Raw genomic sequence first — 72089 nt, 5'->3', positions numbered from 1 at the left:
CTCTTAATGTAGAAGCTGCCAGATCTTGGGTTATTCTGATTGGGTTTCCACAATACTCAAATTGTTTCTTTCTGGCTGCTTGCAGTATTTTCTCCTTAATCTGGGAGCTCTGGAATTTGGCGACAATATTCCTAGGAGATTTCTTTTGGGGATCCATTTGAGGAGGTGATCGATGGATTCTTTTAATTTCTATTTTGCCCTGTGGCTCTAGAATATCAGGGCAGTTCTCCTTGATAATTTCTTGAAAATGATATCTAGGCTCTTTTTTTGATCATGGCTTTCATGTAGTCCAATAATTTTTAAATTAACTCTCCTGGATCTATTTTCTAGGTCAGTGGTTTTTCCAATGAGATATTTCACATTGTCTTCCATTTTTTCATAACTTTGGTTCTGTTTTATAATGTCTTGATTTCTCATAAAGTCACTAGCTTCCACTTGCTCCAATCTAATTTTTAAAGTAGTATTTTCTTCAGTGGTCTTTTGGACCTCCTTTTCCATTTGGCTAATTCTGCCTTTCAAGGCATTCTTCTCCTCATTGGCTTTTTGGAGCTCTTTTGCCATTTGAGTTAATCTATTTTTAAGGTGTTGTTTTCTTCAGTGTATTTTCAGTATTTTTTTGGGTCTCCTTTAGCAAGTCATTGACTTGTTTTTCATGGTTTTCTCGCATCCTTCTCATTTCTCTTCCCAATTTTTCCTCTACTTCTCTAACTTGCTTTTCCAAATCCTTTTTGAGCTCTTCCATGGCCTGGGACCAGTTCATTTTTTTCTTGGAGGCTTTGGTTGTAGGCTCTATGACTTTGTTGTCTTCTTTAGGCTGTATGTTTTGGTCTTCTTTGTCACCAAAGAAAGAATCCAAAGTCTGAGATTGAATCTGGGTGTGTTTTCGCTGCCTGGCCATATTCCCAACCAACTAACTTAACCCTTGAGTTTTTCAGTGGGGTATGACTGCTTGTAGACTAACGAGTTCTATGTTCCATGTTTTGGGGGGAGGTGCCAGCTCTGTCACACCAGCACTCCTCCTTTCCCAAGAACCCCCAGCCCGGACTGGGCTTAGATCTTCAGCAGGCTGTGCACTCCTGCTCTGATCCGCCACTTAATTCCTCCCACCAGGTGGGCCTGGGGCCAGAAGCAGCAGCAACTGTAACTGCCCCACCTCCGCTGCCCCCGGGGCTGGAAGCCGAACGGCGAACTCCTTCCACTCCGGTAGCTTTTCCCACTAACCTTCTCCGCAGTCTTTGGTGTTTGTGGGTTGAGAAGTCTGGTAACTGCCACAGCTCACTGATTCAGGGTGCTAGGGCATGCTCTGCCCATTTGCTGGTCTTGTTGGTCCACGCCGCTCAGGCTGGGCTCTGCTCCACTCCGTTCCCAGCTCCCAGCTCCCAGCTCCCAGCTCCGTGTGGGATAGACCTCACCCAGAGACAATCCAGGCTGTCCTGCGCTGGAGCCCTGCTTCCCTCTGCTGTTCTGTGGGTTCTGCTGTTCTAGAATTGGTTCAGAGCCATTTTTTATAGGTTTTTGGAAGGACTCGGCAGGGAGCTCAAGCTGGTCCCGTCTTTCCAGCTGCCATCTTGGCTCTGCCCCCGTCTCAGAGAATTTTAACTTCACAAATGTAATCAATAGTGTGGTGAGGTTATTATTACTTATATTGCTGACTAGACTATCAACTGAAAGGAATGGGATTTGGGGGATTTTACATTTATATGATTACCTTGTACTTAGAGTCCATGATGAAATCTTCCATTGGAACTGCTTAACTGAACCAAACGTGACACTGATAAAGAAAAGGGAAAAGACAGTGAGACTATGAAACTCTATATTATCTAAGTTCAAGTATCAGCTCCTAAGCTAACGGCTGCCCTTAATCCCCAGTATAAATATACTGGCTATTATATAAATGTCCATATTATATAAATTTATAAATGTACCCAGTATAAATTGGATGTGGGGCATGAATCCCGATTCCAAGCGAATCTTGATTCCAAAGGATTCTCTATTTATTATACCACACAGTACATTCCCAGGCCTGGAGATATACAGACAAAAACGAAACCCCCTCTGTCCTCTCACACATACACCTTGCTTTCTAATGGAGTCAATGTGATGGAGTCGAATGAATACTGGACCTCCAGTCTAGTGAGATCTGATTCTGCCTCTGAATCCTTCTGCCTATATGACTTAAGGCAAGACATTTAATGTAGTGCCTGACTCATAATAAGCAATGAAATAATGCTCGTTGATTGATTTAACTCTTTTGAGCCTTATTTTTACTATTTATAAAGTGAGGATAATATTACTTATAGAAATTACCTCAGAGGATTAAGGTGAGGATCAAATGAGATAATACATGTATTTCTTTGTCTGGACCTTTGATGTCATTGGTGTCAGGAATTTCCACTGAGGAAATTCTTTTAACCAATGTAGCTCAGCAACTATTCTGCTAATTATAGTTTTAAAGAATTGTCTGGGGGCACTGATAGTTTAAGTGACTTGCCTGTAATCATACAAATGATTTGTACGTAGGACTTGAAGCCAAGACTTCTTGATGCCAAGCAAGGCTTTCATCCAGTGCTCTATTTTCCCTCTAAAATCTGTTCTATTTTAAAATCTATAATCTTATTATCCTAGAGTAGAAGATAAACCTGCAAAAAATACTTCAAGGCTTCCTACCAATTTTTCTCGATATTTATTCCATCCAGATATATTAATCCTTTCAGACTGTTGTTCAATTACTCTACTACTTGAGTTAGTCTCCCTCTTTTTTTTTAAGGAGTTCAGGACCTGGTTCAGTCTAACTCAGCCCTTTATTCTCATGCATGGAGACTTTTAGGTCTATTTTGATGTTCCTTCAAGGACCAGGGCCTCCCAGTTCATCACTCTCTGTGGTCTTTCCTTAACTAGTATTGATTTGACTATTGTTTTAAGAGAAAGAGCTAGACAGGAGTCTGGGATTTAGCAAGGTAGATGGCAAGATGCCAAGGTGGATGATTGGATAGAATGACAGGATTACCTCTATGATCTTGATCCCTCAAATTACTCTCTCTGACCATAACCTCCTATCTTTCTATCTCTCAGCCTTCTCCAGTCACCACTCTACACTGATTGTTCATCCTCACACTGCAGTTTCCATCCCCTCCATCCTTCGCTGATTTTCAAGTCATCAATGTTGCTATGGCTTCACTTTCTTCCATCTAATCTTGATTCTTTGGTTAACCAGTTCAATGCTATCCTGTCTTTTGATCTTGAAGCCCTTTGTCCCCTTTTCTAAGGGTAGTCAAGATTCGCCAAACACTAACCCTAATTTTTTCTTTCATCCGCCTTCTCTGATCTTGCTCTTTTGTTGCTAAAAGTGACAAATATTATGTTAACTGGATGCCATATGCATTTCTTAGCCTGGCTTCTAAATAACAAGCCTTTTATTTTGCCTAATTGAGTCTATAACAGCTCTTATAATGCCAATTCCAAACCTTTTTTTTAATCTTACCTTCTCTCTCTCTCTCTCTCTCTCTCTCTCTCTCTCTCTCTCTCTCTCCATCTGTCTCTCTCTGTCTCTCTTTGTCTATCTTTCCCTCTTTCCCTCCCTCCCTCCCTATCTCTCTCCCCCCCCAGTGGAATTTTATGAACTTAATTTTATGAAACTATTTTTTCCAGTAGTTTTCCAATTTTTCCAATTTTTGGTTTCTGTAGGTTCAATTATTAACTCTACTTAGATGACTCTCAAATGTATATATCCACTCTTAATCTTTCTCTGAATGCCTGCATCACAAATTGCCTGCTCAATATCTCTTTCTGAATATCTCATTGGTATTTCAAACTGAAAATGTTCACAATATAACAAAATATCTTATTCCCTAAAATTTCCTCTCCTCCAATCTTCCCAATTTCTTTGAAGAGCATTTTTAATCAACCAGATGTTCATCTTCAAAATTATATTTGAATTTTCATTCTTCTTCACCTCTCATTGGTTACCTAAGAACATTGATTCTACATCAATTATACCATTCTCTTTCTCTGCATTGATAGGACAGTATTACCAGGCCCTCATTAACTCTTTCCCAGAAAACTTTCCTAATTTTTCTCCCTACCTTCTATTTCCTTACTCTTCAAACCCTCTTTACATTCCATCCAAATTAATATCTCCAAAGAATGCATGATAATTAAAATGCAAGGTCCCTTCTCCTTTAAGGATCTTATCTCTATTAAGGAGATACCTGTATAAATGCATATTCACATGGAGGATAAGATAGAACGACTTACACCAAAAAAATGTGAAATATAAGTGGAATATATGTCCTGAGAATATCTATTGTCTTCATATGTTCTATCTTCATATGTTTGCCTGTCTGTCTATCTATCTATCTATGTATATATACATCTCTATATATGTGTGTGTACGTATACACATACATACCTCTACATGTTGTCTCTGCTAACGGGGGATAAATTTTGGGGGGCAAGGATTTTTTTTTGGTTTCTTTTTGCTTTCATTTCTAATGTCTTGCATAGAGAGTGGCATATAGTAGGTGCTTAATAAGTGATTTTGTTTGCTTGATTATATATAAAAATAACTGAGCTTCCACCTAAGCATGAGGTAGTGTTTTGGAGCCACAGACCTGAGCTTTATACTGTCTATAGACAATAGTGATTCCTTACTGACAATTCTGAGTATGATTCTATATTTCTAAGAGAAGCACTTCAGTGAATTCCAGATACTCCTTACTTACACAGAAGATCTCCTAGGAATAGTCAAGAGAGAAAATCTTTGAGTGACAGAATGGAGTCAATTAAGCCACAGACAAATATAGCAACCTTACATTGTGTTCTTGACATTTGAGGATTATGCTTCTAGAGACTGCTGATATATGACCTCACTCCAGTGAGATTATTTTCTCTTTCTTGCTTTAATCTGAGATCTTATCTCATTCCAATCTGAAGAGCTCATTCCCTACTCTAGTTTTTGGCATATTTGAATCTGTATGACTTCTCTAATTTTTTGTTTACTGTTTTGTTTGGATAAAGAGTTTCACTTGCTAGTTTTTATTTCTGGTGGTTTTTGTAAAACTAGCATTTGATGCTGGCAGAGGCTACATTGGCAAATGTAACTTAAAGACTACCTTCTTTTTTCAAAAACAGAATAACATTTTGATCTGAGACTTACATATTCGAAGAATAGAGATATTTGAAGATGCATGTAAACAGAAAATTTTCAGCCACTACCCCTTATGGAACCTGGAGAAGGGACTGTCCAGCTGTGATGATCATAGACATTGACTGAGCAATCCCTCCACCCCCCACATTCACATTTCTACATAGTATGTGGAAAATTCTAATATAACTTTTCTCTCTTTCTCTACAAAGTTGGGTCAGACTTCAAATCACATCCATCCATGCCACACAGGAGCCACATTTATATACTTAGTTCCCTACATGGAGATCTTACAAAATTTAAGTTAATATTGCTATTGTCATGAATATTATTTTGTTATTATTATTTGGCATATAATACAGAGTCTAAATGAAGCTCCTTTGATGTATTTTAAGTTTGTTCATGGAGGTGATTGATGTGGATTGGCAGGGAGGAGCACAGAGGAATACTTTAGATGGTTGTAATGAAATCTGCATAGATGTGGAAACAGCAATTATTAAACCACTTCAGAGCTGATTAGCTTGATTGGAGTGGAGATGACATGGTGGAAAGTAATGGGAGATAAAGTTGGAGAGGTACAAGGGTAGGGGGGTTAGCTGTTAGATGATGGAAGGGGAGCCTTGAATCTTGCCTGAGAAATTAAAATTGATATAATGAAATACCCGGAGTCAATTCAGGTTTTTAACCAGACATAAGGTGATGAAGACAAGTTTAAAGATGAATATTAGTCTAAGAGCTGTGGTTGGGGTGCCATGAATAAAGTAAGGAAGATATTGAAAGTAGGAAGATTAGCTAGGATACTGTTCCAGTAATCCCATGCAGTAGTAATGACAACATAGACTATAGTGGTATCTATTGGAATGGAGAGGAAGGGAATATTAGTATTCTTTCTAATAACTTCAAATTCAGCTTTCTGGTAACTATGATTAATAGGTACAACTATTATATTTCATGGACAATTTTTTTTTCAACTTTCAGAGATACGAACTGAAGGTTTATATAAAAAGGATATTAATGATAATACTATAGGAAAGTACAATCTTTGCCATTGGAAATAGAACTTGATTTTGAAATAATGAATGTCAGGAATTTGGGGATAGATATACACATGTGTGATCTCTGCTATTTTATCTCCATGCAGGGTAGATCTTGAATTCAGGAATACTTGGGTTCAGATCCTATCTCAGATACATACTAGCTGTTTGACGTTATGCAAGTCATTTAATCTCTATGGGCCTCATTTCTTCATATGTAAATGAGAGAGTTATATTGTTATATGCCCTTTAGTTCTAAATAAATTATCCTATGAGCCTATGTACAGTTATAATATTAAATATTCTTGCTAGATGTTCAGTGGACTTAGGAAGACATTCAAAATCCTACGCCTGATACACATTTGCTGTGTCATCATAGACAATTCACTTCTCAGTGTCCCAGGCAGTTCACTAAAATTATAAATTGGAGACCTATTGCTAATTTTCATTGAAATAGTTTTGATGCTGGGAGTTTGCCGTACCAATGAAATTACATTCCAGATTTAAAAATCAATAGTAAAAAAAAAATACGTATGTAGGGGAATCCTCCTATGCAGGCTGTAAAACTCTTTATATGTCTGTCATGGAAACGATCAGGGGAACTTTCTGATCAAACAGTTTGAGGAAACTATAGGCCATGGACTTTTGAAGATGAGTATCTCCCTTTGATGGAATTGTGCAGTCCTTCAGTCCATTTCAATTCTTCCTGATTCCCTATGGGGTTTTCTTTACAAAGATACTGGAGTGGTTTTCCATTTCCTTCACCAGTAGATTAAAGAAAACTGAGGTTGAGTGACTTGCCTGGGATCACACAGCTAGTAAGTGAAGGCAGATTTGAACTCAGGTCTTCCTGACTCCAGGCCCAATGCTCTATCCACTGAGTTACCTACCTTCCTACAAGGCAAACAGGTTACATTACTTACCCAGGGTCACATAGCAAGTGTCTGAGGCTGGATTTAAACTGAGATGTTCCTGGCTTCAGGTGCAGCACTCTATCCACTGAGCCACCTAGCTGCCTCTAATTCATTGATGTAGACATGAGTCTAATACCTTACTGTTTAGATTTCAGAGACTGAGCCAGCCTGTTGATGAAAGGTTGAGGCTCAGGAAGGTGGACTCATGCTAGATCACCCTCCATCTCTATGGTCTGTAAGAAGTCTCCCCACTTTTACCATTAGGGGCCAGGATGTGTGGACCTTTCCGACCCTTCATGATGTTGCTATTCTGGGAGAGTAGAAATCAAAGAGGAATAGGAAATATTTGTACAATGCTTAAACAAATTATCTTTATATTCCAACTGTAGCTTCATCTGGCATTTTAGGGTTTTATGTTTTTTCCAGATGATGCAGTAGACAAAGCACCAGGCCTGGAGTCAGACAGGCCTGAGTTCAAATCTAGCCTCAGATACTTGCTAGCTATGTGACCTTGGGCAAGTGACTTAACCCAGTTTGCCTCAGTTTTCTAATCTGTGAAATGAACTGGAGAACGAAATGACAAAACACTCTGACATCTTTGCCAAAACCCCAAATGAGGTGATGAAGAGTCAGACACAACTGCAACAACTGAACAACAATAGTGGAATATTTTTATGGCATCCTACAAGACTTTTTTTTCCTTATGTATTTTCCAAGGGGGAGGGAGTTAAAAAATATCCCATATAAACTGCCCATATTGTACACTAAATACGTATTGGGAATTGAAGACTGAGTTACTTATATTTGGGATCGCATAGGCAAGAAACTGATTTAAGCTTTATTTGCACGTTTTAAGAGTTTGACTCCAGAAAGAGGGATAATAAGTCCAAGAAAAGAATGAACCCTTTTGAACTAGCCTCAAGGATCAAACTTAGCCTATGTTAGCCTGCAGAATGATGCATCTTAGCCATGGAACAATCTGTATCTCCAGAAGTTAGTGAAGTAGTAACATCAATAAATGTATATTAGTGATGACCACTTAAATGGAGGTTTATTAGGCACTTGCTTTCAATGCACTGTGCTAGGCACTGGCCATGCCAACAAGCATAGAGAAGGAGAAATATGATGAGTGTCAAATGTCACAAGGAAGTTAAGTGGTATTAGAAAAGAAAAAAATAAATGTTTTATTGCTTGATGGGATTTGCATAGGGGGAAGGAAAGGGTAGAATCGAGTTCAGGAGGACATTTTAGGTTTAGAAAAGAGGAAGGTTATTGCTTCCTCTGGGAGTGTAATTGTAAAAAGAGGGGAAAGAGATGAAGTCATCCGTAAGATTAGGGCAGTTGACAGGGTTTTGATAACTTCAATTATTTTAATAAAATTAAGTAACGTTATATGCTGAGATTGAGGGAAAAGGGGAGAAAATTTGTGATTTTAAAAGAGAGGAGGGCATTGGGAAGAGTTACTTAGAAGAGTGTAAAAGAGAGTAAAGGGCTTGCCATAAACCCAGTAAGGGTCCAACTAAATTAGATTACAAATTTTTGTAATCATCATTTGCCCAAATTAATGTTTAGCAAAGTAGAATCAGCAGAAAATAAAAGGGATCAAGGATTCAGAAAAAGATACTAGCTGAGATGGCTGACCCATAGGATCAAAAAGAGACTGACAGTTTGAGAGAATTCCAAGTCATTTAAGTATCAAAGGTCATGATGAAACTGGAGGAGCAAAGGAGTGTGCAATGTGGAAATACATGACCTTGTAGTCAAGAGGGGAATTTCAGAGTTCAGCTTCTTGGAGGCAGAGCAGTGTCAAGGGTGATAAGGTTTAAGGTATGTATCTACCCTGGTGGGAGGCTGAAGTTGAGTGCAGATGGAGGTCATCAACATGAAAATTAAAATCTCTCAGAATTAAGGCAGAGAAGGTGGCAAGAAAGACTTACACAGGTGCCAACCCCCCAACAGCAATGACAACCCAACAACAACAACAAACAGAAAGTCAGGAGAATGATTAGATGACTTACTGATGGCAGCAGTAAAGATTAGAAAAGGGTAGACTGAGCCCCAAAGGAGAGAATATTGAGTGATTGTGGCATTGATGGCATCTGGAAATGTCAGTAGGGAGCAAAAATTGTACTGATTCTGTCTCTAAGACCTACAAAAACTACGAGAAATGGGGGAAATAAAAAAAATCCAAAGTTAGAGAGAACTAAAGATATATTAACTTCAGGGAAAAACATATTCCAGCTATTTTAAGATGTAGAATAAGTGGAAAAAGAAGACTTCTAAGAGGATGGAGTATTTTAAAGTTGGAACTGCACTTCAGAAGGCCCAGAAGAAGGGAAGATTTGGAAGGGTAGAGACTTAGGCTTGAACATTGAGAATAAGTTCATAGGAAGATCTGATTTGTGAGAGCCTGTACCTGAATCAGTAGAAGCTAGGGGATGGTTTTCTGGTGTGAGCACTCACGGGGATGGTGAGTGGAGTTATAGGACAATCGATTGTCCAGTAAGATATAGGAAGTGAAGTGTTTTGAGGCATTAAAGAATTGTATTAATGGTAGTCATTATTATCATTTATTGTTATTGCTATTAACTAGCCTTTTCCAGAAGCAATGCTAGAGATAATTTGATTACTGTTCTCTACCAAGAGGTGAAAAGAGAGGTGGAGAGGGGATACATGATAAATAACGATTGGTGGTGAATTGTTAATTAATTGATGGAACTGTTAAGTGCAACAGGCATGCCCAGGTTTTGGGGTCATTGCTGGGAAAGACCATTATGACAGCAAGGAAAAATGCTTCAATCACACTTTAATAAGGCACAGGGGTTACAGGGGAAAACAGCATAGAAAGTACAGAGGTAAATGGTATAAAGTGAAAAGGGTACAGAGGCAGAGACATGGGGACTTGGACAGGGTTGTAAAGAAAGGTACATAGCATGAAGAAGGGAATGAGGAAGGAGAGACATATATAATCATGGATTAGAGTTGGGAACACTCAGCAGGATTCACCCAAATAGAGATGGAAAGAGTTCAGGAGGTAGGAATTTGGAGTCTCATTTTTATAGGGTTTTGGCAGGGGACAAGCTAACTCATATCTGTGCCACCTTGGATATGTTCATTAACATATCCACATCATTTCAAAGTTATCAGCAATATTTTAATGTTAGTTCATTAGCATAACTCTAATATCTCGAAGATATCAGTACTATTTGGTGTTCGGCTAGATTTACTATGAATGTCTGGAGCTTATCTGAGGTTCACATATCATAGGCCGATAAGTCCCTGGCAGCATATTCTAGATGGCTTTGCCTGATTTAGCACAGAGTCTCAAGATTTTAATTTTAGTTAACATAGAATTTAATTTGCAAATTGTGCTCCTTTAATCTTTGCTACAGTCTGTGCATGACTTCTAGGTTCCCCTTTGTAATTTTACTTCCCGTTATTGTTACTTTTACTGACTACTTCTAAACTTATTATGGTAACTAAAAGTGGGGAGTTGTAGTCAGGGGGACCAGAGCAAGATACAATTTTAACACAGGTTGGAAACATGGTTAAATGTCTGGGTCCAACTAGACACAGGGGCATGTCACCAAAGCAAATGACCCCATAATAGAAGTTCCAGCAGGAAAAATAGATCATAATGAACGGAGAATTACCAAAAAAGCAGAATGGTTTTGAAGAGTCAGAGGAACTAGGGACCAAATTGTCAACATTCTCTGGATTATGGAGAAAGCAAGGGAGTGCCAGAAAAGAAAAAAAAAAAACAACCAAAAAACAAAAACAAAAACATTTCCTTCTACTTCATTGACTACACTAAGGCCTTTGACTAAGTGACTCACAAGAAGGTGTGGCAGCTCCTCCAAGAGATAAGAATACCAAATCATCTTACTTTTCTTCTGAGGAGCCTGTGTGTGGGCCAAGAAGCAACAGTTAGAACTCATCATGGAACAACTTATTGGTTTAAGATGGGAAAATGAGTATGACAAGGTTGTTTTATTGCTAACAACAGCAATATTTCTTTAACTCATATGCAGATCACATCATTTATTTTTCAACTCATATGCAGATTATGTCATTCAAAATGCCAGGCTGGATGGATCAAAAGCTGGAATTAAGGTTTCTGGGACAAATATAAAAAATCTCAGATATGCAGATGATACCACTCTGATGGTAGAAAGCGAAGAAGAATTAAGGTGCCTCTTGATAAGGGTGAAAGAAGAGAGTGAAAAAGCTGGCTTGAAGCTTAACATTAAAAAAAAAAAATCTAAGACCTTGGCAACTGGTCCCATCACTTCTGGGCAAATAGAGGGAGAAAAAAATGGAAACAATGTTGTATTTTATATTTTTGGGCTCAAAGATCATCACAGACCCTGACTGCAGCCATAAAATTAACAGACATTTATACCTTGGAAGGAAAAGTATGGCAAATCTAGACAGCTTACTAAAAAGCAAAGATATTACCTTGCAAATAAAGTCCAATAGTAATGTATGCCTGTGAGAGTTGGATTATAAAGAAAACTGAGCACTACAGCATAGATGCTTCCAAATTGTGGTGCTAGGGGAAAAAATCTTTTGAGAGTCCATTGGACAGCAAGGAAATCAAATCAGTCAATACTTAAAAAAAGAATTCAGATGATTCAGTGAAAGTTAAATACTGATGCTGAAGCTTAAATACTTTGGCCGTATAATGAGAAGATAGGATTCATTGGAAAAGAACCTGATATTGGGAAGGATTGGAGGCCAAAGGAAAAGGAGATGACAGGAGATGAGGTGGATAGATCCTGTCATGGAAGCAATGGACGTGAGGTTGAACAGACTTTGGGAGATACTAGAGAATAGAAGAGCTGGTATGCTATAGTTCATGGGGTCATGAAAAGTCAGACATGACTGAACAACAACAGCATCTAATTTCAAATTCCTTCAACCATACCATGCTTCCTTCCTATCAATATGAATGGTGTGTAATTAACCCATCAAAGCATCAGTATAAGCTAACCATTCTCCAACTCTTCATTTTGATTTTAGTACTTGTTCAAAGTCTTCTTTGTCACATCTTCTCTGGGTAGCATTCTCAAGGACTTAGATAACTACAATAATGGCCTGTCTAATAATCAATTCACATATACATTTTGCATGTGAGTAAACAATTAAAGTGGTTGACCAATATTTTTTCTTTTGTAAGTTAACAGTTCCTTTAAATGGGTTCCCCCCACCGTTAATTTGCTTTTATTTTCACAAAGTATGCAGAGGTAAACTTTAGAATATCCTTTGCCAGTATCATCATAAGTTGAATTCAATAGCCATTAATAATAGTCACTAAAACAATGAATTTTATTTTTAAACCAAACCTGTGATTTCATTGAAGGGAACTCCTACGGAAGAACTGCTTCAACCAATACAGATTAGTACCTGCTTTCCAATCTATAATCTTAGAGAGTTCCTGGGCAACACTGAGAGAGTAAATAACTTTCTTAGGATCCCACATCACTTTTACACTGAGGCGGCCCACTATATGAGGGAAATTGTGTCTTTCTCACATAGAAACTTGATGTGGCATGATACTATTGACAAATTGGCAATTACCTCATCATCCTCCACCGCAAACATTATCTAATAGCATCATTGTTAGAGCTGGTTTTTCATGCTGGAAGTATTACAGACATTCTATAATTCATGGAAATGAGCAAGTAGGAGTTTCTCTGGATAGATATTTTAGTGATATAGGTAAAAGCTATCTTACCTGTCCAAAGTCTTTTGAAACAAAGTTCATCAGATCCCATATGCATTCTTTCTGTTGTTTGAAGCCTATGAGTCAGATGTTTGTTGGGCCCTATCATCTATTAGATCTGTCCTCAAATGTTCTGAATCATGCTTACTGTGTTTATTGCTCATGATTCATCTGCATTTGTAAGAAGACATTAGAAACTACCTGATATTTTGAAGCTTATCAATTTATGGTTCCCTGGAATTACCTTAAACATAGTTTGACTTGAACAAATATTTGGAAAGTGAGGCCCAGAGGATGTGAAATGCCCCATCCAAGTGGAAATTAGCAATGTCAGGAGTTGAACCTATGTTCTCTGATTTCAAAGCCAGCATTTTTTTCTTTCCCTCCCCTCATCTTCCATTGTACCAAATTCTTCTCATGGAGTTTGCATTTTTAAGAGGAAAAACTTATATGATGAAAATTTTTATGAAATAGGTACAAAAGAAATACAAAGTAATTTGGGAAAACAGTTGAGGGAATTATGAGATGTTCCTGGTTAGAGTTTAAGTTTGAACTGAGCTTTAAAGGAAGCTAAGGATTCTCAGCAGTGGAGGTGAGAATGGAATGTATTTCAGGCATAGGGGTGGGTGATTGCATTGCAAAGGTTCAGCTCTCTGACTTGGAATGTTGCATAAATTATAACATAAGGCAGAATGTAGTCATGTTAAAGGGGGAGGGGTAATGTGAGAACAATCTGGGTAGATAGGTTTGAATCAACTTGTGAAAGAATTTAAATGCTTTTAAAGCACTCGAAATAGAGGGGTTTGTATTTTTATCCATTTTTCCTAGCATATATAATTATAAGGGGCTTCCCCATGATATATAGGGTAATTCAATTATTTCAGCAAACCATTCTACTCATGTATTGACAGTTAAGCAGCTATCAAAAGGGCCACCCATTAGAAAAGAATCCAGAAATACCAGTGAAATTAAAGTAATTTTTGTTTATGATTAAATATAGATGCATTCAGCCCATAACTGAAGAGAAGAATGGTAAAGAAAAATTCATGCTGTAGGAAGCAATTAGCATAGTTAGAATATCTTTTAAAAGGCATGAGTAACAGGGTAAAAATATTTTTGCATTTTTTAATTCCAGCCAGTAACTATGAAATACACTTTAATTTAGAAGGTGGGAGTCCTGCCTAGTGTCAGAATGTCAATCTTTGAGCGTTTTATTTTTAGATCACTTACTCAGCAACCTCAGGAAACCTATCTAATTTCCATGAGCTTTAATGTATTTATTTGGTAAATGTAAAGGATTCCTAAGGATATAGGTTCTGGCCTTCAATAATAAGCTTAATGATGTTGTGCACCATCTCAGCTCACAGTATTATGCAACCGGTTTGATCAAAATCTATTATTCCCATTCCTTTTCTTCTCTACTTATTAAAATTCTACCCATCATTTAAGGTCTAGATCAAGGGCCACCTCCTGCATGAGGCCTTCTGGATTCATCTTCCTCTGACATCCTATCATTTGGTGTCTGTGCCACATAACTTAGCATTTAATTGAAAAATGTCTTATTTATTTTCTGTTGCCATCAAACTCTAAACACTCTCCTTCAGAGCAAGGGCTGTTTTTTGCCTTTTTTTGTATCACCAGTACTTAGCACACTGCCTGACCAAACTAGGCACTTAATAAATGCTTTGTTGACTGACTGTGACTATTCTATATGTGTGATTCTCATATCGCCAAAAGGCAGTGTTGCTCAAAAGATGGAGGGTGGGATTTATAGGAATTGTGGTATAGTAGATATAGCACTGGACTTGTAGTCAGATCCTCCCTCAGGAATTTAATAGCTTTATGACCTGGGCAACACTTAACCATTCAGAGCCTCAGTTTCTGCATCTGTAAAATAAAGTCTAGACTACACCCTTCCACTTCCCAATCTATGATCTTATGATCCGTTGTGTTGATCCAAATCTCGGATGTACTTCTTCCTGTTCTTATGACTTTTGGCTAAGTCACTTAACCCCATCTGAGTCTTATTCTTTTCATTTATAAAAAGAGGAGGTTAGACTACATTAACTTTATAACTCTTAAGTTTCAAGAGTATGATCCTATGAGGTTACCTTTTTATTGTATCCCTAAAATGCTAGCCACATGCCTGCCTCTTCCTGTATCTAAGATCAAAGGAACTAAATCCATCAATCTATTTTAAATAATAGCTAACAATACAAACATCATAACTGACAGTACTTTTGTAACAATAAATGACATATTTTTAAAAAATTCTTAAATATCCTATTAATACAATATTAAATAATTATTTTTATTGATTTGATTAATTATTTTAAATAATTAATTAATTAGTACAAATGAGAAAAATGTCTATGGTGTCCTGCATTGAATTTCTACTCTTTTGTTTCATGCTTAATAGTGCTAGCTTATCAAAGTAGGATTATCTCATTTTAAAGATGAGGAAACTGAGACCAAGGGAGGAAGGATATGACAAAGATAAAAGGTAAAGCACCATCTTCTGGTTCCAAGTTGATTCCTCTTGTCTCATTTTCCACATTAACTGCAATAAAATTTTCTCATAAAAAAGATACCCTTGAACAGAGCTGAATCTAAGGCAAAGCCAAAAAGGCATGTTACCAGGGAGGGGAAAAGAGGCACCAAAATTTAACATGAGCAACTATAGTAACTGATTTTCCTGATTTACCAAAGTAAATTATTTCTGGTGTTGTTTTCATGTGTTGATTTGCAAAGTTGATTTAGGGGGACTTTTTTGCACTGATTGCCCTGGGTGCCAAAATTGAACATTATAGTTCTGCCCATGGGAACTCAAGGAAATGGGATTAGAAAAACAAAACACATTCAATTTTTTTTATCCCGAGTGTTTCACTCAAAATTACTTTTTCCCTACATCATCTTACTATAGTTCCTTGTTGCATTTGATTCAGTTTTGATTCTAAATGGCTGTTCCCCCCAAAAACAGAGACCATAAGAGTTCCTACAAGCCTGGCCATGGCCTCTATAACTGTCATCTGAGGTTAAATCTAGGTAAGCATTGAGAGACTCATCATGAAAAGCTTGGGCCCAGAGATGATTCTTATTTTTATATTTTTTTGTCCATGGCAACTCATGAAGATGATCTACTAAGGGGTGGAAAAGTTATAATCTACATCAGATCTTTTGAAGCATTATTCACAGTAATTGACTTGCCTTAGGAATGTTTTTAGTGGGATAACTCAGGTTTCCTAAAGGAATTTGGCAAATGGGCCATAGTTTATATTCCTGCCTGTATTATCTGTGATTACACAGCTACAGTATCCTAAGAGTCCAAGGACCTATGATTTCACCAGAGTCATTTTCCTAAATATCAGATCTCGCTCTGTCACTTTCTTATTCAGTAAACTCTGGTGGCTCCCTATTACCTCTAGTAATAAATAGAATCTCCTGTCTGTCCTTAAAAGACCTTCACAATCTGGCCCCAATCTGCCTTTCCAGCCTAATTATTCCCCTTCATAGACTTTATGATTTAGTCAAATTGACCTACTAGCTATTTGTTACACATGATATTCTGTTACCTTTCTCCTTATCTTTGTACTGGTTCCCCCTGTGCCTAGAGTACCTTCCCTACTGACTTCTGCTTCTTAAAAATATGCACTTTCCTTCAAAACTCAGTTTAAGCACCCCAGCAAGCCTTTTCCAGTTTTCCCCAAACTACTGTGTTCCTCTTTCCTACTGCAAAAAGGAAAAAAAGCAGCATATATTCATTACTAATTATTGTGTATATACATATATAGATATATGTATATATATCTATATATGTATATATATATATATATATACATATATACATATGTTGTCTCTTGGACAGAAGAAAAGAACTGTTTCATTTTTGTCTTTATTTCTCCAGGTTTTAGGGTGGGGTTAGGCACTCAAAATGTGTTTAATGAATGGTTATTAGTTAATTGATCAATCCCTCTATCAAAGTAGATGTCATTTCTTTACAACTTTGTTTTAAAAGTCTTCAAAAATTGATTTGTGTTAAAAGTAATCATCCCTGTATTATAGGTTTAAAACTTAAAGTCACCTTAGTGTTAGTCTCATCCCTTTATTTTTACAGATAAAGGCAACGAGGCACCAACAACTGATGTACCTTGCCTGAGTTCAGACAAGTGGGATATGAAGCCAAGTCCCACTGCTTGAATTCTAGACTCCTTCTAGTGAACCTAACATCAACCATCAGTCAGTTTCACAATTGGTCTATCTGAGCCTCAGTAGGCTGTCCCTTGTATGGCAGACATATAGACGATTTAGGATGAGGCCAAAATTTTCCATTTTAATGGAACCTGCCAGAACTGTCTTCCCAAGATGGCCTTGAAGAAACTAAGTTTATGTGCATGCCACAATGAGGCATCAGAGTAGAATGTCAGTTGTGGATAGCCAAAGTGGAATAGAGAAAATTCAGATGACTTATATGCAATATAGTTTAAAAATCTAAATAAGTATAATCTTTAAAAATGGCTTTCTTTGAAAGGGACCAAAAATGATGCTTATTAATTTAGGGAATTTTGTAACCTTAAGTGGTAAACATCATTATAATGATAGTTCATGTTGATTGATTAAAACACAGGGCAAAAGCAAATTGAGAAGTCCCTACTACAAGTGAAGTTATTTGGAAATAAATACCATAAGCTTATTTTCATGAGAAGGAAGACTACCCTGTAAATTATAAAGAACATCAAAGGAAAGTATAATTTTTGTACAAGGTTAATACCTGTAGGTACTAATGAGTCAAATCTAGAATGTAGAAAATACTCCAGAAATTGGAATAAGGGACTTATTAAGCCATTTGATTAAATACAATTACCAGGTTTCTAACACTTCTCCTAGTTATAATGCTTGGATCTTCATTTTTAAGATTTTTTTTTAATTTTTAGTTTACAACACTCAGTTCCACAAGTTTTTTGAGTTCCAAAATTTCCCCCCCTCCCTCTCTTCCTCCCTCCCCCAACCAAGATGGCATGTAATCCAATATTGGTTATACATGTACCTTCACATTAAACTTATTTACAAAATACATTGTAAAGAAGAATTATAATCAGTGGAATGAATCATAAGGAAGAAACAAAACCAAAAAAGAAGAAAAAAAAGAGAGAGAGAGCAAATAGTTTGCCTCAGTCTGCATTCAGACTCCTTAATTCTTTCTCTGGATGTGGATAGCTTTTTCCATCATGAGTCTTTTGGAGCTGTCTTTGAACCTTGTATTGCTGATAAGAGCCAAGTCTATCAAAGTTAGTCATCTCAGATACCATGTGTCTATAATCGTGTATAATATTCTCCTGGTTTTGCTCCCCTCACTCACAATCAGATCACGTAAATCTCTCCAGGTTATTATGAAGTCCATCTGCTCCTCACTTCTTGTAGCACAACAGTATTCCATTACATTCATATCCCACAACTTATTTAGCCATTTCCTAATTTATCGGCCTTCCCTTGAGTTCCAATTCTTTGCCACCACAAAAAAAGCTGCTATAAATATTTTTTTTGTAAATATGGGTCCCTTTCACACCTGTATAATCTCTTTACAATACAGTCCTTGAAGTGGTATTACTGGGTCAAAGGGTATGCACATTTTTATATGACTTTGGGCATAGTTCCAAATTGCTCTCCAGAATGTGGATCTTCATTTTGAAGGGGCAGAGGTGTATGTCTTCCTTTAGTTACATTTCAGAATACCTTTATTAAAATGAATGAATGAAATCAATTCTGTATCCCAAATTCCAGTTGATATCTATACTTATCATAAAATTGTCCTGCCATCCAAAATAATAAATATCCTTTGCTATCAGAAACATTTCAAACCATTTGGAATGGATCCTATATACAGGGTAACTGTTCCCTCTAAGTAACGTGCCAGTGGTCTCTACAGAAGTAAATGAAGTGGGAGGAAAATAGAATGAATAGATTGGACTTTGCCATGGTTTATTCCCACTTCATTTATGTGGATTCTCTTTTTCTTCCTGTCTCCTCTCTTTTCCCATCTCCCATTCTCCTCTCCTTTTTCTTTTCTTTTCTTTTTTGATGGCAAGTGGTAGGAGTAGCACGGGAGACTGGCTTGTAACATCAAAGTTCTTCTTTGAATATTGTGTAATGGTGAATTATGGAATACAAAAAGATGATTCAAAATTACAGAATGAATCAAGAGCAAATCGAGAGAGAGGTTGTGGGCCAAAACTACCTGCAATATGTTACCAATATTAACTTGTATGAAAGAAATGATATAAAAGGAAATGATATAAAGGAAATGTGTAATCATTAAAAAAGGGCCTGCCATATAGGGAGAGCAAGGTAGAGGTGGATATGATGCGTGATGAATCAGTATCCTACTGCTATCAGTTTTAACTTAGCCCTATCATTCCATCTCACCTTTTTAGTAGATTTCTCTTGTACATTGATTTCTAGACTTCTCTCTATTACCCATTAAACCCAGGTCTCATAAAACTTTCCATTTCTTGTATTATACAATGATATTCACAAATGTAAGCTGACTTGTCACTTCCCATTCATGGAGGCATAAGGAATGGGGGAGTCAGCTTATTGCCTGTGAGTCAAATGTTTTTTTTTTCCTTGTACTTAACCTTTAGGAATTATTGTTGGACCCACAAAGGCTGCCTCATTAAACCTACTCCCTGTACTTTATCTAGGCATGTAATTTGGACTAGCTTCAGTTCTAAAGAACCTGGCTGCTAATGAAAGGGAAATGCTGTTTCCTCTTTTTACCTTCTTCAGTTCATTACATCCCTAGCACAAATACTTGGAGATAATTTTTTTAATAGCTTAGGTTGTGGTCAAAACTTAGGGCTTCCCCCAAAAAGGGAGAAATAAAAATATACTCAATATACTGTATGATGGAATGGAACAAGTAATATATTCCTACACTCAAAAGAAAAGCTAAATACAAAAGACACAGAGTACATTATGAGAACAAGTTAAAATGGGATTCAGTGACATAACTAATAACTGCTGTTACACTCTGCTTTAAGTTTGTTTCTTAAGCCTCATCAGAATATAAAGCAATTTGCAGGTCTGAAAATTAGACATTCTCTATTTTGCCTCAGTTCTTCACTGTCCCAACAACTGTCAATTCAGGTTTGGACTAATCACCTCCCCCACCTTTTTTGTCTGTCCTCACCAGAAGAAGCATTGGAGTAATTACCAGAGACTCCTACTTTGTCATCATTCAGTTCCAACTTAATAGGCCTTGGGACTGCCAGACCTCTCTTACTCACAAGGTGATCACCAATGCTGAATATGTTGGTCTTGGATAGATATTCATTTGCCCAACATCTAGAAAAAAACAAATGTAAAATATTCAGGAGTTAAGGGAACAACCCATTGATTTCTCTAGAACTAGCTGCCATATAGGTGAGATTGCATGATAATAGGGTGAAGAAGTTTGACACTTCCCTATCCCTCACTGGAACTCTTGTCATTCCATAATTCTCTCAGAAATATTGAAAAAAGAGATCAGGAGCCCAAAGTCATTTCTTTTATCAATGGATGTCAAACCATGCCATTCCTTCAACAGTAATGCAGCAAGAAAGGACCAAGGGAATCACTTAAGCCTTTCCACATCATTCATAAACTCCTTTCAGTTCTGGGTTACTTCATGGCCAGAAGCAAGACTTAAAGGTGCCATGTGATTAATTGAACCTAAAAAGGGTAACTCTGAAATTGCTTCATTAGATGGACCCTGTTATAACAGGATTCTATAACATTTAGTATCTTCTCCTCAGTATAGCTAGCTTCTTCTTTCCTCTAGTTGCTTCACGTTTAAAACCTGTCATATTCTGTGGCATCGGTGACAGGTCGAATCCTAGGCAAACACAGTTTGAGGAGTACTAGGAAAAACCACTTCTCTTCCTCATCCTTGGATCTCCACAAAGGAAAAGGTAAACATTTGCATTTTCAGTATTATAAGACAGATTGCTCTTATATATTGAAATAAATGGCATGATATTCCCCACATTATTCAGGATTGAAACCTGACTCAATATGTATTCATCTCTCTCTCCCACTCTTATATGTACAAATACATGGACACACACACATTCCAATCGCTCATAAAATCCCATCAAGTACTCATGGGAAAGTTTTACCTTTCTTTTATTTCTTTCCCTAGTTCATGCCCTTGTTCATTTTCTCCCACACCATTGCAATAGTCTATGTACTCTCCCTACCTTCATATTCTCACCCCTACTCTCTAATTCATTATTATACATTATAACTAGGATGTTATTTTTCCTAATCTGGAGATTTAATCGTATTATTCTTACTCAAAAACATTCATTTATCCCCTCAGAATGAACCTAGAATGAAAGCTAATGTCAGCCCCAAAGTAATGACTCTCTATGATCTGTGCTCAAGCTTCTATCATGTTACTCCCTTCCATTTGTGCTTGGCTCTAGTCAAACTGAAGTAATTACAATTCTCTGAACACACCCTATGATGTCTAGCCTCTATGCCTGAAGGGAGGCAGTGTGGAAAGCTGGCAAGAGCACTGAACTTGGACCTATGGACATGGAATCCTGTGACTAGAGGTACAATCTGACTTCGCCTCTAACCACGTGAGTGGTTGGGCAAGTAACTTGAACTCTCTGGACTTCAGTTAGTAACTGAAATAATTGAAGTAGATGACACCCAAGATTCCCTCTGTTATATATGAAAAAAGCTTTGACAACAAAAAAGGATGGAGCTTTATTTCTTTTTTTCCTCGTATAGAGAAGTCTCAGCTTAGAATATTCTATCTGGCAGTGCAAGTCAGTAGCTTCTTTGCAACTTGTCCATTGAGAGAATTATCTAGGGCACTGAAGTTTAAAATGATTTGCCTACTTTCATATGCCAAATATATGTTAGAGGCAGTGCTTAAATGTAGGTCTTCCTGGATCTGAGGCCAGTTATCTATCCACTATATTAAGCTGTCTTTCAGCCTCTTAAAGTTTACAGTTGTTAGTTAAATTCAGCCATTATTATCATCTGCTTTTATTACCTAATTCATGAAATTTGTAACATTCAATGTTATTATTAAAGATCTTCATCCTTAAGCTCTTGGTCTAACCTTCCTCTATCATTAATGTCACATACACACACCACACTCTATAGGGGGAAGAGAAGGGAGGAAAGGAAGGAAGGAAGGGAGGAAGGAAGAATGTCAAAAAGGAAGGAAGGAAAGAAGAAATGAAAAGAAGGAGAAAGGGAGAGAGGGAGGAAGGGAAGGAAGGAAAGAGGGAAGGAATGAAGAAAATGACAAGAAAGGAAGGAAGGAGAAAAGGAAAAGAAGGAGGGAAGGAAGGAAAGAAGGGAGGGAGAAAGGCAAGAGAGGAGGGAAGGAGGAAAGGAAAGAAGAAATAAAGAAAAAAAGAAAAGAAGTGAGGTAAAGAGGAAGGAGGGAAGGAAGAAAGGAAGGGAAGAGGAAGGAAAGATGAAAGGAAGGAGGGAAGAGCAAGGAACAAAGGAAGGAGGAAAGATGGAAGGAGGGAAGAAAAGGGGCAAGGAAAGAAGGATATAATGAAGAAAGAAAGAAGGAAAGAAAGAAAGATAGACAGATAGATTTCATTCTACATTCTTCAACTCAACTTGTCTTAGAGTAGATTTCATGATGCAGGCCTTTTGAGGAGTGGCCTTTAGGGCTGTTAATTTTAGGTTAGTCTCCAGTAAGTGCATTTGAGGGGTGTTAAGATTTTGTGTCTCAATTGCCTGATGCCCTCTAGCAATTGTATTTTCTCACTCAAGTCACAGGCTCAGCCTGAATCATGGGAAGCCACAGGAACAGAAACTTGGACCCACAAATATCTTTGGCTCAGATATTTAGCCCATAAATGTGATATTTGGAAACTTTCACAAAGCAGAACAGACTGTTTTGAAGCAAACATGTCTTATGAAGCATTTCATAAGATTATCTGGTTGCACTGTTATGAAACTGCTGCCCACACCCAGATATGCCAGCTGATTTTTTTTCTCTTGTATAGAGGTTTAGGCCATTCTGTAATGACTCTTCAGGATGTTGATCAGCAAGTCATCCCCATCTCCTTCCAGAGGACCTGGGGTTCCATTTCCCCACAAACATTGTTTAGCAGAAAAGCAAAAATAAACACATCTAGAGACATGGTAAATGAGAAAACAGGCCTAGATGTGTTGGCCCTTTTCATTGGCTCTCTTCCAAGTGTTTTGCTTTTGTCCTGTTTTTGGACATAATAAAACGTAGATTTTCTTCTATTGGCTCAGCTTTAAAAAATCCAAATTACACAAATAAGAGTCTTCCAGGAAAGAAATAGAATACCTCTAGTTTCCTTTATGAAAGAGGAAGCCATGTATGAAAAGTTGCCATCCACCTGAAACTCTCCTGATTAATAATTTTAAATATGACAGCATTCTCTTGGGAGTGAATTTTCTCACTGGTGATTAAGGGCCATAAATTAAAACATGAAAACCAACACACTGTCCAAATCATTGCTCATGCTTGAATCCAGCCCTGTTAAATCTTGTTTGAGATTTCTTTGGTGTGTTGGCCCATCATACCTTTTATTGCTTTACCCATGTTGGAACTCTCCTTTTCCTATTGGCATGTCACTGAAACCAGTTCCTTTATTACCCTGAAGGGTCAGGAGGCCTGGATAATGAATACTTCTAAATCACCCTATTTGAAACCCAGATACTCAATAGGTACTCAAGAAGAGGGGCCTGATTTTATGACCACATAAACAAATCATCTGAAAGAATTATATTTATATGTTTCTATGCTAGCAGCTCTATGACAATATCCATCATAACTTTTATAGGAAAAGCTTTTCAATACAGAACTACCCATTTATGGGATCTGCTGAAGTTACGGAAGTCTCTTTTATGTTTCAGGCACTGGACTGCTTTACAACTCCCCATTACCTGACAGTTGAAGCTACTCAAAGGGTTTTTCCCCATCTTTTTTTTCCTTCCAAATTACAGGTTAACCAAAATGGTTGCACCTATGATGTTTTAAAATGCTGATGAACTTTTAAGTCCATTTTGACCAATGGGATTGCCAAGAACTAGATTGTTTGCTTTCATGTTTCTTGATAACCTGAAATTTCAGAATTTTAAAGGAACTCAAAGCCATGTAGTCTAAGCTATTTCCAAAGGAGATCTTTGTTGTTCAGTCATTTTAGTTATGTCTAATTCTTCATGACTCCATTTGGGATTTTCTTGGCAAGGATCCTAGAATTTTCAGGGGGGACTGGTACCTCTAGCCTTGTCAGGGATGCTCATCTACCTTTAATTTCTATCTTTCACCCAACTCTCACCTCTGGCTCTAAGAAACTATAGTAAATTCAGCATCCATACTCTACAAAAAACCACCTCAAAAGATGGGTTAAACCTGGTTGAGGGTAACAGATAGGCCTCAAACCCTTCAGTGAATTAGGGGGATGTTTACCCTAAGTGTGTTAAAACTTCCCCCTGGCAAGACTGTCTGATGAGAACAATTTATTCCAACACTCATGAAGGAGCCTGACACAGATTCTGGGGAGTGCTAGAGCTTGTCCAGACCTTGACGATACCAAGGTCATCCACTGCATCCTGAGCCATTGCCAGTTGACTTAACTTTTGTCTTTCCACTTGTAATGACTCAGGAAGAGAGAGTGAGGCTGATGAATTTGTGCAACTCTGCCTCGCTTAAATCCAAATCATGCACGAGTCAAGACGTCACTCCATGATGTCATTGGTCCTCTTTGAAAACAAATTATGACAAGCAACAAATGGAATGATTTGCCATTTCCTTCTGCAGCTCATTTTACAGATGAAGAACTAAGGAAAAGGGGTTAAATGGCTTGTCCAGTGTCACACAGCTAGTAAGTGCCAGATTTGAACTTAGGAAAATGAATTTTGCTGATGTTAGGCCTGGTACTCTATCCATTGCACCATCTAGCTACACTACAATATTCTGGACAAGTGATCATACATTCTTTGGATAACTTCTCTGCTTCAGATCTCTCCTGCTTTAAGTGATCCTCTACTCAGTTATCTAATTGATCTTCCTAAAGTTCAGATCTGATGATGTCACTTCATCTCCCTCCTCTCCTCCTGTCAATAAATCCAATGACTTCTTATCATCTCCAGAATTGAATACAAAATCCTCTGGTTGTCAATCAAAGCTTTTTTATAATCTGCCCCTCTCCCACCTTTTCCATCTTCTTATAGCTTTCTCCCTTGTAAATAACCCTTTGATCCAGGCTTCCTTGTTATTCCTCACATAAGACAGTCTATCTCCCAACTCTGTTTTTATTTGCTGTTTGCCCTGCCTGGAATGATCTCCCTTCTCATCTTCATCTCTCTTCCTCCCTCAAGTATCAGCTAAAATCCAATATTCTACAAAAAGTCTTTTCTAATTTACTTTAATGATAATGTCTTCCCTCTGTTAATTATCTCCAATTTATCCTGTTTATTTTGTTTGTAGGCAGTTATTTACATGTTATCTCCCAGGGCAGGGTCCTGTTTACCCTTTTCTGTATCCCCTGTGCATAGCATAGTACCTTGCATATAGTAGGTGTCTAATAAATGCTTGTTGTCTGTCTTTGTTTAAAGAGCTCCATTGAGGGTGAACAAAGGCAGCATGTTTCACTTTCAGATAATCCTGATTGTTGGAAAGATTTTGTTGCTTTTTCTCTGACAGCAAGTCTATATTTTATCACTTTTCAGTTTCCTTCCCTACTGCTTCCCCACCCTACTTCCTACAGGAACATGACCTTCACTCTCCTGATTGATTTAAAGTAGAGCTTCTATGCAGAGCACTCCAGCATGACAGATAAAGCTCTAGTGCTGGAAGGGATCTCAGAAACCATCCAGTGCATAACCCTCATTTTACCAATTGGGAAACTGAGCCCCAGGTAGACTAACCAACATTACTCATAGAGTTATATGTCTACAGCTGAAAGGGTCTTCAGAGGCCACCTAATTCACTCTCTCCCTCATTTTGGGGATGAAGGACATCCATGTATCACAAGCTCCTTATAGGAATGCCTTAGTCATATGGGAAGGGCTTTCACAGCACCATCAACCCTGTCTCCTCCCATGCCTGACTTGCATCTTTGGACTACTCCTCTCCATATGGAAGCTTCAGAAATCCCAGTTTTTATTTCAACTGCCTCAAATCTAACCCAGTTTAGGGCTTACCCTGGTTGTGGGCCTTCTATAGAATCTAGTTGGAGATCCACAGAAGCAGATGAGATACTTTCTTTTTCTTTCTCTTCCACCCCCCCCACACCCATTTTCAGCAGTAGGTGTGGAGAACTGCCCCTGTCCCTCTAGGCTCACTGCAGGGAATAAAGCAGTTTACAGAGGCTGTGCAAAATGCATGAAGTTGAGCTTACTCATGAATCAGCCTTTCCCATTTTATTCCAAAATACCAAACATGGACAAGGCAGCACTAGCATCCAAATAATAGTTTGAGTTGCTAACGAGATGATATTATTAGCTGTCACAAACAAAACAGGCTAGAGCCTGTACATGTAAGGAATGACAGACCTCCAAAGAGACCCATGCCATTCTATGAACAGCCACTTGAAATGCTCTGCTGATCATTCTGGAGAAATGGTTATGGAGGATTGCAAAAATTGAAGGATTTAATTATTCACAGATATTAAATATTCTATTTGTTCCTTGGCTAGGATAAACATGACCAAACTAGACAAACAGAAACTTAAAAAATAGAAACGATCATAGATTTAGGCCTGACAAGTTCTCCTTAGATGTCTTCAACTTCTACCCCTTCATTTTACTATTACCTTGTACATTGACTTAAAATAAAGTTGCATCTAATGGCAATTCTGTTTTATTATAATAATAATTTTCAAAACCATCTAAATTAGCTTAATATATATACATATATGTATATGTATGTATACACACATATACATATACATATATATAAACTTACCTTAAGGTCAATTTAACAAAATTCGTGAAATTAATAGAAAGAATATTGGCTCTTTACTCAGAGGTTCAAATTCCAAACTTGGGTAAGTCACAACCTCGCTGCACCTCAGTTTCTTAGTCTGCAAAATTAGCAGATTGGTGTAAATGGCCCCTGTGGTGCCTTCAAGTTTTAGATCTAGGATCTTCTGATGCTATGAATTAAGAAAACTTTTTTTGAGTATTTATTAAAGTTCATATTGAACATTTATAATGTGAAGAGGAATGTAGGAAGGAGGGGAGGAAGAAGAAAGGGAAAGAGGAAAGGAAGGAGGGACGGAAGGAAGAAAGGAAGGAAGGAAGGAAGGAAGGAAGGAAGGAAGGAAGGGAGGGAGGGAGAAAAAGAAGGAAGGAAGGAAGGAGGGAGGGAGGGAGGGAAGGAAGGTAGAAAGAAAGGAGGTGGGGAGGGAAAGAAGGAAGGAAAGAAGGAAAAGGAGGAAGTAGGGAAGAAGCAAAGGAAGGAAGGAGGGAGGGAAGGAAAGAAGGCATTGATGGTGGAAGTTCCCAAAATAGGAATTTCCCACTGTGAGGAATTTGTATCCTTCAAAACTATCACTCTGCTGGAAATGAAAATAGAACTGTTTGACGAACATGTATTGTAAGGCAAGTATAAGGATATTCATATATTAAGCATATTCATACTCATAAATATATTCATATTCATTTTTCATGGATAACATATACCTCCTGAGGTACTAAATCTAGATGTTATACAAAGAGCTTACCTCTATCAACTAATATACAAACAGACTTATTAAGCTTTGGGGGTATTATTTATTGATTTCTGTGTATTTATTAACGCCTGTTTTTTTGTTCCAAGAACTATTCTAGGCACATGTCATACAAAAACAACAAGGAACCAATCCTTGCTCTTACTATTGGCTCTGGAGTTAGCAACTCCCCTTAGGACCCACAAGTGACCTAAAATCATCACAAAAATGTGACTTAAACCCATGTGGTCTAAAAGCCTCTGATGTCACACACATGTCACTCAAACCCATGTAAACTAGGCTTTCCCTTGAGGCAGGGAGGTCATCAAGGACTCCTAATTTAATCAAGGAAACACAGGCCAAACTCTTCAAGGGCACTTGGTTGAATAAGTGCTAAGAGCCCATCTTGATTCCCAATACACATGGCTGTTGAATTATCAATTTTAGGTGGCTACTCACCATCCTTGGACTGAAGAAATAATGAGAAATTTTAAGCATCTTAGTATTCTTGAGGGAATAAAGATTTCCTCATATATTGCTTCTAGGAAGCTTTCTAAGACATGTGCCTGCCATGAGATCTGTCCTCAGCTTTGACCAAATTCCTATTGTCATCAAGAATTCTCAGTAACTATTTTTGAATAACTGAGTGAATGTATAGGGCAGAAGGGATAAGTATGATATAGATCCATGTGTTCTTCATACCAAGTTCTATCTCCCTACCTCCCAACTAGTTAGCAAAGTTCCACAAGAAAACGATTAGATTTTTTTCCCATTTTGTTTTAGTTTCTAATTGAGTGGTCCTTTCTCAGGTGTTTCTTAACTCTAATTGGGTAGTCTTTTCTCGTATGTTTCTTTAAAACTCAGGCTGATTTTTCTGAGATACATTTGCTAAAATTAATATTTTATTTAAGATATCTAGATATAATATCTTATATTGCTTTACTCATTTGTTCAATATATTCCAACTGCATCAATTCACCTAAAGAACACTATAATAATTCTTGTTGAATTGGGAGCCCAAGTAGAGCAAAGATGGCAGATTAGAGCCAGGAACTCACCTGTATTCTCCCAAATTCCCCTCCAATGAACTTTAAAATATCACCTCAAATTGAATTCTGTAGTGGCAGAACTAACAAAAGGTTGGGGTGAAATACTTCTCCAGACCAAGACAACCTAGGAGGTTAGCAGGAAAGTCTATCACATAGGGAAGGTGGTTGGAGCAGGCTGTGTCATGGCAATGCCTGCTTCTGCCTCAGTAGCAGCAGTGGCTTCAAGAGCTCTCAGCCCACAGACAGTAACAGAATAGGATACTTGCTCAGAAAGAGATTACAGTCAACATTTTGCTGACACTGGGGCTTAGAACCCTGTAGCATTGTCAATAGCAGTTCTAGATTGCAGTCCCAGGGCAAAGAGGAGCACTAGTGCTTGTGACCATAGAGGAGTAGGGGCTCTGGCTATAGTTCTTGGGTGGAGAAGAGTGCTTGTGGTTGCTTACAAGGGAAAGACCAAGGTCCCTGGTCTCAGTTCCAAGACAGAAAGATGTATTGGTACTTGCAAGCATAGGAAAGCAGGGACCTAAGTCACAATTTCAGAGCTAAAAGGAGTGAAAGCATTTGTGGGCACAGGGAAGCAGCAGCCCTGTCAAAGTTCCAAGGTGGAGAAGATTCCTTGTGGTAACTAATAAGGGAGTACAGACCATGATCTCACTTCCAAGGCTAAAAGGAACACTTAGAACTTGCAGCCTACAGGAGAGCAGGGTACTTGGTCACAGTTGCAGGGCCAACAGGAGCACCGACACTTGTGGCTACAGGGGAACAAAGTCCCTTCCTGGATAAAGCCCAGATCAAAGACCAGGAGAGCAGTTAGCACACCTGTACCTAGATCGTACCATTTTTGGAAGCACTGAAAACTTACAAAACTGGCTCTGAAAATAGCTTGAAAAAACTTGAAGTTTGGTACAATGCCCCCTCCACTCTGGAAGCAGAACCCAACTTTAACGAAAAGTTAGAAGTCAAGAAATAGGCTGCAAAATAAGCAAATTACAACGACAAAAAGAAACTAACCATAACGTAGTTACTATGGTGGCAGAGAAAAATCAAAATAGAAATCCAGAAGAAGACAACACTGTCAAAACAGCTACAAGCATAGTCTCAAAGAAAAATGCGAATTGGACACAAACCCAACAAGGAGATTTTTAAAATCAAATTAGAGAGCTAGAAGAAAAAAATTAGGAAAAGAAATGAGAGTGATGCAAGAAAATTTTTAAAAAAGAGTTAAGTGCTTGTTGAAATAGGCACAAAATACTAAAGAACAAATACCTTAAAAAACAGAATTGACCAATTGGTAAAAGAGGCACAAAAACCCACTGAAGGGAAGAACCCCTTAAAAGAGAATTAACCCAATGGAAAAAGAGATACAAAAATTCAGCAAAGAAGAGAAATCTTCAAAAAGAAAAGAAAAGAAATCCTTGAAAAATAGAATTGGCTAAACAGAAAAGAAGGTATAAAAGCTCACTGAAGAAAATCATTCATTAAAAAAATTAGAATTGGATAAGTAAAAGCTAACGACTTTATGAGACATCAAGAATCAATCTAACACAATCAAAAGAATGAAAAAAAGAAGAAAATGTGAAATATCTCATTGGAAAAACTACTGACCTGGAAAATAGATCCAGAAGAGATAATTTTAAAAATTGCTGGGCAAACTATAATAAAAAAAATCTGTACATTATGTTTCAAGAAATTATCACAGAAAACTGCCCTGATTTCCTAGAACAAGAAGGTAAAATAGATAATAGATATACCAGATATATGGTGTATACACACACCATATATGTGTGTGTGTGTAATATGAGGTATGTGTATATATTGTATAAACCATATATATAATGTACACACACAGACATACATACATATGTGTATGTATATACTTATGGGGCTAAGAGGGACCTCACAACATGTCTAATCTAAGTAGTTTTGTATCCAAACAAGACTTCATCTAACCTGATTCCCAGATTTTAGGTCATGATTCAGATTACAATCAACAAAAGCCTTTAGATGAGTTATAAACACTCCCAGGAAAAGGCAAAAGCAACAACCTTTCAGAGCAAATGTGGACAGATACTTTGGGCAGAAGTCAGAGAGTTACTTTTTGTTTTTTGTTTTTTTAGTGGAGAGTCAGAAAGACAGGTTAGTCCTTCTCCAAGGCATAACCATAGCTATAAGAGCAGCAGCACGGTCTTTAGAAACAGCTATCATCCTATATCCCACTACCACCATCATCACTGCCATCACTGGAAGCTCGATCTATGCCCCTGGATCTCCTGGATGAAAGGTGAACTTTCACCTTATTTTCTTCCCCAAGAACAAGACTCTCAAGATGTCCTGGACATCTCCATACTATGCTGTGTCCCTTAACTCTACCTATCCCCCTCCACATATACTCATACACTTACCCTGCTACAGCCCCCTTTTAATGTATTCCCTTCACCCATGAGAGTGTAAGCTTCTTGAGGGCAGAGACTATCTTACTTGTATTAATATCCTTAGCACTTAGTATAGTACTTGGCACATATTATGTACTTAATGATAATCTATCTATTTATGTATCTATCTATGTATCTATCTCTCTACTCTCTATCTACTGTCTGTCTATATCTATCTATCTATCGAATCTATTTCTCTATATTTATCTACCTATCTTTCTAGCTACTCCTTAATTCTAGTGCCTTACACCTTATAATTATTTCTTACTAATTCTAATTATTCCTGTACAGCTTGTTAGTACATTTTTTTTTTTGCTTGTAGTCTGGCCCATTAGATTGTGAGCTCCCGGCAGTCAGGGACTATCTTTTATTTTTCTTTCTTTTTGTATCACCAGTAACTAGTACAGTGTATTGCACATAGTAGGCATTCAATAAATGTTTTTGACTGACTCTTTGTATTTATGTATGCATAATCTGTCACATATGTACATATGAATGTGTCTATCTTTCTACCAAAGGTACACCAACCTATCTTCAGTGAACGCCTATTACATTTAGGATAAGTTATGAACTCATCTAAGTCCTTTCCTAATTTGCCTCCAATCTTTCTTCCTAGATGTATTATACGTTATTTCCTCTCATACATGCTATACTTCAACTCTAAATAGCCAAACTAACCTGCTTAATATTTCCTGTATATGACTTTCCATCTCTGACCTCCATGCCTTTAATTAGCCTGTCTTTCATTCTCAAATGCTCTTTCTCTTTGCTGATGCCTTTTAGAATGCTGATCACTTTTCAGCATTCTGCTTAGGTGACATTTCCTTTTGGAAGACTTTTCTGAGTCACTTATTTGTCAATATCATTCTCCCTTCATCAAATCACTGTACATTTATTATGTGTATATCTTACATTTATCTGTGCACCTGTATCCCATTAATAGAATGTAATCTCATGGAGGGCAAGGGCTATCTTATGTTTATATTTATAACTTAAGTACCTAGTGAAGTTTCCTTCATGTTAGCTGATATCTTGTTTTTTGAGGGCCTACTGTGTGACAGAGTATCTTTTTTTTAGTCAGTGCTGGTAAGAATACAAAGCTGAGTAGACCCCGCTGAAGAATCTGTCAGTCTAGTAAGTGTAAAATGAAAGCTATACCCTAGTCCTTTCCCCAGGTTCTGAGATGTGGAGATACCAACATATTCATGTCTATAAATATTTCTTGACAGTGCCCATTGTTGAAAACATCATATAATGAGCACTTAATATGTAGTTCTTTTTTAAGGCCAATTAAAAAATGTAAATAGATTTTATTTATTTCATTAAATATTTCCCAGTTACATGTAAAAATAATTAAATCTTTTTAAAAAAATTGAGTTTCAAATTCTCCCTTTCCCTCCTGCCCCTTTCCCTCTCTTTAAGAAAGCAACCAATTTGATATCAATTACATATGTTGTCATGTAAAACATAAGATATAGTTCTTGAATCTTGATTCATTGATAGATTTATTGATCAGTTCCCCAGAAACCATGGTGATTGCTGACAACTTTTTGCTTGGAGGCAAATGAAGATCTAGAATCCTAGAATATGCCATTGTACATCCTACATGCTAAATGCCTGTTCTTGTATCATACTTTTCTTGAGCAGAAAAAACTCTAGCCAAAAATCTGCAGATTTTTTTAAATTTTTAATTTTCACAAAGTATTAAGCACAATGTCTCTTTAGAAAATATTGATATTTCAAGGCTATAAGCATATTGCTAAGTGTATTCCAAGGCTATAATTATATTGGTGGGTTATATGATGTTTATGAGTACATATATTGGAAAAAAAATAATCACTTTAGAGTCAATGCGGTGAGCAACTTCCTTGAAATTAGTTGGGAAATTAGGTGAAATTTGCAAGACAACAGACATACACATTACCACCAGGATGAAACTCAAAACCTTTCTAGGCTGACAAAAACTTCCAAATCTGGTTCAACAACGGAAATAGAATGGAGAATCAATCCACCGCATGATAACATCTTACAAGGAGTCCCATCAAAAAAAAAAAAAAAGAAAAAAGAAACAAGGAGTCCCATCAACAGTTTTATTTCATGAATTTCTGGAAGAACACAAACTAATCATTATTTCACACATCTGATGCTTTAAAAAGTCTTAAGGTTTCATTGTTTCATCTAGTTATGCTACCAGAGAGGAAAGGTTAGAGATGTTGCGTTAAATCAAATATGCAATAATTATTGACCGAAAGACCAAGGGAGTAAATGAGATCTGTGGGACAGAAATGGAAATTAGGTAAAAGATCCAAAAAATATTCTGCTTGTTTTTGTTCTTTCTATTCTTGCTTTTGTTTGGGGTTTGTGGTCATTCAGTGTATAGTGAAGAGAACAATGTACTGAAAGATGCTTTGAGATATACTATGTTCCATATCAGCTTCAGGAAAGTGACTCTGGCTTAGATATCTTAGATAAACCTAGATTCCTACATCTAATCCCAAAATTTTTATCAGTGATTCATTGTTAACTGTTGATGGATGTTATTGTGGCTATTACCAAAGAGAATTTTCCTAATGCCTTGTGCAGATTGAGATTAAAAAAGTGATTCTAAATCAACATGCCACATGTGTAATAACGGTTTCTGTATCACAATTAACTCCCTGGCTATCAAGCTGTATACGATCAATAGTATGTCTTGGTTTGGGTGTCCTTTTTCTTGGTCTAGAGCTATGTTCTCTGGGATGTCCAAGAACCAAAGCAGATTCTGAGATGAGAGAAAATGTTATCTTTTACTGTCACATAGTTCTGACATCATGTCAACTCATTAGTTTTTAGGAGAGACTGTATTTCCTTGGGGAAAATTTAAGATAACAGTTTAGGAATATTGAGGATATCCAGTTTAATACATTCTGAAGAGAGTAAGCAGTGGAAATGAACTAAAAAGAAAGAGGAGAAATCAAAATGAGAGAGAAGTGAGTTGTATGTACTTGAACCACCATTAGCAGATAGACTACAGATTAGACCAATTAAATACTACACTTAATATCGAAGTTCCACGCCAATATTCTTTTCAATCATTCATTGTTAACTGTTTGTAGTGGTCACAGAAGCAACTAGTAAAACTAACTGTCCTGATGCCTTGAGAAAATTTAGATTTAAAAAGTTTATTATTTATTAAAAAAATTGGAAAATAATTAATAGCCACTGATTTAAGGTTCAATAATGGAATTTCAAATTATAATTATTTAATCAGATATCTAACTCCATCAAGCTATGGTTCACTTAGATCAGAATAAATTAACTAGCAGATGAAAATAACAAGCTATGAGTACAACTTTGTAAAATGTCATTAATAATTTACTACAACCAAGAACAATTATTGGCATTTTTGTTAGTTTTTTTTTAAGTTGCAAGTTTTAAAGATATCCAATTTTCAAAATATTTTCCAAGACTCAGCTACTACCTTTTATATAAATCTCCTTCTTATCCCCTCAGGTGCCAGTGCATTCTCAATTTAATTGTGATATGTTTATTTCATAAATATTATATATTCCTGTGCATGTATATTTTTATCTATTCATAGAATGTAATATCTTTGAGGGCAAGAATTGTTTCACTTTTTTCTTTTTATTTCCAGTATTTAATTAAGCAACCAGTAATCTATAGAAGCTTAATAATTGCTGTCTAACTGATTGTTCCAGAATTGGTTTAATGACTGTACTCAAGAGAATTTTCAGTGTCAAATTGGCAGGAAGTCTCTGAGGCATCACCCTAGGTATCTCTGTTTGGCTCTGAGCTATTTATGATTCTTATTAATTACTTGGATAATGTCATTGATAGAATGTTCATTTACTTCCTTTTTAAAAATGAATTAATTTTACATATATTTATAATTATCCCTTCCACTGCCACTCCACTGAACAATAGCAACAAAAACAAAAACAAAACAAAAAATAATAAAAAATAAAAAGTCTACCATAAATATGCATAGTGTATCCAAACAAATTCCAGCACTGGCCATGTCCTAAAAAAGGTGTCTGTCTCTCTGTCTGTATCTCTCCCTTAAGTTTGTGACATCTTTGGCAGAAAGTGAATGGTCTGCATCATCTTCAGTCACTTCATTGATGAGTGTATCATATTATTTTAATATCCTTTTATTAATATTAATAGATCAATATTAACAAAATATAATAATAGGTATAATATTCTATTAAATTCTTTTAAAGCCCATATTCTCTATATTATTGTTGTTATTGTATACATTGTTCACCTAGTTCTGCTCATGTCAGTCCATTTCATTTCATCAAGATCTTCCCAGTTTCCTCAGAAACTGTCAGTTTTGCCATGTCTTATGCACACTAATATTCTATTACTTTCATATAGCATCATTTGTTTATTCATTTTCCAGTAGGAAGAAAGCTTCTTAATTTCCAATTTTGTCTAATAAAAAGAGTTGCTATAAATAGTTTTGTACATATTGGTCCTTTTCCTCTTTCTTTGATTTCTTTAGGGATGTAGGCCTAGAATAGTAAGATGAGTCAAAAGACAGTCACAACTTATCAGCCTTCTGGGTATGGTGCCAACATGCTTTCCAGACTAGCCAGAGAATTTCATAGCCAAATATAAACCACAAGAGTATACCTGTTTTTGCACAACCCCTCCAACATTTTCCATTTTCCTCTTTTGTAATCTTTGCTGCTCTGACTAGTATAAAATATAACTTAAGGTTGCTTTAGTTTACCTTTCTCTAAGTATTAATGGTTTAGAGCATTTTTATATGGTTGCTGATATTTTGAATTTCTTCCTTTGAAAACTGCCTATTAATATCCTTCATTTTCTCTTGGGAAATGGTATGTGTATGTGTCTATGTATGTATGTATACACACAAATACATAGACATATGGGCATACATACACACACAGTGGCTAGAGCGATGAGCTGAGAATCAGTAAGACTCATCTTCCTGAATTCATATCTGGCCTCAGACACTTACTAGCTGTGTGACCCTGAACAAGTCACTTAGACTCATTTGCTTTAGTTCCTGATCTATAAAATGAGCTAGAGAAGGAAATGGCAAACTATTCCAGTATCTTTGCCAAGAAAACCCCAAGTGGGGTCACAGAAAGTCAGACACAACTGAACAACAATAACAACATGTATTTATATAAATATATTGTATATGTAGATATATACATGTATAACTGTATCAATGTGTCTATTGATAGATACATTTGATTTGGTTCCACATACACACATATGTGTGTGTGTTTGTGTGTGTATATATATATATGTGTGTGTGTGTATATATATACACACACATATGTGCATATACATGTATGTGTATATTTACATATACATGTGTGTATATGTGTGTGTGTATGATATGAGACCTTTATCCCAGAGAGAATAATTCCCTTGAAATCTGCATTTAAACCAACTGTAGTAAAGGGAATCCAAAGGAGAAAGTATTTGCAGGGATCTTTATCCAGGTCTCAGAAAAAAAAAAAAACATAATAAATCTCGAATTAGGGTCTAATTTTGCTGTTACTGTTCTTGCTTTGTGATAGCCTTTTTGATAAGAGTTCAAAAGATAAGCTGAAAGTCTTTGATCCTTAAGGGAATGGACCCCTGTTTCTCAAATGAAACTGATTTATTCATTTTTTTCAAAGAAAATGAACTCATCCAAAACTGGGAACTTGCTGTTGTGGCAAGAAATTTTCCCCATAGGCAACAAAAATAATGATCTCCCTTAATTTATCCCTGTATTTATTTTTGCAGAATAGAGTGCTATAACATACCTAAGCAACATTTACTATAATAAATTATGAGCTTGTTTTATTACACATGTGGCTCCCATGAGGTACAATGCAGTCATCCTACCAAACACTATCCATGGTAAGCAAATGCCAAAATAAATTCAGTGAAAAGTTGTAGGCATATATTACCAGTAAGCAACTGATATTTTGCTGCCAAAGAGCAAATGACACATTCTTTGTGTTATTTTTTGCATTTACATAATTCTAAAACTCCCTTACCTAAGAATCAACAAGTCGAGACATTTATTGATCTCTTGTCATGGGCCAGACATTGTGCTAAGCACTGGGGTTAGATATACAAGCAAAAAGATAGAGAGTGCCTGACCTCACGGAGCTTATAATCCACTGGAGAAGAGAACATATAAAAGGGAAATGATAAATGGGGGAGGGAAAGTAGAAGATAACCACAAAGGGGCATGGTGATGGAGTCCAGAGAGTCAGGGCAAGGCTGGGTGAAGAATGTTCAGAGGACAGCCTGGATCCTTCCTCAAAATGGAGATACTTGGAGCAACTCAGCAATGGGAGAAGGGGCCTGCAGGGGTATGGTATGTTCCAGAGAAGGCTACAGGGAAAGAGGAAACTTCCATTACAAGACGCAATCTGAGACATAGTGGGAAAGTCTGGGGAATCCAAAGTAAATCTGGGAAAAAGAATGTTAAGAAGAATTCTACAATTTTGACCAATTCTGATGATGATGATGATGATGATGATGATAAAATAAGAAATAGAATCTTCTTAAGGTAAGATAACAAATCATGATGTATAGAGAACCATTCTTGGAGTCTGAAAGACCTGGTTCAAATCCGTCTTCTGATTATGGCTGTGTGACTGGTTAAGTGATTTGAACTGAGGGCTCCAAGCAATTCTCTCAGATTGTAAGTTCACAAAGGGCAGTAGGTCAGCACTATTGAAGAGGATTTCTTCACTTGGATTTCATCACATCAATGTATCACAGGTGTATGGCAAAAGAAATAAAAGGAGGTATGGGAAGGGGAGTTGGTGGAGCTAAATGCCATCTCATCATCATGATTAACAACAAACATTTATGAAGTGCTACTATGCCCCAGTAACTGTGCTAAACACTGGGGATATAAAGAAAGGCAGGAACAGTCCCTTCCCTCAAGGAGCTGAGGGTATAATGGGGGAGATGGTATGGAATTATTCAGATATATAGACAATAAAACAGAGTAAAAGCAGGGTAATGAAAGACGGAGGTGGCTGAAATGATGTGATGGGGTAGGGATCACAGGAAGGCCTTGAAGGTGAGATTGGAGGTTAATCTTAAAGGCTGCCAGGGAGAGTGGGAGATAACGGTGAGAAGGGAGATAATTCTCAACGTGAGGGACTGCCAAGTGTGTGCTGGAGTCAGTTCAGACTGGCTTGGAAGAGCCTACTATTAATTTTTTAGCATGAGGAGACCAAATTTGGGCTTGATTTGGTGTTTTGTTGATTGTCTAGACTTAAGAAAGTGTTAATAATGCAGATTAAATTGAAAGTGTCCCTTGAATACATTTTTTGGGGGGGAGAGGGTGAGAAATAGTTATTAAGTGTGAGAGTTGAAGTAACATGCCCAGGGTTTCACATCTTCCAAATGTTGGAAACAGGAATTGAACCCATGTTTTCCTGACTCCAGGGTTGTCCCTTTATCCATTTTGCTAAACTTCCCATCTTAACACATTCCTCAGGTTGCCTTACATCTCTCTCTCTCTCTCTGTCTATATATCTATATCTTTCTATCTATCTGTCTGTCCATCTGCCTATCTACATCTATCTATGTCTGTACATCTATCTGTCTCTATATCTATATCTATCTGTCTGTCTGTCCATCTGTCTGTTTATATCTATCTATCATGATTTTCTGTGGTTGGGTATAATATGTGAAGTTTTTTTAAAATTGGACCTATGACTTCATTGTTATAGGAAATACTCTATGAGGAAATCCCCTTTGCCAAAGCAGATTGTCTTACAGATTCAGATAATTATCTTGAGGTAAAGTGACTTGTCCAGGACCACAAAGCCAAAATAGCAAAGACAGGACTACAATACAGGCTTTTCTGAGTGTAACACTAGGCCTTGATCCACTCTGCTATGCTATTTCTCAGTGTGGAAAGTTATTCACTTGTAATTTTTATGTATTTGTAGACTAACTTGCAAAAATATAATAATAACAATTAATAATTAATAATAATAATAATAGCTTTTGCATGTGTTCTAGTTCATTGCAGGTCACTGTGCTAAGACTTTTATAACTATTACCTCATTTGTTCCCCACAACAACTTTGAGAGGTAGGTGCTACTATCCCCATTTTACAGATGAGGAAACTGAGGTAAAGTAATTTGTTCAAGGTCATAGAGCTAGCAAGTTCCTGTCATGTGATTTGAACTCAGATCTTCCTTAATCAAGGCCCAATACTCTGTTGTGCCACCTATCTGCCTCAAAAACGAAGACCATTGTAGAGACAGGGGACTACAGGCATGAAATATTGCACATGCTGTCAGATATGCCCCATATTACTTTTTCTGAACTGTTTTTCCCCCTCATTCTTTTAAATTCCATCTGATAAGTGCAATCACTGGACGGGTAAGGAGGGAAAGTGATGTAAAATATAAATCACTAAAAATAAGGTAAGACATAACTATTGAACCACAAGTCTTGCCCTGGAAGAGACTTTAGACATTACTTAATCTAGCCCCCTTCATTTTACAGGTGAGAAAATTGAGGCCCAGCGTTAAGTCTTTGGACAGTAAATATCTGGGTCAGTCAGGTCTATCCTCTCGCTACAAGAATAAAAAAGAGCCCAGCTGGGCTCTCTGATTCACCATCACAGAATATTCCTTTCCAATGAGCACTGAGTTAAGTTTTTGACTAAATGAAGGTGACATTTTCAATGACCTGCTGTGAAGAAGGGCAGATGCCCCTACTTAATGACTCTGCCCTGTATTAACTCTGCCTCCATTTGAGCTCAGTAACAGGTAGGGCCATAATGATCAATGTTGTTGCCTGGGGAAAGCCACACAATCCTGTGGGTAATCAGCATGTAATCCACTATTAAATTACATTCAGTTGAGAGGCAGGAATACCTTGAAGTCACTTCTGAAGAGACCAGTAGAATGATGGTAAAGGAGTAATGTTATCTGATAGTTTCCTATTTTTGTAATATATATTCTTACTTATGAAGTGCTAAGTTTGGCTGGTTCTATGTTGCTGCAAAAAATATGGCTACTAGAAATATTCAAAAATTCAGTGCCTTAGGACAAAGTCCTGGTTGCCTTGTCCTAGTTATAACTCATAACAAACAAGTCACATTGATAGAGCTTAGGGCACCAAAGTAGTGAGAATAGTAGAACCCTATTCTCTAATGCCAACTCCTTCTCAGTAGGGTTAAACTGCTATATGAAGTTGTTTCATACATGGCTCCATCTTTCATATATGCTATATGAAGTTGTTTCATACATGGCTCCATCTTTCATATATTTCCAACTGCTAATCCTCTGTTTTTACTTCATTATATTTGAATGGTCACATCCTCAACTATTAGCAAAGCGATAAATGTAATTCTCTTAATCTCAGGGCAGGTGGGAACATTAGTGGGAGACTTTACTACCTGCATGTTCTTTTAGAAACAGAATTTTATGAATTAAGCTATTTCAACATGTTGTAATATGCTTAAAATGACAAATAGTCACAACTGTTAGAAGTGGAAGGAAGCAAAATAATTATATGCAATTTCCCTAAATTTTATAGTATATAGAATTATCAGAAATTATACCACTTGAGTTACTATTAAATCATTTATGGAGAAAGATACACCAAAGTGGGGGGAAAGTTTGTTTCTGTTTTTCCTCCTTCTACTATAAGAATTTTGAAGGCTAGTTTCTCTGATCTCAGAGATAGAACAGGGAATAACAGTCAACTCCTTAGAGAATAATAACTCATATTTCCATAGGGCTTTGTGTGCTTAATAAATGTTTTTGACTGACTGAATGACTTTGTGGCTTGAAAAATGCTTCCTTCCCAATAATGCTGTTTAGAAAATAGTACAGATGCAACTTCCCTCATTTTACAGATAAGGAAACTGTCTCAGAGAAGATAACTCAGTTACCCAGAGTCACACAACTGGCCTCAAAGCCAGGATTCAAACCTCCTGTTGCTGTTCAGTTGTTTCAGTTGTGTCCAACTTTGCATGACCTCATTTGGGGTTTTCTTGGCAGAGATACTGGATCCTTCTCTAGCTCATTTTACAGGTGAGGAAACTGAGGCAAATGGGGTTAAGTGACTTGGCCAAGGTCACACAGCTAATAAGTGTCTAAGGCTGTATTTGAATTCAGGACGATTAGTCTTCCTGGCTCCAGGTCTGGCACTCTACTGCACCATGTGGCTGCCCTATCCTGAAACTATATTCAATTCTTTTCCTTCAGTAAACCAAACTGCCTTGAATTCTGCCCTGCTAACAGAAATTTACACTATTTCCTTCCATCTCAGAATGGCTGGTTGACTTTTTTGCTATTTGTTCAGTTCAGTGGAGTATGAACAAATGAGAATCAAGAGATTGGTTTTAACCCAGGCTTTTCTCTTTCACTTTGGAGAAGCCCCTTAAGGAAGCCTCTGCTTCCTTATCTGTAAAAGAGATATAATAATATACTACTTCCTAAACCCATTATGAAGAAAGGACCTTTTAAAACTTAAAGTGATACCTAAATTCCAGCTTTCTTACCAATCAATACCTCAGTTTCCTCATCATAAAAAGAAAAAAGAATGAATCATTCTTATGTAACTTTCTAGCTGTAAGGTATATCTTGGCACCATCAAGGTGGAGGTAGTATAACACAGTTAAAAAGGCAGGACAATGACTCTGGAGTTTCTGGACACAGGTTCAAAACCCACCTCTGATGCTTACTGCTTTGTGATCTCAGCCAGGACACTTAATATTAGTGGGCCTTGTTTCCTTATATTTAAAATGAAGGAGTTTTACTAGATGACTTTTGAGATCCTTCTAGCCCTAGACCTGTCATCTTAAATGAATCAGATGGTGAAAGTGTTAAAATCATCTTTAGGGCTGTATTTATTGATGACTTAAGTCATTAGACAGATGACTAACTTAGAGATTACTTGGAGGAATTGCAATGGCAGGTCACACAGAGAACAGCTTTCAGAATCATTTTCTCCTTAGTGTCTCTCCTCTGTGTCATCTTGCTGGCAATGAGTCTTGCTAACTTCTTCAGGGGCACCATTTATAAATGTCTCATTAGGTAATCATCACCTGCTTTTCCTAATTGAGCCGAATTCACTCAATTAACCCGCAAGCTGGAGATGACTTCGCCTCAATACCTGCATTTCACCTGAACTGAGATGAAAACTTTTTGAATGCCTCACTGCTCTTCAATTTCTCTTCCTTAGCCTGACATTGATTGAATAGGATAGTACTTTCACCACCGGGTGCCTCATGTCTACTCATGAATTAAAAGATCAGAGTACCACATCCCTTACAGGGGGTTAGTGGAAGAAGCACAGAGACTGGAACATAGTAGGCACTTAATCAATTGCTTCTTGCTTGATTAATTCACAGAATCATGAAATAGAGGCAATGGAAAGGATTCTTAAAGTCACTGAGGCTAATGTGTATCTGAATAAAAATTTTCTCTTCAATGCACATATAAAATGTGTACTGCCCGTGTAGGTTATATAGATCCATATGGGTTGTCTAAATATTACCGAGAGGAGGCATAGATAAAGAGCTCTGAAATCTTGCCCACTCTTCACCAAGGTAGGCGTTAGGGGAGCAGGAGGACACAAAGATGGTCACTCTGCCCTACTGAAACAACAGCTATAGAACTTCAATGATTTCCACCATCCCCCTAAATATTGATGGTCCTTGGGCATGATTTTTTCAAAACAACAACAACAAAAACACTTTTATGGTCTCTATCTCTTAAGGGGAAAGGGTAACTGAAACCTACATTCACCAGTTCAGCCCCTTCCTTCCAGATACTGGTTTCACAGAAGACCATCAAAATAGTGAATAGAGAATAAGCTCATTTATCAAGGCAGCTAACAAACAGAAGATGTTCTGCAGATTAGACTATACCAGAAAATACAAGAGTGAATGAGCTCTATAAATGGACGTGAGAAGAAATCATAACTCAAGTAAGAGAGAGGCCATAATTACATGCAAAAGGAAATTACCCAAAATATTGGGATTTGAGAGAAAGAAGGGGAGACAGACAGAGAGATGGACAGTAATTATTTTGTCTCAAACTGTATTTAGAACCACACTTCTCTTGAAGAAAGATCAACAATGTCTCTTCTCTCTGATGCCAACTCTGCCCCTCCTGTAGGCATGAAGTAATATTTCAGCATTTTCTTCAATATTCAGTAGAGACTCATTCGGAATACTCCAGCCTTGGCTTATGTAACCTGGGTTACAAAACACATGCACACACACACATAAGCACATATACACTTGCACATACACACACACACACACACACACACACACACGATACTTCCAACTCCCACTTAGGACCATAGGACCATTGATATAGGGATGGGAGAGATAGAGATATCATCGGATCATCTATTGGCAGACATCAATCACAAACAAACATTTTTAGGTAACTACTATATGCCAGGTACTGTACCAAGTGCTGGTGTTACATGGGGAAAAAATGAAACAGACTCTTCCCTGGAGGAGTTTACACTCTATCAGGAAGAGACTGATGTCTTGTTTACAGTCTATGAGAGAGATCAGAGATTTAGGGATAAAAGAGATCTTAGAGGTCATCTTGTCTACCCATCTTCATTTTGCAGTTTGGGAAACCAAGTTCCAGAGATATAAGGTTGAATTGTCTAAAGCCACCCAGGTGGAATTCAGCAGAGCTGGAACTCAGCTCAGACCCTGTTCATCCAAGTTCAGTATTCTTTGCAGTATACCTAACAGCCTCCCAATGATGGTGGTTGGAATCAAAAGACTTGGATTAAAGTCGAAGTTCTGTCATTTTGTACCCATGTGACTGTGAGCAAGTCACTTTATCTCTCGGAGTCTCAGAAATTTCAAATAAAAGGCCACTTTCTACATATAAGGCCTTTTCTGATTGTATCTAAATAGTAGGGTCTCTGCCTCTCCCCAATTGCCTTAAAGTTATGTATGTGCATATACACACTTGTATATGTACATATTGAATCCCACCAATAGAATGTAAGATCCTTGAGGCCAGGCTTTATTTCATTTTTGTCTTTGTATGTATAGTACCTGCATAATACCTGGCATATAGTAGCCATGGAATAAATTGCTTAGTTGTTTTCAGTTGTGATCAACTCTTTGTGACCCCATTTGAAGTTTTCTTGGCAGAGATACTAGAGTGGTTTGCCATTTCCTTCTCCAATTCATTTTACAGGTGAGGAACTATAGAGCAAACAGCATTAAGTGACTTGCCCAGGGTCACATGGCTAGCAAGTGTCCGAGGCTGGATTTGAACTCGTGAAGAATAAGTTTTCCTGATTCCAAGCCCAGTGCTCTATCCCCTGCACCACCTAGCTTCCCCTTTTGTAATAAATGCTTATCAAATAATATCTACCAAATGACAACAATTATGCAACCTATCCCACATGATTATTGAGGAAAGGACTTCATAATACATGCAGCTATGTACTAGCTGCTGGTACTGTAGGCTGAAGGACTTTCCGAAAATATGATAGTAACAACAATAAACATCTATTACTTTTCTCAGACTACTTAATTATCAAAAGTATATAACATTTTAGCCCAGAAAAATAAGTATGGATTGTATGAAGTCAAGCTTTTACATTGAAATCAAAAAAATCAATTCTTTTTAATGAACACAAAAATTACTGAAATTATTTCCTAAACTCTAGCTATTTTAGGGAAAGAAAAAGAAAACACACTATTGTGATTTACTGGAACCACATCAAAGATTAGAAAAGTTCTACACCCCTTAGGTTCTGGACCAAAATTGGTGAATGGGTGCTTGGAAGCACTGTGCAATCTCCACAGAAGTGCTTTCTTTCTCCATGCCCAGATTTCAAATACTTGTCTAAGATCATAATTATTTCATCATTTAAGATCTAGAAATTTTGGATTCTCTTAAACTCCCTCTTCTACGGCACATTCTTTATCACTTCTTCTTTGCCATCATGTTTGTAAACTATAAGGAGATCTATAAATGTGAGCTATTATTATTCCTGAAATCCTAAAATTCAAACATAGTAATGTAAAATGATTGGGGAAGTTCTCAGAAAAGACACCACAAAGACACGAAGGCAATGTTGTTCACCTTCTGAATTATATGGGGTGCATGGGTGTTCAAGGAAAACTAGCATCTCTTTTGTGAGGGTTTGTTGAACCCTTTTCAGGACTGTATATCTTTGGTATCTACCTCTCAACCAATTCTTACCTGTGGCCCCAAGAAGCTGTAGAATGAGCATTGACCACACCACAGTAAAACCATTACAACAGAGAGCTAAACAGTCTCAGGATTAGCCTCAAATCTGCAAGGTAGGGGAATGTGAAACACGTGAAGACTTCCTCTGGCAGAATGGGCTGATGAGAACAATTTGTTCTAAGAGCCATGAGGGTGCCTGAAACAGGTGCTATGGAGCACTTAGAGCTTGATCAGACCTTGAAGATGCCAAGGTCATCAATTATGTTTTGGGCCATCTCCATTTGTCTTGACTTTTGTCTTGCCACTGGACTTCGATGGCTCTGGAAGAGAAAAGAAGGTTGAAGATTTTGTGCAACTTTGTCTCACTTAAAACCATTTCATCTGTGAGTCAAGGCATCACCTCATGATGTCATTGGTCCTCTTTGAAATGAAGGATGAACAGCAATATATGGATCGAACACATATGTCTCCAATGCCATTAGGAAAGGTGGTGTGGTGAAAAGAGCATAGGATTTGGAAAAGAACTAGAGTTCAAATCCTGGCTTTTCTAATTACTCAGCATAGGACCTTGGAAAAGCCCTGGGCCTCAGTTATGTCCTCTGTAAAATTAATATTTTGGACAAAATGACATCTATGGTCCCTTCCAGCTCTTATTCTGTCATCCTATAATCATCCATTTGGGAAAGCAAAGGTTAAACAAAAGTGTGAGTATGAGTGAATTGAGTATTATATTTATTAGCCTGAAAAGGAACATCAAAAGACCATTTAAATTATGTCTATGAAGCACAGAAAGTAGCAATTTGGCAATTATGCTGTTACCTTGATCAATGTAAACAATTAACCTGGATAAATGAGACACAAACACACAAATTATGAAGGTAGTGAGAAACATCCAACTAGTTGAGATTCATAGAAAAGAAAGAGATCTTTTTAGCCTTTGGGACCTGTAATATTTTGAAGATACCCAGAAGGTGATGTTTAATCTAGACACTTGCCAAATCACAAAGAAATTATATTTCTAATGATAGGTTGGCAGCACGTACTTGGCCAATTGAGTCTGTCTCTTCTATGTAATTTAAAAGAGTGTCTAATTTAGAGGCTTCATTTTCAATTACAGCTACTTTGCAAATCCTTTTCAAGTTTTTTTTTTTAATTTGATGAAATGGCATATAGTAGCCATGCAGAAAATAGAGAAACTATCCAATATCTAATCATTTGCTTCCATTCATCCTTTGGTTGTGGAAAGGTTTAATTGAGCTGCATTAACTTCCTGGCTTATTTTATTTTCTTGCATAAATGTGCCCTCCAGCAACTCTCTAAAACTACAAGCTACAGATGAGCTGCTGGTCTGCATTGGGGAATGGAAAGCAACAAGTTACCCACCTTGATGAAAATAACAAATCTGAACTGGATGAGCAATAGAAATATTCATGTTCTTAAAGGTTTATAAATTTTCTTAGGCGACTTTCTTTGCTCTTGGTCTTTACAAGTTCTGTCAATATCCTACCTCTCACTAATGTGGGCATGCATGAACACACACACACAGAAACCATAACAAGTTTGCATATAAAATTTTATAGCTTTTAGGAGGTAAAGATAGGTTCTATTAAAGTGTATTTTATACAATTACTGAAATCTACAGTAATCTTTCAAAATGATTCTGCCAATGATCTTCCAATTGGAGCCTTACAGCATAATCTATATATAACAAGAAGTGTCTATATTATATATACATATATAGCTATTAAATCTATAATATATAAATATTATTAATATATAAGGTAGATAATAATTAAATATATTAAAATTTTAAAACTCAACTAGCTTCCAAGATAAAATCATTCTCATTGAGTAGATTTTCCTGCTTCTTTGCAGCAATTGCTTCACGGAAGAAAAAATATTTAGAGCCAATCATGAAAGTGATTTGGCTTTCTCTAGCCAATGTACTGTAGCACAGGTGATGGTGAAGAAACTGGGAGAAATTATTGACCAAGGTTGTTTAGAGGAAGACAGCACAAGTTGTGCTTTCAGAAGGAGGTGAGTGCACCAGACTTGCATAAGGATCCTGAGATAATTTTTACTGATTTCAGACAGCTGTTCTGAAATTCTCTGCATGCCAACTTGTTGTGTCTAAATAACCAAAAAACCCTTTAATAATGTAAGTGGTAATGATATAGAGTACATGAAGAATAACTTACACAGAAGGATACTATCCATGGCTGAAAAGGACTCTTAAAGTCCTCCATCTCCTCAAAAATACATCCATCATATATAGGCATGTGTTTTTACATATCAATATAACAACAAATCAAACATTTATTCGGTTTGAAAACAAGGCAGAGCAAAACTAATTTATTTTTTATTAATTAACTTATTTTTAGTTTTCCACATTCATTTCCACAAGATTTTGTTACAAATTTTCTACCCATCTTTCCCCTGCCCCCCAACCCAAAATGGCATGTATTCTGATTGCCCTTTCCCCCAATCTGCCCTCTTTTCTATCACCTCACTCCCCCCATCATCCCCTTCCCCCTTACTTTCTTATAGGGCAAGATAGATTTCTATACCCCATTGCCTATATATCTCACTTCCCAGGTGCATGTAAAAGCAATTTTTGACATTTGTTTTTACAACTTTGAGTTCCAAATTCTCTCCCTTCTTCCCTCCCTACCCCCTTCACTGAGAAGGCAAGCAATTCAATATAGGTTATACAAGTATCATGCAAAATACTTCCATAATAGTCATGTTGTGAAAGACTAACTATATTTCCCTCCATCCTATCCTGTCCCCCATTTATTCAGTTTTCTCCTTTAACCCTGTCCCTTTTCAAGTGTTTCTTCTGACTACCCCCTCCCCCCAATCTGTCCTCCCTTCTATCATCCTCCCCTCTTAGTCCCTTCCCCTTTACTTTCCTGTAGGGTAAGATACCCAATTGAGTGTGTACGTTATTCTCTCCTTAATCCAAATCTGATGAGAGTAAGGTTCCTTTTACCTCCCCATCTCCTTCCCTTCCATTATAATAGCTTTTTCTTCCGTCCTTTATGTGAGATAACTTAACCCATTCTATATCTCCCTTTCTCCTACTCCCAATATATTCCTCTCTCACCCCTTAATTTTATTTTTTAGACATCATCATTTCATATTCAACTCACCCTGTGCCCTCTGTGTATGTATGTATACATATATATACACACACACATATATATACACACACATATATATACATATACATATATATATGTATGTATATATATATATATATATATATAAAATTTCCTCCAATACCCTAATACTGAGAAAAGTCTCATGAATTACACACATCATCTTTCCATGTGGGAATGTAAACAGTTGAACTTTAATAATCCCCTTATGCTTTCTCTTTCCTGTTCACCCTTTCATGCTTCTCTTGATTCTTGTATTTGAAAGTCAAATTTTCTGTTCAACTTTGGTCTTTCCATCAAGAATGCTTGAAAGCTCTCTATTTTGTTGAAAATCCATTTTTTCCCCTGAGTATTATGCTCAGTTTTGCTGGGTAGGTGATTCTTGGTTTTAATACTAGCTCCTTTGACCTCTGGAATATCATATTCCAAGACATTTGCTCCCTTAATGGAGGAGCTGCTAGATCTTGTTTTATCCTGATTATATTTGCACAATAACTCAAATTGTTTCTTTCTAGATGCTTGCAATATTTTCTTCTTGACCTGGGAACTCTGGAATTTGGCTACAATATTTCTAGGACTTTTCCTTTTGGGATTTTTTTCAAGAGAAAATCAGTGGATTCTTTCAATTTATATTTTACCCTCTGGTTCTAAAATATCAGGGCAGTTTTCCTTGATAATTTCTTGAAAGAAAATGTCTAGGCCCCTTTTTTGATCGTGGCTTTCAGGGCATCCAATAATTTTTAAAATTATCTCTCCTGGATCTATTCTTCAGGTCAGTGGTTTTCCAATGAGATATTTCACATTATCTTCCATTTTTTTTCATTCTTTTGGTTCTGTTTTATCATTTCTTGATTTCTCATAAGTCATTAGCTTCTATTTGCTCCATTCTAATTTTAAAGGAATTATTTTCCTCAGTGATCTTTTGGACCTTCTTTTCCATTTGGCCAATTCTGCTTTTTACAGCATTCTTCTCCTCATTGGCTTTTTGGACCTCTTTTGCCATTTGGGTTAGTCTATTTTTAAAGTGTTGTTTTCTTCAGTATTTTGGGGGTCTCCTTTATCAAGCTGTTGACTCATTTTTCATGATTTTCTTGTATCACTCTCATTTCTCTTCCCAATTTTTCCTCTACTTCTCTTACTTGATTTTCAAAATTCGTTTTGAGCTCTTCCATGGCCTGGGACCAATTCATGTTTTTCTCGAAGGCTTTTGATGTAGTATATTTGACTGTTGTCTTCTTCTGGCTGTATGTTTTGATCTTCTTTGCCACCAAAGTAAGATTCTATAGTCTGAGTTTTTTTACACTGTCTTCTCATTTTCCCAACAAATTACTTGACTTTTGAGGTCTTTGTCAAGGTATGACCACTTGCAGAGTGGAGAGTGCTCTGTTCCAAGCTTCAGGGGTTTTTGTGCTGCTGTTTTCAGAGCCATTTCTAGGCACCTGTAAAATTTCAGTTCTTCTGAGGTGGTATGATCCAATGAGAGGTGCTTACTCCTCTCCTGGCCTGTGCTCATGTCTGTGAGTGATCTCAAGCACTCTTTTCTGCCTGGTAACTGCCAGGAGGACTCTCTTTCCATAGCCACCACAAGCTCTGCCACACCAGCACTCTTTCTCCCCCTAGGACCACCAACCAGGACTGCAACCCCAATCCAAGCAGGGCAAAGCAAAAGAATGCTGCCTCAGCACCAGCAGAGAGATCCCTGCACTCTTGCTTTGATCAGCTGCTTGCTTCTTCCCACTGTCTGTGGGCCTGGGCTTCTGGAAGCAGCCACCACTGCTGCTGCTGCAGCTGCTGCTGCTGCCACGGCTGCTACTGCATCCACCTCCGCTGCCCCAGGGTTGGGGCCAGACCATGCCCTTCTCTCACTCAGGTCCAATGGAGTTTTCCCACTCACCTGCTAATTTGTCTTTGGTGTTTATGGGTTGAGAAGTCTGAAACCACCACTGCCCAGTGATTCAGTTCCCTGAGGCCTGCTCCACCTGGTCTGCTCTGGCCTGGTCTGTGTAGGCACAGCCCAATCTGGGTTGTGCTCAACTCCCAGCATGGTGCAATAGACCCTTCTCAGCTGTCATCCAGATCATCTTGGGCTGGAAACTTGTTTCACTCTGTCATTTCATGGGTTCTGTAGCTCTAGCATTTGTTTTTGTGTCATTTTTTGCAGGTATTTGGAGGAATTCAGGGGAGAGCTCAGGCAAGTCCCTGCTTTTACTCTGCCATCTTGGCTCTGCCCCCTGATCAAAACTAATTTAATAAGTTAATCTTAATAGAGTTATCTGAGGCTCAGAGATTAAGTGACTTGGTCATGGTCACTCATTTGGGAAGTGTCAGGGTGGAATTTGACCCACATCTTCCTAACTCCAGGACTCCACTTTCTAACTTCCTAACTCTAGTTTATACTATACACGCACACACACACACATGCACACACATACATGTGCATGTAGGTTTATGTATAAATGCATAAACATGTGCATTTCTATAAACAGACATATTCAATACACACATGTGTATGCACACATGTACATGTACTTGAGTATACCATATCTTCCTTTACAAAAGTCTCTAAATTTTCAAAACTTTCTTGCTAACTCTAAACTTTCCATCAGCAGCTCTGCTGAGTTTGGATTCCACAGGATGTCATGCACCCATATCAGATCTTCCCTTGGCAATCTCTGTTGCCCCCATCCCCTGCCCTAGATTTTCTTTGGGGTGTTATCTTCCCCCATTAGATTGTAAGTTCCATCAGGTCAGGGACCTTCTTTTTCTTCTTTGTATCTCCAGTGCTTAGCATAGTGCCTGGCACATAGTACGCCCTTAAAAATTCTTAATTGAATTGAATATATACATGTATATAAATATAAACATTTATACATAATACACATCTACTTTGTCGATGTGCTATATAGATGTATGTATAGTGCCTATGTATATGTATATGTATGTGTATACACACATATACACCTACACATACACACATGTGTATATGTACGTGTATGTGCATATACACGTATATGAGTATATGTGTGCATGCATGCATGCATGCATGCATACGTACACACATATGTCATCTAGGTGGTATAGTAGATAGAGTGCTAGGCCTGGAGTTAGGAAAATTCATCTTCCTGAGCTTCAAGTCACTTATTAGCTGTGTAATCCTTGGCAACTCAATTAACATACTTTGCCTTAATTTGCTCATTTGTAAAATGAGCTGGAGAAGTAAATGCAAACCACTCCGGTACCCCTGGCAAGAAAATATTACATGGAGTCACAGAGAGTCAGATATGACTGAAAATGACTAAACAACAACAAAAATATCTATATATGTATATATTGATGTGTATCAGCATACACATACATGTATATATGTGGGCATGTGGTACAGTGGAAAGAACACTGGTTTCTGAGTCAAAATGCCTGGGTTCAAGTTCTAACTCTGAAACTTACTATCTTCTCTGTGTGTGACAGTTTTCAAGTCACCTAGCCTACTAGGACCTTAATTTAGCCATCTCTGAAATTAAGGCATTGAACTAGATGGCCTTTGAGAACCCTTCCAACTCTAGATCTATGAGCCCTGTGATATATGCATATGCATTATATTTTTTTTGTATGATGCATGCATGCACTGATATGGATGCAAAGTTTATACATGCATGCATGTGCATATGTATATATTTATATACACATATGTATACATGAATGCATAATACATATACATTATATTGGGTGTCTGGAATGTTGATGAAATTCTGAGCTAGTAGAGTTTAAAACTGCAATATGAATTTTAGTATACCCTCCATATGTAGTGATACCCTTTATATGTAATAACTCTGAGATCACTAACCAGGGAACATGCTGCTACATTCTCCTGTCAGAATGCTAGAAGCACCCTGAGGAGTTTGGGGGCATCTCTTCTCCAATCACATCTGCTCAAACACACCAGTAGTTAGGTACCAGTGAGTACTACCCCGATTTCCTCTAACCACTTCACATCAATTACCTTTTACAAAGGGATATTTAATTCAAAGATGTGTCAGCAAGAGCAGTAGTACAAATGTTTTTCTCCATGTGACTTCAAGTCATACTCTTTCCCATACCACCTTTGTCTCTGGAGAGCATGGTAGGCTTAGACTTAGCCCAGTTTCTACATAGCACTGATTCCAGGAAATTCACATCCGAAGGTCACATCACTGACGGGATGAATCCTTATCTCAGGAACCACTGAGCTTGGTTCTTGAGTTCAGTCCCAAGAGTCATACCTTACTCTTTGCTAATGCTGTGCTACCTGCCTGAATGCTAAGATACTAGTTGCAGATCATTTGAAATTCATAATTTCAGAGGCTCTAATTCTTTCATCAAAATGGTGAATGGACAAACAGTGAAGGAAAGGACCACATGTTGATCTCAGTGATGAAAAGACACAAGGTCTTTCTCACCTTACAATATTGTCTCTCATTGGCTGCTGTTAGTGATGAAGTCCAGTTGAGATCAAGTTAGCCAGCCTGAGACTGAGTCTGTCTGAGAGCCAAGCCTCTGGTTGTTTTCGAAGACCTTCTTAGGTCCTTTTTTTGCCACCAAGGAAAGGGGCTGCCATTTACCAAATGGTTAATTAGCTGCAGTCATTCCAGAATATCTATGCCTCCTCCCATGTATCACCAAGGCATTTTTATTACATCAACAAAACTCTCCTAGAAGCAGCACCACCCCCTCCTGTCAGTCCTTCCTATGTGGAGAGTGTGCATAAGCTAAGCAATGATTTGGGGGCAGCTAAGTGGCACAATGGATAGTTCTCTGGTCCTGAAGTCAGGGAGGTTTGAGTTCAAATCTGACCTCAAACACTTGCCAGCTATGTAATACTAGACAGATAACTTTGCCTCTCTTTGCCTTGGTCTCCTAATCTGTAAAATAGGGCTAATAATGGCATCTACCTCCTATGATTGCTGTGCAATCAAATGAGATAATAATTAGAAATTGCTTAGCACAGTGCCTAGAAAATAGTAAACACTATGCAAATGTTAGTTATTAATAGTATTATTATCAAGATCCACAATGCACCAGTGCCCAATTACATATGCATATGTACATATATATGGTGTCCTCATTGTTGTTCATACACAGCACATATAATATCTGCATGCATATTGTATATATGTATGCAATATGAACAGCCGTACACATACACATGCTCATGTACGCACACATAAAATGTGCATTTACACACCTATGTATACATTTATGTCTACATACACATATATATGTATATACAGACCCACATTCCTTAAGAGAGACAGTAAGCCCTGAAGTAGATTTTTAAACCAGATTAAATTCAGCAGATATTTACCATCTATCTTTCCCTCCCCCTTTATTTTGTTTTATTTCAAGAAATGGAAGGAAAACCACTGGCCTAAAATATGAAATAGCATAGAAATACAGTATAATATATAGAATCTTTATGAAGGAAAAATAGCTACAATTTAATGTATAGGTACATGAAATATGTATCTATGTTATATAAATGTTATGCTTATATATACACAAATACATATATGCATACGTAAAATTGATATGTGCCATACACATAAGCATATAATCATGCATGTACACATGCCTGTAGGAATGTGCATGCATGTGTAAATGTACATGCATGTATTCATGTATGTGTGTATATGCCAAATATTTGTTCGTGTGTGTGTGTGTGTGTGTATGTGTGTACACCAAATATATGATGGCCCTAAGCTGCGAAGACCTGATGCTGGGCAGAGAAAAGACTGAGCAGAAAACAGCTTAATATTTCCAGAAGACATTAGCAGATCTTGAGGGTCCAAGGCATAGGTTCCTTCTCTGTCCTGGCTGCATATGTTACCTGTGTATGCATCATTATGCCTGACTATCCTCATTGCACGTGTTTCTCATGTGTTATGTTGCATGTGTAATTATTATGCATATCTACTCTTTTCACTTATAGTGTGTATATTTGTGGGAAATGAGCTGTAGGTTTATGGAGAGGACACAAGGGTGGCATTTTGTTGTTATTTTATCACTATGCAACCTCATTAAATTACTTTGTTTTTCATTATGTTTCTTTTTGCTGACTAATAAAAGTAAACGTATAGGCGAGGTCTCATGAGCAATAGTTTCGGGATTAAGACTCACAATGTACTTAGAGCCTGAGGTAGCTTTCTGGAGACATAAGCTCCCTAAAGAATTTAGGGGGATTTCATGTGGTTACAATATAAATATATCATATTCCGAATTTAAATACCGCCTATGACATTTTGCTATTTTCACAACATTCCACAGTATTAAATATCAGTGACCTAAAAAGTGAGACCACTTGCAGTACAAAGAACTGGAAATTGAGGGGACGCCCGTCAAGATGGAAATGGCTGAATACGTTGTGGTGTATGATTGTGATGAATACTACTGTGCTAAAAGAAATGATGAGCTCAATCATTTTAGAAAAAAACATGGAAAGACTTCCATGGAATAATGAAGATTGAAATGAATAGAACCAAGAAAATGTTGTATACAGTAACAGCAATGTTGTTTGAAGACTAAATGTGAATGACTAAGCTATTCTGAGTTTATATCAATATTCAAATCAACTACAAAGGACCTATGAAGGAAGATACTATCTACCTCCAAAGAAAGAATTGATATATGGAATATTGTGCAATTTCACACACACACATCACTGTTTGTATGTATGTGTGTGTGTGTATATACACACACACACACACACACACACACACTGCAAGTGCATGTGTACATGTACATGTACACATGCACTTGCAGTGTGTGTGTGTCCACTATAGAATGTACTGATTCTTCAAAACAAATGCACCATACTGAAATATCATTTAGCTGTTCCAGAGCCTTCATATTTTGCATGCCCCCAGACTGATTGCTATTGGGATAGAATTTTGTAGAATACTTTACTTTGCTGATCAAACTGTTACTAAGACAAAACTGGGAAGAACTAAGTATGACCTTCTTCTGTTTCTCTAAACAAGTCCCGAAAGATGGCCCCAAAGAGCCACCGTGTCCTTCTCAAGTAAGCCATGTAAGCAAGTCTGATTCCTCATATTTCTCAGCCCCTGGGAACCAATAAATTGATCCTACATAGTGATAACTATCTAGGCTTTTAGTTGAAGCTCCACTTCCTGAAATTTCTAGAAGTTCGGTCAATTAGCATTCATTAAGCTCCTACTATGTGCTTAGTACTAGGGATACAAAGACAGGACAAAAACAGTCTCAGCTTCCAAGGAGCTTATACTTTAATGGCAGAGATAACATGTGAACATCTACATACAAGTTCTACAGAAGAGAAATGGGAAATGATTAATGGAGGGAAAGCACTGAGATTAAGGACGACTGGGAAAGGTGCCTTTCAGAAGGTGGGACTTGTCATTTTCAAATTAAATAGGTACCTTACCATTGGCAAATTATAATTTTAATAAATGTGATGAAATGGAAACACACATGGACACGAAGTGTGTGTGTGTGTGTGTGTGTGTGTGTGTGTGCACACAAATTTCAAGATAAGCCCCCAACTTGACCCTCCACTCATATCCTCATTGTAAAACTTGAATTTCAATGGAAACAGAATGGAGGGGGCTTAAAATGAAAACTGAAAATGGAAGATCTTTTCCTAGTACTCACCTGACTGTTGTGTTAACATATTCAAAGAGAATGGAGAACTGAGCAATTACCACATGAATATAATCAACTTTGACAGTCCTTTGTTCACACTTCTCCTCAAGGTCTAAGCTTAAATTGTATGTTTTGAAAATTTATTGTGTGATTAAGCACATTTTAAAAAGTGAAACAATGGGTTTAGTTATAGTAAAGCAAGGAGGTAAGGGAAGGCAAGGAGAAATCCGGGCCATCAATGGCCAATAATGCTAAGAATTTATATTTCTGTGGCATTTTGAAGTTGAAAAATCACTTTCTTCAAAGCAATTATTAGAGGTAGGTAAAGCAAATACAACAATCTCTCTGAGTTGCTTGGTCAACTTACACTCCCAATCATGAGTTGGGTACTCAGAGTGTAGCTGCTACATCATGGTCCCAGGCTCTGTGGTCATAAAATTTTAGCTAGCAAGCCCCCATCAGAGTATTTCACATTAGCAATCTGCTGGTAAACCATAATGTACTCATACCAAAGGCATTTACTAAGATGGCATAGTGAGAAGAGTTACTATAAAATAGCACTTCCATAAATCTCAGGTGCACTTGTCCACAAATAAAAATGATATAAGTGAAAGAGTGAGTTCAATTTAAATTACAATGCTAGTGTACACATGTCAGATGAACATGTAGCAAAGACAACTTACTGTCCCTTATATTACAAGTCATGGAAATCCTTTTTTTTTAAAGAATTATCACATAGGTCCTCTTGAGTGCAATTGGATGGATTGCTCAGCTAGGTTTCTGGGCTATGCTCCTTTCCATACCTGGGTTTCTTCTCTACTACAAGTGGTTCCATTTCTTGAAGTTGCTTCTTCATTTGAGGAACAGCCTTTATGTATATGTGTGTGTATATGTGTGTCTGTGAATATTATATATGAATATATATACACATACATATATATGTGTGCATATATAATATTATACATCTGTGTATGTATGTATATGTATGTGTGTATTATATATATATTATATATATGCAGAGAGAGAGAGAGAGAGAGAGAGAGAGATTGTGTGATATCTGAGTCTTTCTCCTCAATGCATATGTTTCCTACTGATCAAGTATCTCCTTTTCAAAAACACATGGTTATTTTTGCTGGTAAAAGATGTAGGAATGGATAGAAGAAGAGAGAAACACTATCTAGGGGTATGGATAGGCAACACCCAGCTTGCTCTCAAATTAATGTTTCTTTAGTAATTTAAAAATCTTTTGTCACTTACAAATAATGATGTAAATGTATGTACAAATTTTGTTAAGAACAATTGCTGGATCCATGAGGGCTGAAGGAATGCATTCAGTCCCTTTTCCACTAAGGGACACATTTGCTCAGGGCACACATATGTCGTATAGATAGGATTTAGTCCTGGGAGATCCTGGCTCTGAATGATAACAGGCTAGGCTCCCTTTTCCAACATTCCTGCTCCTTAAACCCCTAGTGCCCTGATGGGAAAAAAAGTATTTGAGTCTTTGGATCTGATGCAGATTTAGCTCTTATCTAAAGAGGATTAGAAGGGTACTCAATGTATAATATAAGTCAGATATAGGAAAGATGTTTATTTTCTACACACAAATGAAACACTAATGCAAAAAAAAGATTCACAGTGCACATAGAGAAAACAACTTTAAAAAGATTATAACATTCATATTGAACATTTGTTATCATCACTGTTATATACATGGGGAAACTGAGGCTGATTAAGGTTAAGTGACTTGCCCAAGGGTCACACAAGTTGTGCCAGGGGCAAGATTCAAAATCGGTTCTTTCTGACTCTAAAATTTTAGACTCTATCCACTATGCCATCTAGAGGCTTCAGTAATTTAATATGACTGCTAGTGTACTCTCTCAGGAGGATGATATTTCCACTTCATCAGAAAATAATGCTTTTTCTAAGTCTGCTTATTAAGCATTCTACATTCACCTCACGCTACTGAATATAGACAGTTTTGTGTTGTTCAAAGAATTCTGTTTTCTGATAAAATGAGCTAATATTGAGGCAGTCATCTTGTTGGTAGATGTTTTCTCCAGCAGCCTTGGGATAGTGGACAGTGACTCCTCCTCTTACTTCCAGTCAGCTCTACAAAGTGGAAAGGGTGGCCTGGCATCCACTTTCTATTTCATCTACCCTAGGTGAGCCCACGTTCCATGTGGAAAGAGACATAGGGTAGGGGGAAAGAGAACAGCTATGTCTCCTTTTAAAACATCCATGGAGCTATCAACCCCTCCTCAGCAACAGATGAGGAAATCACTCACTCATTTGCAAATGCTTATATTGTTTAGCATGGAATTACCACATCGATTTTGTCATCTCTATCACACCTGAATGCTTAGTCATCATGTCCTGGAGTCTCCACAAGTTTCCAAGGGAGATCCAGGCATTCTCTGGGAAAACCTCAATGGGCCAATTCAATTTCTAAACATTTCAAATACTGACATCACTCCTCTACTTAATAAACTCTAGTGGCTCTCTGTTACCAAAGAATCAGAGGTAGAGTCCCCTGCTTGGCATTTTAAAGTCCTTCACAACCTGGTTTCTTGGTCTTCTTCCATTTTTCTTACTTCTATGCACTCTTTGATCCAGCCACGTTCTTCTTCAAGCTCTTCCTTGCACACAACTCTCCATCTCCATCTCGGCACTTTTGCACTGACTCTTTCTCATGACTAGAATGCTCTGCTCCCTCACCTTGATCTCTTAATTTCCCTGGCTTCATTCACAACCCAATTCAAATCATAATTTATACATGTGGTTTCTCCTGGGTTCCCCAGCCTCAAGTGACTTCCCTTCTCTTGCATGTGTACAGTTATTTAGATATTGTGTCCTCCATTAGAATGGGAACTCCTGGAAAGCAAGAACTGTTATTGCTTTTTTTTTTGTATCCCTGATACTTATCACAGTGTCTGGCATGTCATAATCACCTAATAAATGCTTAGTGTCTGACACTGCCCCTTTGCCTTTAGATTAAAATACAAAATGTTATGATAGCATGTAAGTCCCTTAATAATCCATTTTTAGTTTGTCTAAGATGATTATACATTTTTTCATGCGCTCTACATTCAAATCACACTAACTTTATTGCTGTTCCCTGTGTCCATCTCCTTCCTCAGTGCTTTTGCATAAGTTGTGCCCCCTGCCTGAAATTCTTCTCCTGCTCCCTTCTGCCTCTTAGAAACTCTAGCTCACCAAGGCATAGCTAAAGATGCACTGGAAAGACAGAATCAGAGGCTGAATTGGGCCACTGGATAAAGGAATGAATGAAATCATTGATTCCTGAAAGATCTCAAGGTCTATATGTGTTTTGAATTAGATGAGAAAATATTTTCCACAACATACTGCATGAAGAGAGGATTTTTGTTGAGGGGATTTCACATATTTCACATCTGATGAGCCTGGATATTACAATGGAAATCGTGTCCCCTTTTGTGTGATAGATTGTAAGTATGTCTACCAGAGGCATACCTAGATTGACTCAATCAAACCATGTATTGATTTTTTTTAACCTGGACTATAATTGGCTCCTAAGTTTTACTAGTCATTTGGAACTATGGGGCAGCTAGATGGCATAATGGGTAGTACTGCAATCAGGACCTAAATTCAAATCTGGCCTCAGATACTTACTAGCTGTATGCATCTGAGCAAGTCATTTAACTCTGTTTGCCTCAGTTTCCTCATCTATAAAGTGAGCTACAGAAGAAAATGGCAAACCTCTCCATTACCTTTGCTAGGAAAACCCCAAATAGTATCATAGTTAGATATGACTGAAATGACTGAACAACAATGGATTAGAACTGGAAGAGATGATAAAAGCCATTTAGTCCAATCCCCTCACTTTTCAAATGTGGAAACTGAGACACAGTGAGGTTAAATAATCTGCCCAAGTCAAAAAGAAAATAAGTGGCAGAGGTGAGATTTGAACTCAGGTCCTCTGACTCTAAATCCATTACTCATCACTACACCTTACCATCCCTATAGTTCCAGCATTACAATGTCTGACATGAAAATATATGGATAAAACCAAATGATTTATAGATTTCCTCATAGGATCAAATGAAATAATATTTGTAAAGCACTTAGCATAGTGCCTGACGCATAGAAGTCACTTGATAAGTGCTCGTTCCTTTCCTTTCCCTTCCCCTTCCCAAAGGATCACATAGATTTAAAGATAGAGAACACCCCAGAGGCCAGGTAGCTCAACCTTGTCATTTTACAGATCAAGAAACTGAAAACCTGAGAGTTTAAGCAAATAACTGATTGTCATATAGCTAGTCAAGGCTCAGAGGCAGGATATTAAGTCAGTTTTTTCTGCCCCAGGTCCACAACCTTAACTATTCCATCATATGGCATAATTCATGCCTGGGAATAAAAAGACATTTCAGGGCTAATTAGAAAGTGAATGATTTATTTCAGAAAAAAAAGGATATATACACACATATACATACATTATATATATATATACATACACATACATGTATACATACAGATACACATGCATACACACATGTATACTGTATTATTTCATTCATACACACATGTATATGTATGTATATGTATGTGTTTGTATGTATGAGTGCATGTGTGCATGTGTACACGTGCTGTGCATATATGTATATGTACACATGTTAATTTTACATTTTACCTTATATTACAGCATGTAGAAAGCTCTGTGCTAGTCAAACAAACTCCGTGTTTTGGTAAAAATGAGCTAGTCTTGGTTCAATCTTGTTGATACATCTATGTGTGTATGTGCACGCACACATACACACATGTACACATATGCACAATATACATATATTATATATACATCATGTGTGCATATGTATATATGTGTGCATTATGTATATATACACACAAATTATATACACACTCACATGTGTATATAATGTTCACTTATATACATATATGAATGTAATGTTGCAATGTAATGAATTTAATAAATATGTATAGACATATATGTATATACATCAATGAAATGGTGCAATGTAATGTATGTAATAAATATATCTCAGTGATGAAATATTTGTATTTCATTTGTAATCAATAACAAAATATATATGATTATATTTAAATTTATTTGTGTGTGTACACAGATATCCACACACACACTCACTATTCAGATAGAATGCTGTCCCAATGAGAAATGGTGCAATATAATGAATGATAGATTTGAGATAAGAGGAGCTATGTTTGAATTCTGTCTGGGTGACTTTTGGTCATTCACCAAACCAAGTCCCCTTTCTGGATATCAATTTTCTCATGTCTAAGAAAGAGATTTGATTATAGGCTCTCTGAGATTACTTTTCATCTTTAAATCTATTATTTTCTAACATTTAGCAGGAAGTGAGCAAAGAGGAAAGAGACCTGTTCAAGAGAAAACAAGTTAGAACTTTGGAGAGTCCCAGCAGAGGGGAAATTCAGTGATTTGCAGATTTAATGTAACTAGTGTCAGATGCCAGACTCCCATCAGAGGGCCTAGTATCAATGTGGCAAAAATGTCCCAGGCTTGGGTTGTTGATTCAGACTGCGTAAAAAGCCAAGGGCAATTGATGCCATCTGTACCTGTCAAAGAAAAGAATTATTGTGAACCTCCTGATCTCAGAGCCAAATCATTAGCATATTAGTAATTAGCTGACGATGGGAATATGCTGAGAGAGAATTTAATTCCATCAGAATGTCTGCCTTGAATTTCACAATGGAAACTCATGCAGCCCCAGAGCTGGAAAAGGTCATAAAGGAGCAGCTAATCCAACTTTCCACCCAGTACAGCAACCTTTTAGCATTCTCACCCATGACTAGGCACCCTCTGCTAGAAGCCTTCCAGGGATGGAGAGTTCTTTGCCAACCAAAGTAGCCCCATTCCTCTCTTAGAAATTAAACTATGGCTCAGAAATGGTGATTTATGGTGGTGGTCTCTGCAACTGGGGGATACTGAGGTGAGTGGACCACTCAAGTTCAGGAATTCAGAGTAGTGATAGGGCTGAAGCCAATCAGATGCCAAAATTAAGTCTGGTGAGCCCATAGGAGTGAAGAACCACAGAGCTACCTAAGGAGGGGAGAGCTAGCTAGTCCGCGTTGAAAAAAATGGAGCTGATTCAAGCTTCCATACTAATTAGTATTAATATTAGAGCTATGAGTGGCTGCTACATTTTCAATCCTGGTGAAAGAGAAAAAAGAAAGACAGAGAGAGAGAGAGGGAGAGGAAGGGAGGAAGGAAGGAAGAAAGGAAGTTGGAGTTAGACTTTAGAGATCAATTGGTCCAACTCTCTTTTTTAAAGCTGAAGAAATGATCTCTTGCAGAGTTTAAATGACTGGCCCAAAGTTACAGATTTCATTAATTAAGTACAGTCAGAAGAACAAAAGCAGACAAATAAAAAAAGTTTCCTCACTTGTTGTCCATTCCTCTCTTCATTAGACCACCTAGTGCTTAGAAATCCTTATACTGATCTTAGTACTTGTTTACCCTTCCCTTGACTACGAAGTGGAGGGGACCGGTAATTCCATTGATATTGGGTGAGGATACTGCCTTTACTGATGAAAGTTAGCACTTTTTCTGCAAGTGATAGTCTTAGCTGCCTAGAGCACTGATAAGTTAAATGACTTGCCCATGGTCATGCAGTTAGTATGTGCCAGAGATGGGAATTCGATGCAGGTGTTCCTGGCTTCACAGTAGGCTCTCTATCCACTACGATACACTGGCTTACATACAAGATAGAAAAGCAAGTGAAAGTTAAATCCACTTATACTCATTCTGTCCAATTAAATCACCATGGGAAATGCACTTGCTCTAGAGTCAAAAGACCTGAGTTCAAATCCTGCCTTTGTGTTACTTTGGATGAATCCCTAATGTCTTGATATTTGTTCCCTCATCTAGAAAATGAGGTGATTGGTCTAGATGATCTCCAGTTTACCTTCCAGTTTATGATTGATGATTCTCTGATGTATTCTTTTTTTCTGTGTGACAGCTCTTCTATATAAACACAATTTCCATGTTCCCTTTACATCTTCAATTCTCTGGGTTAAACATTCCAAACACGGGGGAATGGACCAAAGTTAACAAGATAAAATTTAGTAAGGGGATAGGAGACGGGAATAACATATAATATCTACCATGTGCCAGGCATAATGCTGTGTTCTTACAGATATGATCACATTTGATCCTCCCAACAAGCCTTTATGTTTGGTGCTATTGTTATTATCCCTATTTTATAGTTGAGAAAACTGAGCCCAAAAGAGGCTAAGTGACTTGCCCAGGGTCACACAGCTAGTAAGTGTCTGAGGCTGAATTTTAACTCAAGTCTTACTCCAGGCCCAGCATGTATTTACTACCCAACACCAACTGCCTCAGAATTAATGAGGATAAATGAGAAGTCCTATATTTGGGTTAAGTAGAATTTAATGTCATTGAGGGGAAGAATGCACTTCATCTTTGTCCTTGTATCCTAATTTATTTAGATAGTGCTTTAAACAAGGTTTTCCAAAAATTTGTGGAGTTTTAAGCTACTAAAGCTGTTTAATATTTAAACAATTAAACCTTAAATCCACACCAAGACTTTTGAGACCCTGTATGGAACTAACTCTTAATGAAGACTTATAGAATTTCATTGGATTAAAAGTCAATTGTATGGGAAGCTCTGGAATTTGTTTAGTTGTTTTTCAGTTGTAGCTGACTTTTTTTGCGACCCCTTTTGTGGTTTTCTTGGCAGAGATACTGCAATGGTTTGCCATTTCCTTCTACAGCTCATTTTACAGATGAGGAACTGAGACAAATAGGATTAAGTAACTTGCCCAGGATACACCCAATAAGTGTATGAACTGGATTTGAACTCAGGTCTTCTTGACTGTAAACCCAGCACTCTCTATCCACTGGACTGCCTCACTGCCCTAGAATAATACTGGCTCTGGAATAATAGTAGTTAATGTGAAAAGTAACAACCTATGGTGCCTATCTATAGAGTTGATTGAATATTTAATATGTATATAGTTGCCCAAAAAAGTACAATGTTGTAATAAAATGGGCCAAATTGTATTGGCCAATGGTCTCCATGCTGATCAAGCCATGCCTTCAGTACTGTTTTCACTTCTGAACAGTATACTTTAAGAAAGATACATTGAGAAAGTAATTGTGACCATGATTTTGAAGAGACTTGAAATCTGGGATACATTTAACAGAAGTATATAACCTCTCATTTCTCTTCAGGCATCTTAACTTTTAAAGATAAGGCATGCAAAATGCTTTGCAATTTTTGAACAATACAATAAATATACCTTGTTAGTGGTGGTGATGGAGGCAGTTAGGTGGCACAATGGACAGAGTGCTGGGCCTGGGGTCAGGAAGACTCAGTTGGACACAACTGAACAACACAAACCTAGGTGACTCTAAGGATGATGCTTCCTTCAATAAAGAAAAACAATTTTGAAGGAGCCCTGGGTTTGGGGAAAATATAGCAAGTTTTATAGATTATTAAGATTATTAATAATCTTATAATAATAATGTGCTTATTAAGTACCATGTTTTTAAATTTTGAAAAACAAAAATCTGTAGGGATAGCTAATTATTTGGATATCAAAATTCTTTCCCCCCACCTCCAAGGCAATTGGGGTTAGGTGACTTACCCAGGGTCATACAGCTAGTAAGTGGCAAGTGACTGAGACTGGATTTGAACTCAGGTCTTCCTGACTTCAGGGCTGGTGTTCTATCCACTGTGCCACCTAACTGCCCCTGGATATCAAAATTCTTAATTTGGAGGAGTTTGAAGGAGTTTAACTTACATAATGGAAAAATAGGGGAGATCATGACATGATAACTTTCTTCAAATATTTCTGGGAATGTCTTATGGAAAAGGAATCTTATTTGACCTCAAAAGACTAAAAGTTGACCTTAAAGTTCATTTAGTCCATACTTTTCAAATGGAGAAACTGATGCCTAGAGAGGTAATGTTGCTTAAGGTCACTGAGTTAATGATTAACAGAGGCAAGAATCAAACTCAGGTCATCTGACTCTAAATCCAGTGTCCTGCTTCTAATACACACACACATATATGTAGGTATGTGTGTGTATATATCTGCATGCATGTATATATGCATATACATATATATAAAATACATATACACACATTTTTTTCTTTTAAACAAGGTCCACCCTTCCATTGACATTTCCTAAAAAAAATAGGTTTTAAGTCTCGAGAATGCCTGTGACTTCATGTTTCTTTATTTCTGTTAAAATTTGATTTTATTTTGCTTGTTACCCATCTCTCCTGGATTCATGTCATATAAAACACTACAGAACTGGAAAAATCCTTAGTAAAATAACATTTGAAATTATGTCTATCATTTCTAAATTTTAATTATATGTAATATGCACACAAGAAGCTACAGTAATAAAGTAAAGTAAATAGTTTTTTTGTCACCACACTGATCTTCAAAAGCAAATCAAAATACTTTTAGATATGCTATTGTCTTTGGTTTTCCTAGAGTAGTAGTCTCCCTTCTTGCACAGAACAATTAAAATAGGAAAGTATGTCACAGTCTTTTTGTACAAATGTAAAGACGTAAATCACTTTATTCCTAAGCAATTAATGGCAACGAAGCCTATTCCAAAATAATAAGGATTATGAAACTTTAAATTAAATTGTATTTGTTGAATTAATGACATGGAGAAATGTGAAGGATCTTGTTTGACCATCAGTCAGTCAACAACCAAGTAATTATTAAGCACTTTCTATGTTGCAGGCACTGTGTTAAGTCAGATCATTTGGCAAAGGCCAAATTAGTCCCTGCCCTCAAGGTCAGATTAACAAGGGACATGCAAGATATATACAGAGTAAATATGTATTAAGGATGCATTTTTATTCTATTTTTAAAAAGTATGAAAAATGGGCAGAATCTTCAGAATCTGACTCTCAGAATCATCATGGTCTTTTGTTTCTTTCAGGTGGTTCACAGAGCAATGGTGAAAAGGTTCTGAGTTCAATGAATGGGCCTTTGCTCAAGGACACCATGTGCCTCTAGTTTATACTTGAAAATATACAGTGTTGGGAATCTTACCATCTCTCCAGGTAGCTGATTTCCTTTTGGGTTGTTCAGTTAGGACATTCTTCTTCCCATCAAGTCTACATCTCTACTTCTCTGCAGATTCTGCCCATTGTTCCTACTTCTTCCAAGCAAAACATATCTTCCAAATGCCAAGTCTATTAATACTTGCAGGCTGCTATCACGTTCCCTCACCTCCACCTACCCACCCACCCAAGTGTTTTCTTTTCCAGGCTAAACATCCTTATTTCTTTCACATAATCATCCTATGACATAATCTAAAAGCACTTTGACAGCCTATATTATGTCCTCTTATTGGTTTCTTAATGTAGCCCTTCCAAAAATGTGCTACCCAAACTGAACACACAGATCTCTCAAACATGAAACAGAAACTTAATGGGAGGTCCAGTATGGTAGTGAAAGCATTGAAACAGAAAGAACCAACTATTTTATTAGCCAACTATCTTGAAGAATGAATATAAGAAGATACGTTCTAGGGATAATAGTGTTCATCATCAAAGCCAGATGGCTGCTAGTGATACTAGGGGTCAGAGGTTACCTGAAGACCATAAATATAGAAACCAAGTTTCTTCGAAGAGTAGAACATATCCAAATTAACTAATGAGCATTCTTCAGATAGATCATATAGGTTAGAGTCAAGGATTCCTGACTCTCATAAAGAAAGAATGATTATAATAATAATGAATCTTGTTATGGTCCTTGAAGATTTGTGAAGCATTTTTATAAGCATCATCTTAGTTGAGCATCACAACATCTCTATCACTTTGCTTCTATTATCATACCCATTTTACAAATGAAGAAAATTAAGTAAGTGAGTTTGAGTTTTCATCTCAGGTCACATTGCTAATAAGTGTCTGAGGCAAGAATTAAACATAGGTCTCCCTCAATTCAGGACTAGTGTTCTATCAATTAAGCTATGATGCTTTACAAAGAAACAAGGTTCCTTTATCTAGAGTTGTGGATAAGTTAGAAAGATTGAAAGAGGTGGCAGTTGTTGTGGTTGTCCAGGGCTTAAACTGACTAGTTGGATGGAGTGACAAAGATCCAGCTCAGTTCCAAGGATATACAAAGTATGATGGCACACCCCTGATAGTTTATGGGAAGATATGAGTAGTATATCCCTTGACCACCTCCACTCCAAACCATGCTAGATCTTTCTTGGTAAGGAACATTCTAATATTTCAGAGACTGACCACTGGTTATCTAGGACCAGGGCAGAATGGCTTGGCTATGGGGAAGGGCAGCTGCTCTTCAAGAATGGACAATGGGGCCTGGGAATATGTAATAGAAGAAGAAATGTTTATGGATAAGAAATAAGTAAGTGTTTGTTTCCAGAATTAATGAATCGTGGTTAGTGGAAAATGCATGGGATTCAGAGTTAGGGGACCAGAGTTCAAGCCCCAACTCTTCTATTTACTACCTATGTTATCTTGCAAATAACTGTTGTTCCTCAGTTTCCTCATGTGCAAGATGAGGGATTTGATTTTCATGACTTCAGTTTTTCTTTCCAGTTCTAAATCTTTGCTTCCATGAGGAGAGTGCAATGTGTTCTACCCTACTTACACACATCATGTTTCTCCCCACTACCTTTGGGTGAACTTCAACTTTAATATACCAGAGACTATAGGATTCAATTTCTTTCTGTCACAAAGCATTACTGGGAGAACACTGTCATTAAAAATATAGGCCTTTGTTTCAGGGAGCAAATTGGGGTCAGTAAAAATTCTGTACAATTTTCCAAAGCAATCCTTCTTACCTCTTTCTATCCAGTTCTGAATGCTGATAATTGCCCATTTTCAGAGAGTAGTGGAGTTACAGGAAATCTAAGGCTTGGTAAGGGGACCTTTACCTACATTATTATGGATATTTTCCAAAGAGATTTTTTTTGTTATTGTTTGGGCTTTTTGTTTTGTCTAGTAGGGGAAAACACACATATATCTCTCTCTGTCTATAAACGTACATACATACATACACACACATATGGTTGTTGACTTCATTCTCAAAAAGGACCAAAATGACATCACTGTGTTAGAGTCAAGTTACAGCAGTGTATCCAACTGTGGCTGATCAGACCAATGTAATATCAGAATGCTCTATCACAGATAAGACATAAATAGACAATGTGAACAAAGATTCTCTAAATTTGTACATCTCATATTTCTTTTGATCTACTTCAATTCTACTCTGCTCATAGAGTGCAGCACCTTCTCTATGAGGCTATGTCATACTGGGTGGTCCTATGCCAATGTCTCCCATGTCAGACTATCAATTCCAAAATATATAGTATGAGAAGGACTGATTGGGATGATGTTTGTAGGCATTATTGAAAATGAAAGCTTGAAAAAAAGAAGTAAAAGCATCACCTCTGGAGCACCTCTGCCTCTGAAGAACTAAACATAAGTATCATACAAAAGACAATGGGAAGGACAATGATGGATGTGATCAGGCTGTATCATTCAACCAATGAGTAACTTGAAAGGAAAAAGAAAAAGGAAGAAAAGAATATTATCAGGGAATTGTTAGGACAGGAAGAAAAGAAAATAAATTGGTCAAATGGTAAGAGCAAGGGATGATAGACACATCTGGAATGATTTGCTGAGATTCTGATTCTGCAGGGAGAAAGGAAAGAAGGCCTTTAGCATGATAGATGTACCTCCTGTGGTAAACTGTCATCCTCTTCTAAATCCTTGACAATGCAGCTTTTGAACTCATCATTCAAGGGAAGCTGCTCTCTCCAAAGGCACCAAAGATCTCTTAATTGTCATATTTAAGGATATTTACTCAGTCCTCTTCCTTTGGGACCTCTCTGTATCATCTGACATTTTCTTTTACTTTGAGAAGTCCCAGTTTCTCCAAGTCTGCTTCCTGGTCACCAAAAGGTATAAGAAGTCCTAGCCATGTGCAGTCACAAACTGTCAGACTTGATGGATTTCTGAAGACCAGGGGCGTCACTGTGTCTTTCACTATATCCTACCCTGTTGACCAGAATCATTAACTTCTAGAACTCTCCTCAGTCTTTATTTATTCTTTATCAATATTGCACTGATTGATCAATCTTAGATGTTCCCCAAGACTTTTCTAGGAATTCTTTTCTTTTCCTCTTATGCTATCTCCCTTGATGATTTTATCAGGTTCAATTATAATTTTTACGCAGACAATACCCAAATCTATATACCCAGCCTTCAGATCTCTCCTGGGCTCCAGTCCTTCATTACCAAAACACTTTTGTCGTTTTGTTTTTGTTTTTTGGCAGAGCAATTGGGGTTAAGTGACTTGCCCAAGGTCACACAGCTAGTACATGTATCAAGTGTCTGAGGCTGGATTTGAACTCAGGTCCTCCTGACTCCAGAGCTGGTGCTCTACTCACTTCGCTACCTAGCTGCCCCTAACTTTTGTCAATCTTTAATTGTAAGTCCCATAAGAATCTTTAACTTAGCATGTTCCAAACTGAACTCGTTATATTTTCCCCCCAATCCTTCTCTCTTAAGAACTTCCTTATTACTGTTGTGTGTACCTCCAGACTTCAAGTCACTCAGACTCACAACCATTGTGGAACCTTCTACTCCTCACTTTCAGTCAGCCCACATATCTAATCCATTGCCAAATTTGTGAAAGTCCTCCATGGTCTCCATGTGAAAATGATTCTGGTCATCTGTTGGATATATTAAAGGACATAGTGACTCCCCTGTTCTTCATAAATCCATCAAGTCTGACAGTCCCTGGATGCACATGGTTGAGACTTCTAATGCCTTTAGGCAACCAAAAAGTGGCATTGGAGAAACTGAGACCAATCATGTCCCAGGAATAGATAGCTTTGTTTCCTTTCAGGAAAAGCTAATCTTTGTGGCTTAAGGAAAAAGGAGTGGCCCAGGCCTCCCCAAATTGAAGTTGGGAGAATGAAACTGCATCAGGACAACACTTCCGTTAGCACATCATGATAGTAGAAAAATAATATGGATGTCAGTAATGCTATAGAGGTAGAAACAGCAGGGCTTAGCAAGTGATTGTAAGCTAAGGTCAAGTAGAAGGAAGTGTGAAGAATGACCGGGAAGCTTCAAAGCTGGATGACTAGAAGTCATCCAGTCCTCTTAATAGTAAAAAAAATGAAAACTGAATTGGGGTGGGTTTAGTTGTAAGAATAACTTCCACTTGAGTCATACTGAGTGCAATGTGCCTACAGGAGAGCCAGTTATAGCTGTGCATCAGACAGTTGGTAATGCAAGACCGAAGTTTAGAAGAGAGAGGAAGAATGTGTGTGTGTGTGTGTGTGTGTGTGTGTGTGTGTGAACCCGTGCTATCACCAACTACTAGAAAGAAATCCAAAGCCAATCCTTTATGAAACACATGTGTTTACCTTCCTCTTTCTATAAAACACTGGCCTGACATGTCACTGAAACTATTTCCACTCATTATTTTAGGAGGAGGCTAAGAATTTACTTTTGCAGGTTCAAATATTAAGGGGAAAAAAAGAGAATATGCATTCATTAAGTACCTAGTATGTTCCAGGTACTATGTGAAGTACTTTGCAAGTATCTTATTCGATTCTTAAAACAACACTGGCAGGTTTGTGCTATTATATAACCATTTTACAGTTGAAGAATCTGAAAATGATAAAAGTTAAGTGACTTGACCAGGATCACACGGTTAGTATAAGGCTCAAAAGACATAATAAAACATTGAATAAATTATAAAAGACCATTTAAGTGTGTCTGATAATTATTACTTTGTTCATCTCACCTATTTATTTCAATAATTAAAAAAGAAAAAGTCTTTGAACAAGTGTTCTACTGTGTTATTATTCTTTTAATTTTAGTGCTGTGCAGATTATTGCATAGGTAGATGCAATACCACTTTTTGTAATTGAATCAAAGCATGAATACAAGTAGATTTTCTGTAGTCCCACTGAAAATATTCTAGTAGTAGACAAGATGACTGTCACATGACTCTGATTTCTTTTTCTAGATCTCTATACTAGAAAGTATTTTCCCCCAATTCCAGAAAGTTTGGACATTAGAGATATTCAGTTTAGAAATATCTATTAAAATGTAATTCTTAAAGGTTTGTAGATCAGTATTATGCCTGGGCTCAATTTTGTTTCTGGTAATTCTGCAGTGCAAATGCAATGTATGTGCCAAATTGTCAAGGGAATGTCTATATTTTAATAAAAGAATTTGTTGTCCATTAATTTATGTAAGACAGCAAGTTTCTCATACATAATCATCAAATTGAGTCTTATTAGATATCCAACATGAACCAAAATGTGAAACTTGTAGCAATATGTTGCCCAGTTTCTACCATTTCTTTCAATAATCTGCATTGATTATTGGTCCCAACTCCTTTGTATCATTTCTAATTATTCTCATCTATTCTTTGGCTATCCTGAAAGAATACAACCATTAGGAATCAAATAGTCAACAAGCATTTATTAAGTGCTTACTGTGTGGCAGGCAAGATGCTGAGCCCTGAGGATACAAAGAAAGGCAAAAATATCATCACTGCCCTCAGGAAGCTCATAGTCTAATGGGGGAGCCAACAACAAACACCTACATACAAGATATATAGAAAGTGTAAGTGGGAGATAATCTTAGTGGGCAGAGGGAGGGAGAGTGGGAAAAGCCTTTCATGAAAAGTGGGATTTGAGCTAGGTCTTGACAAAAGCCTGAGAAGCCAAGAGGAGGAAGTGAGGAAAGAGTGCATTCCAGTCAAAGTAAACAGCTTGTGAAAAGGCATAGAGTCCAAAGATGGCATGGGAGGCAAGCTTCTGCCTTCCAGCCTTCAGAGACTTGAACAATCAGCTCCTCATGGTCACTCTACTTTCTTCTCCTCCTCTTCCTCTGGCTGCATTCCTGGGATTCTGCCTTGGCTGCTGGCTCTGGGGAGAGTTTGCTGCACTTCCTGATCTCTGGATACCTATGACATTTAAAGCGTTTGTCTAGCTATGCCACTGAAAACAAGCCAACTTGAGTTTTCTGAACACATT

Source organism: Trichosurus vulpecula, chromosome 5 (assembly GCF_011100635.1).
Source record: "Trichosurus vulpecula isolate mTriVul1 chromosome 5, mTriVul1.pri, whole genome shotgun sequence".
Taxonomy (NCBI): Eukaryota; Metazoa; Chordata; class Mammalia; order Diprotodontia; family Phalangeridae; genus Trichosurus; species Trichosurus vulpecula.
The sequence above is the reverse complement of the archived record's forward strand: the minus strand, read 5'-3'. Positions refer to the sequence as shown.